The following is a 72,089-nucleotide window of genomic DNA, read 5'->3' as shown; positions in this document are numbered from 1 at the left end:
GTGCTTGATTGATTTGTAACGAATCTGCATATGCATGTTCAATTTCATATTAACAGTTTCCTGTTCCAATAAGTCAAGCACGGCTCTAGAATCACAATATATATGAACATGTGGAATAATTCTAAATAAAAATGATAAGTCAAGCAACAAATTATGAAGCCATTCACCTTCTAAACATGTAGTATCAAGAGCAATTAATACAGCATCAGAAGTACTTCTAGAAATTATAGTTTGTTTAACTGAACCCCAAGATATTGCACCACCACCTAACATAAATATAAACCCTGAAGTGGATTTAACTTGATGTGAGTCTGTTACCCAATTTGCATCAGAGTAACCCTTTAACAAGTCAGGAAAACCATTATATACAAGTTAATAATCTATGGTCCCTTTTAAATACCTAAGTACTCTCTCTAAAGTTGTCCAATGTTTTTAATTTGGATTAATTGTATATTTACTAAGTCTTCATACAATTTAAGATATATCAGGCCTCGTTTCATTTGAAATGTAAAGAAGGGAACCTATTATTTGAGAGTATTTATACTGTGAAACGGGGTTGCCTTTAGTTTTATTAAGAGTTATGCTAGGGTCATAAGGTGTAGATAAAGTTTTGCAAACCATATAATTATATTTTTTAAGCATTGTCTCTAATGAATGACTTGAAGATAAGTGTATTCCCTTCTCATTTCTAAATATTTTCATTCTTAAATTTACATTTGCTTCTCCCAAATCTTTCACATCAAAGTTATCAGAAAGATAATTTTTAACATCAACAATGTAGGACATGGATCTACTAAAAATCAATATATCATCCACATATATGCAAACAATGACATAATCATCTCCAATCACATTATAATATAAACATCTATCAAACTCATTCGAAACAAATTCATATTCAGTTATCACACAATGGAATTTTTTAAACCAATCCTTAGAGGCTTGTCGTAAACTATATATAGATTTTATTAACCTACATACTTTATTTTCTTGTCCTTTAACTATAAAACTGTTGGATATATTTGATAATGTCATGTCTAATATGATTTGTGTTTAGTTTTCAGATCTTACTTAAACAGGACAAATCAATACTTAACTGGAAATCAGCACTTATACTGAAGTCAGAACTTAGGTTGTCAGAACTTAAGTTATCAGGAGATATTTATCACGAGATAATATCAGGACTTAAGGAGACTTTCAGATAAAAAAGGCAGCTGATTGAAAGGAAAGAGGATCAAGACAAACGCAAGAAGAGATATGCATGAAGAAGGAATTCTATGAAGAATAGAATACTTGGAAGAAAAGATATCTGATTGATATATTTTAGGAAGCAGAATTATATTCCATATCAATTAGCGATTATCTTGTAACTGTGTAGTATATAAACACAGACATAGGGTTTACACTATAAGTGTTATCATTATCGAGAATAATATTCATTGTAATCTTAGCAGCTCTCGTGATATTTTGTTCATCACAGAGAGAGGACAGTTCTACATTGTAACAGAGTTTAATAAAGTTTGTTTTCTGTTACTTATGTTCTTTGAATTCGATTTGATTGTGCTATACACTGTATTCAACCCCCCTTCTACAGTGTGTGTGACCTAACAAGTGGTATCAGAGCCTAACTGTTAACACACAAACATTTTAAGATCCAAAAACAATCATGTCTGAAGCAGAAACTCCAACCAAGCCCACCAAAACTGAAGAACCTCCAAAGACTCAAATCCATAGTCGATATGAGGCTATTAGAGTTCCCATACTGAAACCATCTGAATACCCCACATGGAAGGTGAGGATGACTATGTTTCTGGAAGCTACAGATCCAGAATATCTTGACAGAATCAATGAAGGACCTCACAAGCCAACCAAACTCGCAGTTGCAGTTGCAGGTGAAGCAACAAAGTCTGTACCAAAGGAGAAGAGTGACTACACTGCTGAAGATATCACATCAATTGCTAAGGATGCTAAGGTACGACATTTGCTGCATAGTGCCATTGATAATGTAATGTCAAACAGGGTAATTAACTGCAAGACTGCAAAGGAGATATGGGATGCCTTGGAGACAAGATGCCAGGGAACTGATTCGATTAAGAAGAACAGGAAGACTATACTCACTCAAGAGTATGAACACTTTAACTCAAAGCCTAATGAGTCATTGACTGATTTATATGACAGATTCGTCAAACTCTTGAATGATTTGTCACTAGTTGATAAGGAGTATGATCTTGAAGATTCAAACCTTAAATTCCTGTTAGCTCTTCCTGAAAGTTGGGATTTGAAGGCCACAATTATAAGAGACAACTATAATCTTTATGAAGCCAAGATTTCAAGAAGTACTGATGGTTCTGCAATCTGTCTGTTAAGTAGAGCATTAATTGAAGAAAGCTGGAATTGGCACAAGAAACTCTCTCATTTAAATTTCAACTATATAAATGAACTAGTCAAGAAAGATCTTGTGAGAGGACTGCCAAAATCAGTATTTTCTCCTGATGGCCTTTGTGATTCATGTCAGAAGGCAAAATAAAGAAAATCTTCATTCAAGAGCAAGACTGAGTCATCAATTCTTGAGCCTTATCACCTACTACATGTTGATCTATTTGGTCCAATTAATATTATGTCTATTGCAAAGAAGAAATATGCTATGGTCATAGTGGATGAGTTCACCAGATACACATGGGTGTATTTCTTGCACACAAAAAGTGAAACTGCATCTATCTTGATTGATCATGTCAAGCAACTGGATAAATTGGTCAAAGATTCTGTGAAGATCATAAGAAGTGATAATGGCACTGAGTTCAAGAATTTGATCATGGAAGAGTTCTGCAAAGACCATGGAATCAAGCAGGAATTTTCTGCTCCTGGAACTCCACAGCAAAATGGAGTTGTTGAAAGAAAGAATAGAACTCTTAATGAAGCTGCACGAACTATGCTTGATGAAGCAAAGCTACCAACCTATTTTTGGGCTGAAGCTGTGCAGACTGCTTGTTTCACTCAGAATGCAACACTCATTAACAAGCATGGAAAGACACCATATGAGATGGTGAAGAAAAAGAATCCAAATCTGAAGTGTTTTCATGTATTTGGATGCAAGTGTTTTGTTCTTAAGACTCATCCTGAACAACTATCCAAATTTGATTTAAAAGCTGATGAAGGAATTTTTGTTGGATATCCACTTTCCACAAAAGCCTTCAGAGTCTACAATTTAAGAACAAGGGTTGTTATGGAATCTATCAATGTCTCCTTTGATGATAAGAAGATTACTGGACTCGAAGATTTCAATGATAATGATCAGCTGAGATTTGAAATGAAGATTTAATTTCTGATACTGTAAATCCTGACAGTCTAAATCCTGACAGTCTAAATTCTGATACTGCAAACTCTGATGGATTAAACTCTGATGTTATTGAAACTGTGGTGACTACGCCAAAGGAAGATGCACCTGTGCAGGGGAGCATACTGAAGATACAACCACATCTCAAGAAACATCAGAACCGACAACTAGCTCTTCAAGTTCTGATTCATCAAGTTCTGATGAGCTAAGTTCTGATAAGTCTGGAAACTCAAATTCAGAAGGATCCAACTCAGAGAGCATAGTTTCAGGGGGAGCATCAGAAAATGTTGATAAAGATAGCATGGATCATGGGGGAGCATCCAGTTCTAGAGAAAACCTTCCATCTGCAAGGAAGTGGACTCAATCACATACACCTGACTTAATAATTGGAAATCCTGATGCAGGTGTCAAAACTAGAACAGCTACATCAAATAAATGTCTTTATAATTCTTTTCTTTCTCAGACTGAACCAAAGAAAGTGGAGGAAGCTCTTCAAGATGCTGATTGGGTGCAAGCAATGTAGGAAGAGTTAAATGAATTTGAAAGAAATAAAGTCTGGACCCTAGTTCCAAGACCAAAGAACAGATCTGTTGTTGGTACAAAGTGGGTTTTCAGAAACAAAACTAATTGTGATGGCATAATTACAAGGAATAAAGCAAGGCTGGTTGTAAAAGGATATTCTCAACAGGAGGAAATTAATTATGATGAAACATTTGCACCAGTTGCTAGATTGGAAGCCATAAGGATATTTTTGGCTTATGTTGCTCACAAAAAGTTTACTGTCTTTTAAATGGATGTGAAAAGTGCTTTTCTCAATGGAGAATTGGAAGAGGAAGTATATATTAAACAACCTTCAGGTTTTGTAGATTCAAAATTTCCTAATCATGTCTACATACTAGACAAAGCACTTTATGGCCTTAAGCAAGCTCCAAGAGCATGGTATGAGACTTTAGCTCAGTTTCTTCTGGAAAGTGGATTTAACAGAGGAACTATTGACAAAACACTGTTCTACCTCAACCATGGAAAAGACTTACTTTTGGTGCAGATATATGTTGATGATATCCTTTTTGGTTCTACAAATGACAGACTTTGCAAAAAGTTTGCCAAACTGATGCAGTCAAGATATCAAATGAGTATGATGGGGGAACTTAGCTATTTTCTGGGCCTTCAAGTAAAGCAGAATGAAGAAGGCACTTTTATTTGTCAATCCAAGTACACCAGAAATTTGTTGAAGAAATTTGGAATGAAAGATTGTTCAAGTGCATCCACTCCCATGGCCACTGCAACAAAATTGGATAAGGATACTGGTACATCAGTAGATATTACTGATTATAGAGGTATGATTGGCTCACTACTCTATCTAACTGCAAGTAGACCTGAAATCATGTATGCTACCTGTTTTATGCACGATTTCAAGCAGATCCAAGAGAACCTCACTTAACAGTTGTGAAAAGAATTTTCAAGTACCTTAAGGGTACAGCTAATCTGGGATTGTGGTATCCCAAAGAATCAGATTTTAAGCTAATAGGTTACTCAGATGCAGATTTTGCAGGATGCAAAATTGACAGGAAAAGCACAAGTGGAAGCTGCCAATTTCTTGGAGGAAGATTAGTGTCTTGGTTTAGCAAGAAACAAAAGTCAATTTCCACATCAACTGCAGAAGCAGAGTACATTGCTGCAGGAAGCTGTTGTGCACAAATTCTTTGGATGAAGAATCAGTTACTGGATTATGGGTTAACATACTTTAAAATCCCTATTTACTGTGATAATCAAAGTGTTATTGCTATGACAGGTAATCCAGTTCAACACTCAATGACAAAGCACATCAGCATTAGGTACCACTTCATAAGGGAACATGTGGATGAAGGTACAGTGGAATTGCACTTTTTTCCAACAGATCAACAACTAGCAGATATCTTCACAAAACCATTGTGTGAAGCTACTTTTATAAGATTGGTAAATGAACTTGGAATGGTTTCAGGTTCTTTCTCTAAATCTGCTTAGTTTATGTTCAGATACATCAGATGTTATGATCAGTATTTACAGATATTACTATCTTTGTGTATTATGTGCTTGAATTGAAAATTTCTTAAGTGCTGATTGTTGTCTGATGTGAATTTTTAAACTCTGAAAGTGATATACATGCTTCTGTGACTATTCAATCCAATGAGGATAATTGTGCTAGATGCTGACCTAGTAGTCTACAATATACTAAAGTCCCATGTTTGAAGTAATCATTTATGTGGAAATCTTTTAACACAAGCAAATTCTGATATTGAGTTTCGTTAAGTTTACTTTGTGTATCTTATTACTAAGTCAAAAACTAGAATAGTGTTTCTTATCTGTTAAGTTCTGATGTTAGTAAATCTGTTGGATGTACTAAGTGCTGATAAACCTCACTTATCCAAAAAAAAAGGAAAAGAAAAAAAGTAATAAAAATCAGGTACTTCTTTGAGATATAGAGTAAAAATGTGGAAGGGAAGACCCAAGTGCATTGCTGGTATTAAGTAATATGCATCAGAAAAGCAAAATAAATATTTTTCTTGGTGACATTTCACACTCTATGATTACTGGAGAAATACTCTGATAATAGCATAAATTCTGATAAGCAGTCGTGACTCACTTACACTGAGAAGTCACTGTAAAATGAAATTTCAAAAGATGCATAAAATGAACATAAAACAGTTGAGGTGGACTCATGCATGAACTCATTCTAAAGTAGACCTCAGAATACTAACAGATTTTGAGCAACGTTCTTAGTTATGCCTTATTTCTAAGAAGTACTGAAGTGAATCAGACTTTAATCTTTATCTGATATTTAGCTTACTGCACACACATACACTCCATATGAATGATGAAAATTACTGTGGTGATAAATATGGTTTTAGATGAACAAGTTAAGTGTCACTGGTATAAATTCTGAGGACAAGTTATGATGGAAATTCTGATGATTAAATTCTACAGAAATGAAATCAAAATTTGTGTGAAGAATTACAGAAATAGGCATTCACCTTTCGAGTTAAGGAATCATGTTCTGATGACTGTTAAGTTCTGATATAAGTCTAAGTTCTGATATTAAATCCTGATTCTTTACTTGACTTATTTGTAGTTAAAATCTAAAACAGTTATATTTAAAATCTGAATATGTTTGGGTGAGATATAAACAATCAACATAATTTGGGTTAGTGGTACTCGTATATGCACAGTAATTTTTACTTGTTTCGTGTGCTCATTAACTCCTGTTTTATGTTTCCAATGGTTGTCGTTATTACTCATCAATCTAGGAAGTCGAGAGGTCATCATTTTTACTTGGAATTGTTGCCCAGTCCTTCCGTCCCTTGGTATTCCATTGGCTATTTAAACCAACATTTCATCCAGCCAAAACATTCTTCACTTTCTCACAAACTCACTCTCTTCTTATTCATATCACCAACAATGGTTCGTTTCAACATATTCCTGAACTATGAAACTTTCACTATTGAGTTGAGTTGTGCTTACTGGCAGCAGGAGTGGCATGTCACTGCCATTCCTGATAAACTCTGGGATTCGGTTCCACAAGAGGTTCACACCGAACTCTTGTTTTTATCAATGGAATATCATCTCCATCTTGATAGATTGGAAGCAGAAAGGAGAGAAGCTCTCCGTCAGCAAGAACGGATTATCCGTCTTGCAGTGCTCTTCATCAGCAGCAGAAGGAGTTAGTCGTTAGGCTTCTTAGCTTAGGACTAAAGCTGTTGATGTTAGACATTGTAGCTTAGGACAATCTTGTAATTTTAAGCATGTAATTTAAGTTTCATAAAATGTATTTGCTTAATATATTAATAAAATTTTATCTTTTTGCAAGATTTTGTCTCTGAGTCGTTTCATATTCTGATGATATTTTAAATCCAGATACTAACCATATTCTGATGACCTTTTTTTTGGCTCTGATACAAATCAAGTTCTGATTCTGACGTGGCAGTATTTATTTACTTGGTTTATTTATGGTCATTCTCTCATTGGTTATATTTTTACAGAATATTGGTAAAGCAGTAATAATAATTTATTTAGTGGGAACAGTTTTAAAATTTAAAATAAAAATGAACGTCCTTGATTAATGGGATTACTTGGTAAGTGGAACGGTTTTTCTCCTTAAAAAACTGCATGTGATAAGTAATGATTACTGAATACCCGTGCCCATTAATTATCTTTTACTGCTGCATGTCTGACAGGTGTATCAAACGGCTATTTTTTTACCGTGTATAAGTAAAAGAGAGAAAAGATTGTAAAATCTTTTATTTACCTTCAAATTTTATCTCTCTCTTTTTTACTTTTATTCTCTCTCACATCTACTGACGATTTTTCACTCAGACATTTTATCAAACACCTTACATGCAATTTTATCTCTCACGTATTTCTCATGGCACCCAAGGACATAATTTTTGATGGAGCTACGTTTGTTCATAATAACTTCTCCTCTATTCTTAGCAAGTCAGAAGCCCCATCTGAACTTCACTTCATTCAGGACTCTCTTGCTAGTTCTGATATTGGGTATGCTCTGACTGAACCCGAAGCAGTCTCTGGTACTCAAGTACTGGAGTTCTGGAGAAGCGGTGTATATGATGATGGTGGTGCTCAAGGGTCCCTAAGTATTATTTTTTCATCAGGGGAGGATGATATGTTGTGACATTGTCTACGGTTCGACAAGCACTGCAGCTACCTGAGAACTGTGTCTATTATACTGTTGAAGAGCCAGTTCTTCAAAACATGATGGCCAGTCTGGGATATGAGAAGACATTGGCAAAGCTGGGCCAGTTGAAGAGATCTTTCATAAGGAGGGAATGGAGTTTCTTCTTTGATTGCATAACCAAGGCTTTTGCAAACAAATGTTCCAATTTCGATGCAATTCCCATATTCAGCCAACAACTCGGGTATGCTCTTATAAATCAAACTGATTTTGACTATGCAAGTGTTGTCTTAGGTTTTAATGGGGATAGAATGACAGAAGATAGAACTACTGTTTATTTTGCTAGATTCTGTCAGCTTATCTATAGTTTCTGTTGTGATAATAAGTCCCAATTTGCTAGTGAATTAATTTCATCATTCAGACTAGCTAAAAGAGCTTTTAATGACTTATTATCTACTGATAATAAGAAGGTTGTGTTAAGACCCCTCCTAATTCCTATATCTGTCAAACAAGCCTTAGTAACCTACGATTTAGTTAAATACACTGCACTATATCCTGATGTTCAACCATCTGAACCTCATCCATCAGCACCTACCACCTCTACTCAACCACCTTAAACTTCTCAACCTCAACCTTCAGATACTACAGTGCAGCCTTCATCTTCCAAACCTAAGAGGACTAAGAAAGTACCTCAGACACAACAGAAGAGAAGGAGATTCATTCTGCGAGATGAATCAGATGTTGAGGAACAGGTTCCTGTATCAGAACCTGTTGTTCTAGAAGCTGAGAAAGTCTCTTCTCAGAAGGATGTTGATATTGGGAGTTCTAGGCCCCTAAAAAGGCTTAGAAAGCGTAATTCTGATGATACAGCTCCTAAAGACTCCTCAAAAGCTAAAAGATTCAAATCATTGGCAAAATAGCCTGAAGATTCTGGTAAAGGAATGGAAGTAGCACCTAAGGAAGGGGGTCAGGAATCTCTGATCTCACAAGACCCTGTTGAAGCTCACAATTCTCCTAGTGTTGATCCAGACCTTCATGCAACTCATCTCTCTCCACTACATGAGCCAGAAACTACTCACATTCCCACACCTCCAGTATCTCCAATACATGCTGATAACCAGGGGCCAAGTGATGAAATTGACATCCATAACTTGGAAGTGCCTCAGGTTTTGAATCTAGAAGCTCCACCAACTCAAGTCACTCCACCAACAACACCAATTCCTGATGCTGATTTTAATCCAGAATTGCCTACAACACCTTCTCTGCATCTAGATACTGAAGATCATATTTTAGGTGAGCATCAGAATATGGCTGTTGATCAGAACTTAGTTGGAGATCAGCACTTAGAGGATGATGTTGAAGCCTCCATAGCCTCTCATACTGTTCTTTTATCAGAGGATGCTGAAGATGTTGACTCTGTAAGTTCTGATGCTGCAAATGTTGATGATACTGGTAATGCTGCTACAAATGCAGATGCTGATGCAGCTGGTCCTTCTGGACATGCACCTCTACAAGCTCCTTCAAAAGCTGAGATAGTCAAGAAGTTTGTTACAGGGGAACCACCAGTCCCTTGGATTGAAAATCCTAGAGCACAGAAGTGGACTAAAGAATGGAACTCCGTCAGTTTTGTTCCCTCTGAAAATATTCTTGCTCAGCACTTGGCAAAAGCTGATGAGATGCTAGTCAATGATGATTTCAAGACACATCTAATAGTTACTGCACTTAGTACAAGGCACCTTCAAGGTCAACAATCTGTAACTCAGGCCAAGGTGGACAAGATTCAAGAATCCTTGAATCAGCAAGATACAATTGTCAAGCTGGACAAGAAGATGTTTTTCAAACCTACCTTTGACAGAATTGCCTACATTGAGAAAACCCAAGAGAAGCAACAGTCTCAGATTGATGAAATTTTGAAAAATCAAGCTTCTCAGCAATCTCAACTCAATGAGATCCAATCCTCAGTGGAATTGCTTGTCTCTCTTCTTTTACCTGCTGATGCCAAAAAGGGGGAGAAAGTAGTTAAGTCCAAATGCAAACCTGTTAAGACACTGAAGGGAAAGGATGATGGTAATGACCCGGGAAACTCTGGAATGGGTGGAGGTCATGGTCAAGGTAAAGATCATTCATCAAGTAAAGCTGGAACTACAAGTCATAGAACAAGTTCTGATACTGGGAGAAGAATAACTTCTAATACTGGTAAAAGGTTAAGTTCTGATGAACTTTTGGAACTTGATGAGGAAATTTCAAGACAGTTATTTCTGAAAGAAAATCCAGGAATGGACTTTGAGAGTCTAAAGGAAGAAGAAGCTAGACTTAAGTTAGAAAAAGTCATCTCCAAATCTGAAGCTTCTATTGTTGAAAAGAAACTTCCTACGGCTAAAGGCATTGTGATAAAAGAAAGGACAAATCATGTGGCAACCAAGGCCAAATCACAATTGCAGATAGATCCAAGGTCCAAGGGCAAAGAAAAAGTTGGAGAACCTATAAAGGTTTATGTGCCTCCTATGGATGAAGAAATATCTGATGAAGATGCTAATCTTACTCTGGTTTCAAGGAAGATTTCTCAAACAATCTCTGACATGGATCAAGTTGTTCAGAGTCAAGATATAGTAAGTTCTGATATGACACTGAAGCAAGCAACCTCTGACATAGCTCAAGTTGGTTTGATATCAGAAGATAAGTCAAAGGAAACCTCTGACATTGCTCATGTTAAATTCTCAAAACTACTCCTACCGGGATTCACTAAAGCCAAACAGACTCAACCTTTGAAGACTGCAGCAAGTGGTTTTGAAGCAAGAGTGGTTACTGGAAAGGAAGCAAGAGATAAATCTGGATTGGGTAGTGCTAATGAAAGAAGAGTGCAGAACACAACCAATGATCCAACTTTCTTAAGTGAACCAGGTGTTTGAGCGACTCCTGAAAGATTGAATCAGCTTGAATCTGTATAGATGGTTTACCATACCTTCTTGAAAGAACACATCTTGTTATACTTCATGACAGATGGAAGGGTTTACCATATTAGGCAGAATAATATACCACTGAAGTACTATGAGGAACTAGAACATGTTTTATTCTTACTTCAAGTGAAGAACAGATTAATAGATAGTGCTGCAAATTATTTGAAGACTCAAATTCAGAGACATAAGAAGCTTTATTCTGTAAGGTCTGACAGCACATACTGTCCTAAGTATAGAGATCACAAGGGTGATATTGTCAAGATGAAGCCTAACTCTGCTAAGATTATAACTACCTTTCTGGGTTATAAGGCTGTAGAATTCAATCTTGAGTCTGACAAGGCATATTTGATCAGACTGGATCAGGAAATAAGGAAAGCTAAAATAAATGATCTCAGGACTGCTATCTTTCCAATTGGTGAAGATACAGTTGAATTGAAGAATGCTAAAAGGAGAATGATTGATGAACTCAAATATGCTGAGAGATGTTTGTTAAAGAACTATCTCAGAACAACTCCTGACATTGAAGAGATCAGTAATTGAAGCCAAGTCAAGATCTACAACTGCTCAAATTCTGATGTGTATACAGGCTAAAGTTGTTATCAGAAGTTAAAGTTGGTAAACCTTTAAGGACTGTAAGTTGTAGTTATCTAGTCAAATTCTCATGCATTTGTACTTAATGTTTTTGACATCATCAAATATCTGTTAAACTTGTATATTATGCTAATTTACAAGTTGGAGGAGATTGTTAGATATATTTGATAATGTCATGTCTAATATGATTTGTGTTTAGTTTTCAGATCTTACTTGAACATGACAAATCAGTACTTAACTGGAAATCATCACTTATACTGAAGTCAGAGATTAGGTTGTCAGAAATTAAGTTATCAGGAGATATTTATTAGGAGATAATATCAGGACTTAAGGAGACTTTCAGATAAGGAAGGCGGCTGATTGAAAGGAAAGAAGATCAAGACAAACGCAAGAAGAGATATGCATGAAGAAGGAATTCTATGAAGAATAGAATACTTGGAAGAAAAGATATCTGATTGATATATTTTAGGAAGCAGAATTAAATTCCATATCAATTAGCGATTATCTTGTAATTGTGTAGTATATAAACACAGACATAGGGTTTACACTATAAGTGTTATCATTATCGAGAATAATATTAATTGTAACCCTAACAGCTCTCATGATATTTTGTTCATCACTGAGAGAGGACAGTTCTACATTGTAACAGAGTTTAATAAAGTTTGTGTTTTGTTACTTGTGTTCTTTGAATTCGATTTGATTGTGTTATACACTGTATTCAACCCCCCTTCTATAGTGTGTGTGACCTAACAAAAACCTTCGTGTTGATCCATATAATTTTCCTAATCTAAATCTCCATTTAAAAAGGCTGTTTTAACACCCATTTGGTGAATGTGTAATTTATAAATTGAAGCTAAGGCCAAAAGGGTCCTAATAGTGGTTATTCTAGAAACCGGTGAGTATGTATCGAAATAATCAATTCATTTCTTTTGTGTATACCCTTTAGCAACTAACCTAGCTTTATATTTATCTACAGATCCATCGGGTCTCAATTTTTTCTTAAAAATCCATCTACACCCTACCGTTTTAAAACCTTTGGGTAAATTAGTTAAATACCAAGAATTATTCTCTAAAATAGATTTCATTTCGCTATCTACGGCCTCTTTCCAAAAAGAAGCATTTGGTGAAGAAATAGCTTCCTCATACGAAGAAGGTTCACCTTCAGCTAAATAAACAAGAAAGTCATCTCCATAATCCTTTTATATCCTACCTCTTTTACTTGTTTCACACGCCACACCATGCCACTTTCTAAACCCTCTCACGTATCAATTTATTAGGTTACATATTATTGCCTGTAAAGTGCTTGTTTATTTACTTGTTAAAACGATATTGTCTTGCATTACTGGCTGGTTCCGCTGTTGTTACCAAGTTTGATTAAAGTTTCATCGTGTTAAATTTGTTGCTGCTCTTCATTAATATATTTAACCATTAAATACTAAATCTACTTGTATTTATCAAGGCCTTACTCTTATTATTTTTCTGGTTCGATATTATAAGTCCGGTATACTTCTTTCACTTATTCCCTGCCAAGTCCTGATTAACATTTTCTTTTTTCTACCGGGATTATCTTTAAACCCCTGCCTCTGGTTTGCTCGTTACTATAGTAGTAGACTGATCATTATATTGTGTGTCCTGGTTTCAATATTTTGTGCGCTATGGGCTAAGAAATTCTGAAATTTATACAACATTCTAAGGAATCGTGCCCCTTCTCGTGCAAGTTTGAATGGCAACTCCTTAGCGGTACAACACCCAATCCGATTCTTCCTTGCTCGTGCACGAAGATAAAAGGACACAACAATGATTTTTCGTTGCTCCAAATAACATCCACAAATTACCCAATTATATATTTGTATGACCCTAATAGATATAATAGATATGTAAATATATAGATGGTTGTATGAATAAATCTGAAATAAGAATGAATCGACAAGAATGCCGCTAGAGGCCGAATAACAGGGGTGCTTCAGAGGTGTGTATATTGTTGTCTGATACTCTGTTTTTTTTTCTTTTCTTGATCTCCAGGAGCTTTACAAGCCTGTATATATATATATATAGTACTTGTACAACAACGATACCAAAATAATATTTATAAGTATTTAAGGTACTAGAATTAACTATGAAGTGACAGGAGCAAAACTGAAAACATAAATTTATATGTTTAATTGTAAAATATTTGGTTAGAAATTTTAAATTTTAATAATAAAGATATCAGATTTTAACAAAATACAGTAACGACTAACGAGAAATCGTTTGAAAACACAGAACACCCCGTAGTTAACTTAATATTTTCACATAATTTAGGAGTTTTGACTATCTATCTATTATTATTATATAAAAGACGAAAAATTAAAAGTTTTGGTATGTTACCTATTTTTTGGTACACGCTAAATTTATTGAATTACCCTTATTTTACTTAAAAAAATTATTAGCTTAGGAATCAAATTATAATAGGAAAATAAATAAAAATCGTTTCCAACTATAACACGTTACGCTTTCTATTTCTCTCAATTAAAATAATCTCTCTAAATATCATGAACACGTTTATTTAATAAAATAGAATAATAATATTATAACCACTAATAACTAATAAACAACAACCACTAATAACTACTCCCTCCGTCCCTCCCAAATATTTACATTTGGGTTGAGCACAGAGTTTAAGAAAAATGATAAAACTGCGGAGGAAAGTTAAAAAAGTGAGTAAAGTAGGAGGATGACATTTTAAGACTTTAAATATCTATATTTTCAATCATTCAATAATATAATACAAACAAAATAATAAGTAAATATTTTAACTTCATTAATCTCAATATTTGTATAATTGTCATTTTTTTTTTATTTATTAAAAAATCAAATCATGTATCTAATATAATTACAAACTCTATGGATTATTATCCAACTTAATTTATAATCACACTCAACTTCATTGTTATCTTTTTTATGGGGAAACAAAACCCTTCCAAAATTAATTTTAGTAATTCAAATTATAATATAACAAAATTAAATAATAAATCATGAAAAATTTAAAAAAATAAAATTACAAAAAATAATACCAAATCATCAACATAGACCACTGCTATTCAAGACTCTCACATTTTTTTATAGGCTCTGCACCCGCGTAGCGAAGCGACCTATAAGCTATAAGCTATATTAGAAGGACATTTTAAGATTTTAAGTATCTAAATTTTGAATCATTTAAGAATATAATACATACGAAATAATACTAATTATTTTAACTTCATTACTCTCAATAATATATTATTATTGTATAATATAATATAATAAAATTATAAATATATAATTAGTCTGTGTATTGCATGGGTTATAGGCTAGTATGTATAAAGTATGTATAGTGGAGAGAAGTAGCGGATGTAGTTATTTTAAGAAATTATAAAAAATTTACTATATTTGGATAATTTTGAAATGTAAATAATTGAGAGGTACATCCCAAAAAAGAAAGTGTAAATAAATGGGAGTGATATAGGGAGTAATAAATTACCTTTTTTAGTTACTTGATTATTTATTTTATTTAATTATTATTTTACTTAAAGACTTTGCTAAGCTCCTTTACTATAACAATCCATAAATTCTTAAGTGCTTTATAAGGACAACTTAGCATCATTATCCTTATTACTCGACAACAACAACTATCTCATCTCATCGTTTAAAACAATGCAAAAACCCTTTATTCTTAAAACAATGCAAAAATCAAAATATAAAAGACGAAACATTGAAAATTTTGGTACGGTACCTGTTTTTTGGTACACGCGGAATTTACCGAATTGCCCTTATTTTATTTAAAAGTTTTATTAGCCTTAGTAATCGAATTATAATAGAAAAAGAAATAAAAATCGTTTTCAATTATAACAAGTTACCTTTTTTTATTTCTCTTAATTAAAACAACCTCTCTAAATATCACGGAAAATTTTATTTAATAAAATAGAATACTAGTATTATAACCACTAATAACTAATAAATTACCTTTTTCAGCTACTTAATTGTTTATTTTATTTCATTATTGTTTTACTTAAAGACTTTGCTAAGTTTATTGACTTTAACAATACATAAATTTTTAACTCCTTTACAAGAACAATTTAATATCATCATCCTTATTCCTCGACAATAACAATAATCTCACCCCATCATTTAAGACAATGCAAAAATTGTCTGTTCTTAAAACAATGCAAAAGTTAAAACCATATGCATCTCAAACCAGCATTTGTCGCAAATATATTTTGTACGAGCCCACAATAAAAAGTATTTATTTTATATAATTTTTCCTATTAATGTAAATACAAATATACTTAAATTAAGCATTATCTTACAATTCAATTACATAAATAAAATATAATAAATATTTGATTTTTGAAGTCAAATTATTTATCAAACTATATTATTATATTAAACACGAAACTTTATTGTTCTTCCTTCAATTACATAATTTCCTTTTTTTAAAAAAAATCAATATTTTGCTCAATTGCCCTTAATTAATATCTAACCAATTACCTTTATAAGTAAAATACGTTGCCTTTTTTATTTTCACCAACTAAAACGACTCTTTATCTACAAATATTTTAGACAATCCTTTTAATTTATACGTTTTGTAGGTAAAATATGTTGTCTTTTTTATTTTCTCCAAATAAAAAATCTTTCTCTAAAATATTATGGACAATTATTTTTAATATATACTGATTATCTATCTACCAATCAATCTATCTTTTATAATATTTATACTATTATATTAAAACGAAACAATAAAAGTTTGGTTGGTAGTCGGTCTGGTCACTCACTATAATTATAGTAATATTTAAAATAAAATACTATCACAAAATATATATTCACAACAGAATTATAATATGTCTAATGATTTTGTTTAAACAAAAAAAATATATAAAATTCACCTATGCCGGGTTGAACAAAATTATACAATTGATCAAATCTTAAATAAAAAATGAAAATAACTACATGAAGTTAATTGAATTTTTAGGCTCGGTCTAAAATAAAATATTAGACTATTGATCTTGCTAAAACATTATATTATTGGATCGGGCTAAAATAAAATAAAAAATTGAAAGAAAATTTGTTTGGTCGATATAACGTCATCTGGTTAAAACAGAATAATATATATTATTCATTGGGTCCAAAATAAAATAATATTCATTCCGGGCTAAAATAAAATTAAACAAAAAACTAAGTATATTTAGTCGAATTTAGTTGATATAATTGGTCTCAAGCTAAAATAAAGATTTGATAACTCATGGTAAAATAAAATAATAAATACTACTAATCTGATTAAAGAAATATATTATTGAACCGAGATAAAAAAAATTAAAATTTGAATGGTAATTCGATGATGGGTATAATGTCATTATGCTAAAACAAAATAAAATATTTTATTTATTTGTTTTAAAATATTATAATATTTACCTATAGCTAAAATTAAATTTAAAAAAAACTAATGGTATTAGCCGGATCTGTTACATATAACGACTAGGGTTAAAAAATAATAATGTATATTATTGAACTTCTCTAAAACCAGAAATAAATTCAAATTAAAGATAATTCTTATATTATTGATTTAAGTTAAAATAAAATTAAGGAGTGTAAATAAATTGATGGTAGGTATAATATAGGCTTAAAGAGTAGGATAACTAGGACCCAACCTAGTCGAAATATTAAAATTTGATAGTTGATTTGTATGTACAATATTTAAGTGCATATACTTATGGGTTTTCTTTAATTTCTATAATATACATATTATTTTAATAAGACAAAAATAGATATTATTCCTTAGTTAGTATAATAGAGCCAGACCATAAAAAATCAATATGTACTATTCAAATAAATCATTTTTTAAAACTAAAATATCACTACCTACACCTATGTATGTATTTATACTTATCATCAAATTATATTATTATAATTTCAAATAAATATTATTTATAATTTTCCTTCAAATTAAATTCAAAAAATTATATAATATTAAAAAATCTGTGCATCGCACGAGTTTTAGGCTAGTATTACTAAATATTAAACTCCTTACACTATACAAGAGCATCTTCAACGATGCTTTGTCAAAATTCTTGTCAATCTTGTCAAATTATCATATATATACATATACTTGTTTTTTATATTCACTCAATTTGTTATATCTCGTAATTTTTAAAATTAGATTGATAATAGAATAATAAAATAAAAAGTATTAAAATTAGATAAGGAATAGGATTTAAAATTGAACTAGACTAATGGGCCTAAAATTTGGATCAGATTCTAATAGGGATAAGTTGTAAATTAAGAAATAGGGTTTTGTATTGTTATAAATACACTATATTCGTCATCCTCGTTTTTATTCATTAAAATTCGTAGTGCTTTTCTATACAAAAATCAGCAATCTTGTAAAATTCGTAGAAAATTCATCGTAAGTCGGAATTCAGTGATCCTGGATTATTCAGAAAGATCTTTTCGTTCTCTACAACTTTTGTATTTCGTATTTTTCAATAAAATATCGTTTAGAGGGCCAAAAAGGCTAAATTCAGATCTGGCCAGGAATTGAGGTAAATTTTCGATTGATCTTGCTAGTGTTTTCAAAATTATGTGTTACGTCTGTATCTTTGATTATCAAAACTTGGGTTAAGTGTTTATATATTTAAAAATATTATGTGTTATAGTATACTTATTGTTGTATATATGTTGTGTCGAGACAATAATTTTGGATCTTTAATTTGTGTCATGATTTGTGAAAATATCGAATAAGAACTTAGGACCATGGTCACCGGATCGTAGTGACAGTTTTTTGAAAATTTAGGACCGTTATCACCGGGTTGTAGTGGTCGTGGCATGAATTATTGGTTTTGAATTATTATCTTCTATGTGATATATGTATTGTGTGTATCGAATAAGAATAAGAATACGTATCGAAAGTGTTTGTTCTGTATATCGTATCGTATAGATTATCGTTATTTGTTATATGTGTATATGTTACTTGGCCTACTAGTTGGATCGATTTTTTCTTACTGGGCTGTTTAGCTCATTACTTACAATTTCAAATTTCGCTTAAGAGTTCGAGTTGGATAGCATTGGAATTCGAGGACTTAGTTTTGGAGTAGACTGACTTTTGGAGTTTCACTTTTAGTTGCGCTTTCGTATTGTAACCTTTGTAATAGATTTTGGATTATTAATTGTATTTTATTTTAGTTTTGAATTAGAATTAATAGTCCAGAAGTGTGGACTCTGATACCAATTGTCACAGCCTGCACTTTATATCCACTAACACTCTTTATATCCACTTTTTAAATAACATTTTATTATTAAAATATTTTTATTTAATAGAGATACAATGCAAAGTGTAGAGAGAAAGTGGGTGGTTGAATTATTTTACAATAAAATATAAGTTAAGAGTAACAAGGATTATAGAGCATCTCCCGTAGTCTCTTAAGTCACCCTTCAAATATATTATAAAATATTGTCTCTTAACAATTTAATGTGCATTCACCTCCAACAACACTCTTTATATTCACTCTTTAAATAATATTTTAATATATTTATTTAATAACAGCCTCTTAAGATCACTCTTTAATATAATATAAATTATTAGCTCTTAACAATTTACTGTACATTCATCTCCAACAATATTTTTTATATCCACTCCTCATTTAATTTTATATTATTAAAAGTAACTTGAAATCATTAAAGTATAAAATACAATGGAAAGAGAGAGAGTAAATCTTACCAATTTACTATAAAATATTAGTTAAGAGCTAACTAGAGGCTCTAAGAAATGAGGAGAGAGAAGGGGCTCTTAAACTTTTAAAGAGCCTCTAAGAGTCTTTTGGAGCTCAAATTTAAGCACTACTTTTTATTTTTCAACTTAAGAGTATCTCCAAGAGACTCTTAGCTCACTCTTTAACAATAATATAAAAAATTAGCTCTTAACAAGATAATATAGGTTCATCTCCAACAATAATTTTTAGACTTACTATTTATATATTATTTTATAATTAAAAGTACATTGAAGTTATAAAAGGATAAAAGAAGAGAGAGATAGAAAGAAAGCGGAGAGATTATTTTAATATAAAATATAAGTTAAGAGTTAGGTGAGACTCTTTAGAATTGAGGAGAGAGAAGAGGCTCTTAAACTTCTCTAAGAGTCTCTTGGAGCTCAAATTTTAGCATCATTCTCTATTTTTAAACATAAGAGCCCATATAAAGAGTTTATTGGAGATGCTCTGAGAACTTATATGAAGAGTTTGTTGGAGATGTTCTAATAAAATATAAGTTAAGAATAAGTGGTGGACTCTTAAAAGAGAGGAGAGAGGTGAGGTTCTTAAAATTTTAAAGAGGTTCTAAAAGTCTCTTGGAGTTCCAATTTTGTTAATACTCTTTATTTTTTCAATTAGAGCTTGTTGGAGATGCTTTTTAAGTATAGAAGTGCGCTCTGTACTATTAAGGATATGGTGTATTTTAAGAAGCTTGCCATCTTCTTCTCCTTGCTTTTTTTTTTCTCATTGATTCCATCTAACTTAACATTACTATCTGCGATAAAACAACAAGAAGGAGAAGCTGTTGTGAAATGGAAGAATAGCCTAGCCCGTACTTCATATCTGAAGTCTTGGTCACTCACCAATCTCGATAATCTTTGTAACTGGATTGGCATTACCTGTAAGTGATTGAGATTAATCTTTCCGGAAAACAACTCAATGGAACGCTTCGTGAGTTTGGTTTTACTTCATTTCCAAATCTCAACAATTTCACCATCAAGCACAACCATTTTTCCGGTCCAATACCACCAGTCATTGAGAATATAACACAGCTTCAATACCTTGATTTAAGTCATAATTATCTCAATGGTTCCATCCCTTTCCAGGCTAGTCATATTAAGTGATTGTGTATTATTATACCTGTCATTAAATGAATTCCAAGCTCCAAATGGTCCAATTTCTCTCCCATGCCTTTCTTGAGCATCCTCGACCTTAGTGCCAATCAATATTTACCCATATACATAATATTACATATATTAACATTTTCTCCCTCTGTTATTTATCAAGGAATATGACGGTTATCTGGTTTTGATGAAATACATCAATTTAAGTGGAAACCGTTTTACAGGTCTACTTTTCACTTCCTATTTTTTACTTTTGTATGTAAATATCCCAGTAATTAATAATTTTACTTTTAACAAAGCTCCAACTATTTTAACAGGTGATCTTCCAACATCAATTCGCAATGCCACTTCACTTTCGTTTCTTGTTCTGTCAAATAATGAATTAAGAGGTTCACTTCCACAGTGTTTGGGAAATCTTGCTGATACATTGTTCTCCATTAATCTCGCTAATAATCAGTTTTGAGGATCAATACCAACGACATTCTCCAAGAGTTGTCAGCTGATATATCTAAACATGAACAAGAATCATTTTGAAGGACAGTTGCCTACATCTTTGGAAAACTGTAATAAGTTAAGAATTCTTGATTTTGGAAAAAACAAAATAAGCGGTACATTTCCGTCATTCCTATTTACTCTTGGAGAGCTGCAAGTCCTAGTCTTGCCATCAAATAGACTTTATGGTACGGTAAGCAGAAGGATCATATCACAGCGCTTCCCCAAGTTGCGGATTCTGGATCTCTCCAACAATCAATTCACAGGCTATTTGCCAATTCAATTCTTTAGAAACATGAAACCAACTGATAACCACTACAGTTATTACTATGAGCGAGCATTTTACTATGATCAAGCATATATCTCATTAAATGTGAAAGGAATAGATTATGAAGTAAAAAATATTATTGATTTTTACACAGCCATTGATCTGTCCTGCAACAATAATCAAGGAAAAGTTCCAAATGTTACCGGAGAGCTTAGATGGCTTGCATTGCTCAATTTATCTCATAATAGTCCAACTGGACCTATCCCATCACTGCACGGAAATATGGAAGCACTCCTATCTCTAGATTTGTCTTCGAATCAATTGACAGGGGCTATCCTCCCTCAGTTAATAAGACTGACATTTCTAGAGGTCTTGAACCTCTCAGAAAACCATCTTCATGGAGAGATTCATCAGAAAGGACAGTTCAGTACATTCAATATGAATACAATCTGCGATTAATACATATAAATCAAATAAGTGTGTGCGTGAGTAAACGAAATCAAACAGAGAAAGAAAAGATATAACCAAAGGGAGATCCTCGAGTCCAGTTGAAACTATCTCCTTAAAGCTATTTCGCCTCTCACCGTATGTGCAAGTCGATAGCCTCCCAGGATAAAACGAGATACTAGTATAATCGATAGATCGAATATAATCTCAGCGAACTTGAACTAAGCCCGAGAACTATCACCGGAATATTGGAAAAATTTAAGACTAAAGAGACCGAGAATAAAAGAGATTACTCTTATTCCCTTGACTTAATAAAACTGATGTCCTAAGACTCTATTTATAAAGAGAGGTTTGGAATGACTTGTTTTTCTTTTTGATGTAGTACATGGTATTTATAAGAAAAACTAAGGAGTAGGTTTGTGCTACTCTCGATGTGGTACAAAACCACTTTTAATATTAAAAGGTAAAATTTTGGAACATCAGTTCTCATTCACCTTTTACTCATTTTGAGCGTATAAATATGCGTTGGAATCCCCTCGAAGAGGAGAATATGTTCCAATAAATACACACCACTAACACATAATGTGTCTCACTCATATAGAGTCTCAAAATGATTCACAACTTAGTCTAAAATACTAAGTTTGTCCAACAATCCCCCACAAATGAGATTGATGGTCCAGTAGCACGCACCACATAGACAGACAGACGCGGAGCTTGACTTGGTGATAGTTCTGGCGGTCAGATATAACATACGATAGGTAGAGAATGCTCCTTGAACCTTCGTTCGAATAAGTATATCGACTTTACTGGTAGACAGTATGACGCGATGTCCTTGAACTGTTCGACCGTTTGTGTAAACGATGACATACTCATCACTATATCTTTCCTGACTCATTCAGTTCTGATGATTATGTCCATTTTGGCCATGGAACATCGTCCTGGTTCTGCAGGAGTTTCTAAAGAATTGTGTCTCGCAATTCTCCTTTGAAGCGGCCCCACTTCTCTCCCACATAGGTGATCTTTATCTTAAAGAGTAACCCGCGTTTACTCAACTGAATTCCATGCGTTCACCCCTGAACTCCATGTATTCATCAAAGATCATTAAAAGCTCAAAGCTTAACCTCGTACCTTACGGGTCTCACTGTTTCCTCATCATAGGAACAGGCCAGGGGTTACCCCCACAGTGATTTGGTCATCATGATTTAGTTGTCCCATTGAACCAAGTTCTTGGGATCTCCAGTCAGCAATGGTTGGGTGTCCACCATGATGCCGTTAAGCAATAGGCTTAAGGCCCATCCTTCTCGATGATTTCTCAACCACTTCTCTTGATAACCCTTTAGTTAGTGGATCCGCGATATTATCTTTTGACGGTATATAGTCAATAGTGATAATTTTGGTTGAGATTAATTGTCTAATGGAACTGTGTCGTCGTAGTATATGACGAGACTTTTCATTATACATCGTGCTCTGTGCTCTGCCAATAACGGATTGACTATCACAGTGAATCCCTATTGCAGTTACAGGCTTTGGCCATCTTGGAATATCCTCCAGAAACTGACGTAGATATTCAGCCTCTTCGGCGCATTTATCTAGTGCCACAAACTCAGCTTTCATCGTGGAATGAGTTATCACCGTTTGTTTTGAGGATTTCCATGATATTACCACTCCAGCTAATGTAAACACATAGCCACTCGTAGACTTAAGTGCTTTCTTGCTAGATATCCAGTTTGCGTCAGTATATCCTTCTAATACTGCTGGGTATCTTCCATAGTGCAGTCCATAGTCTCGAGTTCCCCTCAAGTACCTTAGTACCCTTATGATCGCTTTCCAGTGATCAGCTCCCGGATTACTCGTAAACCTACTCAACTTGCTAATTGAGTGTGCAATGTCTGGTCTTGTACAGCTCATGAGGTACATCAGACTACCAATTATCCTCGAGTATTCTAATTGGGAAACAGCTACACCTTTGTTCTTGGATAGGTGCAAAGTCATATCCAGAGCTGTCCTAGCTTTCTCAAAGTCATCCTTAAGAAACTTCTCAAGGATCTTGTCAACATAATGTGGTTGACTTAATGCGAGACCCTCTGATGTTCTAGAAATTTGAATTCCCAGAATTATATTTGCTAGTCCCATGTCTTTCATGTCGAATCTTGATTTCAACATATCCTTGGTAGATTTGATCACTTTATCATTGCTTCTGACAATAAGTAGATCATCTACATATAGTGTCATCATGACATAGCCACTCTCGTTATCCTTGTAATAGGCACAACTATCACATTCATTAATTTTGAAGCCATTGGCCAGCACGACCTCATCAAATTTTTCATGCCATTTTATAGGCGCTTGCTTCAAACCATACAATGATTTCACCAATCTACAGACTTTTCTTTCTTGACCTGGGACAACAAACACTTCGGGTTGTTCCGTATAGATTTCCTCATCTATGTCTCCATTTAGGAAAGCTGTTTTCACATCCATTTGATGTACATTTAGATTACGCAATGCAGCAATAGTAAACATCATCCTTATGGACGTTATTCTCGTTACAGGAGAGTATGTATCAAAGTAATCAAGGCCTTTTTGTTGCTTGTATCCTTTAATCACAAGTCTGGCCTTATACTTATCAGTAGTGCCATCAGTTTTCAACTTCTTCTTGAAAACCCACTTGCTACCTAATGGTTTGCAACCAGTTGGCAAGTCCACTAATTTCCAAGTATGATTCTGCATAATTGAATCAACTTCATTCTTGATGGCCTCTTTCCACATAGGCCCATCAGGTGAGGTAACCGCCTCCTTATAGGTTTGTGGGTCACCTTCTTCGAGCAAATAGGTCATAAAATCAGACCCATAGGATTTCTCCGTTCGTTGTCTTTTGCTCCTTCTCACTACCCCCACATTTTCGTCTTCACTTTCGTCACTCTCAATATCGTCATCTACAGACTCATGAGATCGTTTAGACGTCGTAGGTTGTTGGTTTCCTGGATTACAGGGAAACATCGGCTCAAAGAATGAGGCATTCCTTGATTCCATAATGGTATTTTTTTGAATATCAGGAATCTTGGATTCATGAACAAGAAACCGATATGCAGTACTGTGTGGAGAATATCCGATGAAGATACAATCCACAGTCTTAGGACCTATCTTCACCTTCTTCGGTGTAGGGATCAGTACCTTTGCAAGGCACCCCCACACTTTCAGGTGTTGGTAACTTGGTTTCTTTTTCTTTCACATTTCATAAGGACTTACATCCTTATTCTTGCGCATCGTAATATTTAAAATATTATTTACGCTTAAGATGGCTTCACCCCACATCGATTGTGGAAGCCCAGAGCTTAACAACATCGCATTCATCATTTCTTTCAGAGTGCGATTCTTCCTTTCAGCCACATCATTTGACTGAGGGGAGTATGGTGCAGTGACCTCATGGATTATACCATGTTGTGAACAGAATTCCCCAAATGGTTCAACATATTCACCTCCACGATCACTTCATATCGTTTTGATTTTCTCAGTCTGTTGTGTCTCAACTTCTTCCTTATAGATTTTAAATTTATCTATAGCTTCGTCTTTGCTTTTAAACAAATATACAAAGTAGTATTTTGTACAATCATCAATGAATGTAATAAAATACTTATTTCCTCCTCTTGTTAGAGCGAATTTTAAATCATATATGTCGCTATGTATTAGGTCTAGCACTTTGGTGTTCCTTTCCACACGTTTAAATGATGATCTCGTTAATTTTGCCTCAACACAAGTCTCACATTTATGTTTTGAATCGATAGTAAGTTTAGGTATGTATTCTTTTGCACTTAAACGTTGTAAAGTGTCATAATTTACATGTCCTAATCTAGCATGCCATAAATTAGGAGACTCAAGCAAGTAAGCAGAAGAATTCTTCATTTCATTATCGTCCTTAACGGACATTACATTGAGCTTAAAAAGCCCATCGGTTAAATAACCCTTGCCTATAAACATACCACTCTTAGAAAAAATAACTTTATCTGACTCTATTACAATGCGAAAGCCATGCTTACTCAACAGAGAACCAGACACAAGGTTCTTGCGAATATCGGGCACATAAAGTACATTCTTTAAAGTCAGATTCTTCCCAGAGGTCATCTTCAGGATCACCGTGCCTTCACCCTCAATGGTAGAAGTTGCTGAATTCCCCATGTAGAGCTTCTCACCAGCATCGGAAGCTTTGAGGCTAGAGAAAATTGCCTTGTCTGAGCAAACATGCCTAGTAACACCAGTATCAATCCATCATTCACGTGGATTAGAACCGACCAGGTTCACTTCAGAGACCATAGCACAGAGGTCTATATCACCCATCTCTTTGGAGATATTCTCTACCATGTTTGCTTCTTTCTTCTTGTTGGGCTTCTTGGGCTTCTTGCAGTCAGAAGACCTATGACCAACTTTATCACAGTTGTAGCACTTCCCCTGAAATTTCGACTTCGAAATCCCTCCTTTGGGTGCCAGCTTTGCCCCTTTACTAGAATTAGTCTTCTTGGGCTTGGAGCTTTGAGCATGCTCCACCATGTTTGCCTTCTCAGTGGCAATATTAATTTTCTTCTCGGACCCTCTGTTGTCTTCTTCAATACGAAGTCTAACAATAAGATCCTCCATAGACATCTCCTTTCTCTTGTGCTTAAGGTAGTTCTTGAAATCTTTCCATCCACGTGGAAGCTTTTCAATAACAGCAGCAACATGGAAAGACTCACTTATGACCATTCCCTCAACATGAATGTCATGAATGATCACCTGCAGTTCCTGCACCTGACTGACCACAGTCTTAGAGTCTGCCATCTTATAATCAAGAAAGCGGCCAACAATCCACTTCTTTGCCCCAGCGTCCTCGGTTTTATACTTATGGTCAAGTGACTCCCATAAGACCTTAGTTGTTGGCTTCAAGCTGTATACGTTATACAACGAGTCAGACAAAGAATTTAACATATAGTTCCGACAGATGTAGTCGGAGTGCTTCCAAGCATCAGCAGCATACACAGTCTGCATGTTACTCTCAGCAGTGAGCAACGGTGGTTCTTCCTTAAGGAAGCGATCCATATGCAACGTGGTCAGATAAAAGTGCATCTTTTGTTGCCAACGTTTGAAGTTCGTTCCGTTGAACTTCTCAGGTTTTTCAGCATATGCAGCAGGCATAGTTGGCATAATAGGTGCAGCAGGCATAGTTGGCATAATAGGTGCAGCAGGCATCACAGGTAGAACAGATGGTACGTGCGTCTGTACTACAGGTGTATGCACACCAGTAGGCACCGCAGGTATGATCAGAGGAGTGAATCCTGCCGATATCTGTCCAAGAGGAACACTAAACTGTCCAATGACAGTGTGTCCCACAGGCACATGTCCCAAAGGCACATGTCCAATAGGCGTTTGACCCCCATCAGATCGTACGATCTGTGCGTTAGGGTTAATCGGCTGCTGGTGAACCCCATCCGATCCAGTGATCTGTGCGTTAGGATCAGCCGTCATGTTTATCGGATCGTTCACAGTTTGGTTCTCCATCGATCTGTTACTAAACAAAACAAGCAGATATGGATGTATCAGTCACAGATGTATAAAATAAAATAGCTTTAAGATTGTGAATACAATCTGCGACTAATACATATAAATCAAATAAGTGTGTGCGTGAGTAAACGAAATCAAACAGAGAAAGAAATGATATAACCAAAGGGAGATCCTCGAGTCCAGTTGAAATTGTCTCCTTAAAGCTATTTTTCCTCTCACCGTATGTGCGAGTCGATAGCCTCCCAGGATAAAACGAGATACTAGTATAATCGATAGATCGAATATACTCTCAGCGAACTTGAACTAAGCCCGAGAACTATCACCGGAATATTAGAAAAATTTAAGACTAAAGAGACCGAGAATGAAAGAGATTACTCTTGTTCCCTTGACTTAATAAAACTGATGCCCTAAGACTCTATTTATAAAGAGAGGCTTGGAAGGACTTGTTTTTCTTTTCGATGTGGTACATGGTATTTATAAGGAAAAACTAAGGAGTAGGTTTGTGCTACTCTCGATGTGGTACAAAACCACTTTTCATATTAAAAGGTAAAATTTTGGAACATCAGTTCTCATTCACCTTTTACTCATTTTGAGCGTATAAATATGCGTTGGAATCCCCTCGAAGAGGAGAATACGTTCCAATAAATACACACTGATAACTCCTGGTGGCGGGGCTGCTCTTTCGACGCCGTCCTGGATCCTTCGCCGCTGTAGAGGTGTAGCTGTGGTTGGGTTCCTACAAAACAACACCGGAAGGGGAGTTGGAGTCCCGCGGCGCCTCCGGCGTGAGAGTAAGAACTAGCTTTTTGGGAAGATGGAGATGAATATGAATGTAAGGTTGCTATGTGTGTATATGAGTGTGAGAGAGTGATTAACCCACCTTCTTGGGCTATTTATAGCCCAAGGGTAGGGTTTTGGGGTTTGTACCTTTAGATCATAGCCATTGGTTCTGGGAGCGGAGGACACCTGGCTGGAGTGGATGCTTTACACGTGTCAGTGCGGGACTGGCCGATGAATGTTCTGAGGATCCTCTGGCACGTGCCTTGATTACTCCCATGATTGATGTGTGAAAGTTGTCCCCGTCACGTGCCTGGGCCAACGTCTCACATGCTGGGATTTATCAAGGTTATGTTTGCGGGACTGAGCTAGTTAGGAGTGGTAGTGTGCGGGACTACTCCTTCCAGGAGCTGCGTGGAGTCAGGAGCCTAGGAGTAGCCCTCCCAGGAGCTGCATGGAGTTAGGGGCTTAGGAGTAGTCCTTCCAGGAGCTGTATGGGATTAGGAGCTTAGGAGTAGTCCTTCCAGGAGTTGTATGGAGTTAGGAGTTTAGGAGTAGTACTTCCAGGAGCTGTATGGAGTTAGGAGCTTAGAAGTAGTCATTCCAGGAGCTATGTGTACTATCACACACCACTAACATATAATGTGTCTCACTGATATAGAGTTTCAAAATGATTCATAACTTAGTTTAAAATACTAAGTTTGTGCAACATTCAACAATGATTCTTACCTTGGCAACTCTGCGTTGTGTGTATTACCTTTGACAAAGAAGTGTATGCACGCAGTGTCACCACCACAAGATGTCAGAAATGGTGATGAAGATGATGCTCAAGATGAAGTCTGAATATGATGCTCAAGATGAAGTCTGAATAGGAGATGATCCTGATGGGATATGGATGTGGATTGATATGCGGATTGTCTTTGGGGTACATTGTTTTCACAATGGGAAGGCCTTGGTGGTTTGTGAGATACATTGAAGGGCTGCAACAGAAGTTGACGAGAGGAACCGTTCAATCAAGACGCAAAATTAAATAGTGATGCCATATAGTAGTTATGGTAAAAATTGTAATTAGATAAGAGAATAATGTACTTGTGAGGTTATATAAAAATAAGCATTTATAAAATCATTGATCATATTCTGAGGATACAGTCTCTACAGCACAATTACCGCTAACTTAACCCGCATATCATTTGGATACATTTTGTTTGGAATATATAGCAAAGCAAAGGCTATAAAAGAATTATATGGAGAGCAAGCCATGTACATATGTTTCTAAAGTATTCCTCCAAAAATCTGGCACTCCTAAAGTATATGGTAAGAAGCCACTGGCTTGTCCAAAGTGAGATGGATTTCGTAAGTACTCTTACGTTGAAGTACCCGATAAAAAGTGCTCCTGGTTTAGTTACCGCATGAGTACTCTTCATGATGAAAAAGAATTTGGTTGAAGAATTGCCCTTGTGATGAAATTGTATGGCTGACGGATAGCCTACTCTGAGTCAGGTCACATTAATAAATCCATTTCTTCGTTGCCTTCTAAACATAATCGACCAGAAATTTAGTATTTTGAAATGCTATGTATGGTTTTAGGCTACAATGGTATTACGACGGTTGAACATAGTAAATTACTTAGGTGTTTTTATGATTTTATATACAAGTTAAAAATGTGTTTGATAAATGATAAATTATAAATGATAAGAGCATCTCCAACCGTGTAAATCCTTAGCTAAAAATCATTAATACATATTATAAATAAAAAATATAGCATTCCTCTCGTCTATAAATATAGTCAAACTCTTGATAGTCAAACTCTTGATGTTGGTTATATTTATTAAACCACTGCAAACCTGTAAAAAATCTATTAAAAAAAATCTAATCATTTATTACCATATTGAAGATATATATTTTATTTATAACAACATAACATTTTAATAACATACTATTTTAAAATATATCCAATCAATATAGCCAATACTTACAATGTTCATTGGAGATGCTCTAAGTTATAACATTCGATAATTATATTTAATAAAATAATAATCTTATAATTATTACTCCCTTTGTCCAATCAAATTATATATACAATTTTTTTTCAATTCTCGACACGCATTGTAAGGTGAATATAAAATATAATTACATATTTTTTATTTTTTTTATTTTTGTATTGAACTTTAAACAACAATTTTTTATTCATAAGATTTTTTTTTAAAAACTATTTACAGAACTATACTTTAAAATTTAAAAAAATCTTAAAATGTGTGTAGAGCCCGGTCCCCTAATATATACTACCTAGGGACACAAGGGTAGTAAACAATCAAGAATAATATCTCTTCTTACTGAAATGCATTATCAAATCAATTCAAATCAATAATATAATATTAAAAATTCAATTCAACTTAAACTAAAAAATAAAAAAATATATATTAAAACAATTTGTGCATCACACGGATTTTAAACTAGTTATTAAATATAAAGAATGAAAGTTGAAATATATTTTTGATCAAATCTGAATTTTTTTGAAATATATACATTATAAAAAAAACAAATACTGAAATAAACTCTTAAATAAGAATCAAAATCATCTAAAACATTTTATAGCTAAAATTATTTAAAATGCTGACAGATGAGGCAAATAAGCAAAATGAAAAAGCTAACTTTCCCGGTTTTATCATTTAAGCAACAATTTCATCAAGAAAGCAAAACATCCAAACAGTCCACTAAAAATAGTATCGAGCCTATGATCCCAATGAGCCCGTAGAATGATATGCCAAACAGGCACTACAACTCCTTCAACCTTATATATACTGATTACCTATTCTTTTATTTGTTTAGTTATTGATTCTTTCACCGCTCTTTGGACCATTGCTTCTACTAATGCTAATCTCTACATTTTGTCCATGGAAGAAAAGAAAAACCAACGTTTTTAAGAGATCAACAGGTAAATGAAAACTATAGTTTTGTGGTTAAGCTGTATATGCAATATGAATTGCACCTCTAATCAATGCATCTCATATGAAATTTGATCTTCAAGAGCAAGAAAGAAGATCTAGGCTTACTATACTTTCGCGTTTCCACCCGAGCTTAGGCTCAAACCACACTATGCAATAAGTAACAAGCTTGTACAAGTTGGATTTGGACCAGTTTTCAAAATAATTCTGAAGTTGTATTCGTTTAGTAACCGGTAGCTAGAAAATCTTAAAATGTTAGATAAAGACCTGTATAAGATCTATTACTCTTTATCACACTTCCCTCAATCATATATACATTTAGTTACGTTTGACAACAACGTCAATAACTAATACCAATGACAAATATTTAAATTATATAATTCGGAGTGGCTGGATTTGAACCGGAGACTACTTCCTAAACTAAACTCTAATATAATGTTAAGTAAGTAGTCGTTCTAAAATTTTAAGATGGAAAAGACCACAAAGGACTCTACCAAAAACTTATACTCTTTCACTGCATTATGTATCAAAGTGACCACTTATGCTGTTATGCATGTACGTGTTCCTAACATCAACATACTTCTCACTTAGTTAACCAGATGAGCCGTTGAAATCCTTCTCTAATCTCTATTAATACAGAATTTAAATGCACAGTTGGGAATGTCGTATGATTGTACCATGACAACCATCCCAACTAATCCGATGATGGCCGGAGAGAGTTAAAATAAAAATGTTATATAAATTGTCAAGTTGTATTTGTTGGGGTGTTAATTCAAACTTATAGTTTTTTGGTTGTCTGAGTCGTGCTGCTATGTAATGTCTCAGTATGCCGTGGCTTTGAGAGTTTATAGGAGTAGTCTTTGAATAAGTATGTGGTTAACGTTAGTGGTTGATATAGTCTGAGTAGTTTGTTATGCAGTTCCTACTTTGTAGGACTCTTTCTATCTGTAGTTTGTTTAAGTATTGTAGTGAGTATCAATAAAAAATCAAGCTGTTGAAAAGCTTACACTCTCTGTTCTACAAACATATTTTCTGGATATTGATTGTGTTTAAATCGTTTTGCCAATAATCTGGTATCAGAGCAAGGCAACGTAGTGGATGACCAAGTTCATGCCAAAGGCACAAACGATGGAAACAGGGAAGATTAAGAGTGGAACGATCAGCTTGAGTTATCCCATGCTGTCACGAGCGAATTACACAGCATGGGCCATGAAGATGAAGGTTAATCTGCAGGCCCATGGAGTTTGGGAAGCAGTTGCACCAAAGGATCCGAAATCAACAGAGGTTGAAGAGAAAGTTGATAAGTTAGCACTGACAGCGATATATCAGGCTATACCCGAGGACATACTGTTGTCCCTAGCTGATAAAGAGACAGCCAAAGAGGCATGGGAGGCCATCAAAGTGACGTGTCAAGGAGCTGAGCGCGTTGAAACTGCAAAAGTGCAGACGTTGAAGACTGAATTCGAGTCTTTGGTCATGAAGGAAACGAATACCATTGATGATTTCAGCATGAAATTGGCTGGATTAGTGACGAACATACGAGCTTTGGGAGAGGACGTTACTGAAAGTTATGTGGTAAAGAAGCTTTTGCGAGCGGTGCCCACCAAGTTTTTGCAAATTGCCTCTATCATAGAGCAATTTGGAAATCTGGACAGTATGACGATGGAAGAGACGGCGGGGTCGTTGAAGGCACACGAAGAACGTCTTAAGGGATCGACATATACTGGTGGTAATCAACTTCTTCTGACTAGAGAACAGTGGATTGAGAGGGAAAAAGATGAGTCCAGGTTGCTATTGACAAGGGAAGAGTGGCTTAAGCGAAGCAACAGGGGTTTTGGTGAAGTTAACACACAAAAAACTCGGAGGAAAGAAGTCGTTCGAACCAGTCGTGACAAGAGCAAAGTACGCTGTTTCAATTGTCTTGCTTATGGTCATTTTGCTTTCGAGTGTAAGAAGCCAAATCGTGACAAGGATGTAAAGGAGGAGGCTCACATGGCACAGATTCCTGACGAGGAACCTGCACTACTTCTGGCGGAACTCAAGGAAAACGAGAAGGTGGTATACTTGATTAATGAAGAACATGTGAACCCAAGATTAAGTCAAGGTGATGCTGGAGGCCAAATTGAATCCAATGTGTGGTACTTGGACAATGGAGCTAGTAATCACATGACAGGACAAATATCTAAGTTTGATGAATTGGACAAAAATGTTGTGGGACAAGTTAAATTTGGAGATGGATCGGTTGTGAAAATTGAAGGAAAGGGCTGCATCTATTTGAAGTGCAAGAACGGTGAAATCAGAACGTTGAATGAGGTATACTTTATTCCCTCCTTACGTAGTAACATTATTAGTCTTGGGCAACTTGCAGAGGAGGGGTATGATGTCACCATTAGAGGTGAGTATCTGTGGGTTAGAGAACTATAAGGTAATTTGCTCATGAAAGTTAAACGTTCCGCGAATAGATTGTACAAAATTATAATCTATAGCAGGGACATAAAATGTTTGATGTCGCGGTGTGAAGAAGAGAGTTGGTTGTGGCATTCTCGCCTCAGACATGTAAACTTCAAGGCCATGAGACTTATGACTACAGATAATATGGTGTTAGGAATGCCTATTATTAACCAACCGAAAGAGGTGTGTACTGGTTGTCTCATGTCAAAGCAATGCAGAAAATCTTTTCCCAGCAAATCGAAGTTCACAGCAATGAGACCTCTTGAACTGGTGCATGGTGATCTTTGTGGTCCAATATCTCCAAGCACACCTGGAGGTAAGAGATACATATTTGTTCTAATTGATGATTATAGTAGAGTAATGTGGACTTATTTTCTGAAAAATAAGAACGATGCGTTTGATGCTTTTAAGAAATTTCGTGTGTTAGTCGAGAATAGTCCAGGGAAAAAGATTGGTACATTCAGAATAGACAATGGTGGGGAATTTACCTCAAAAGAGTTCACTCAATATTGTGAAGAAGCTGGAATCACACGCCATTTTTCTGCACCTTACTCGCCACAGCAGAATGGCGTGGTCGAAAGACGTAACAGGACTTTGATTGAGATGTCACGGAGCTTATTAAAGGAGATGAAGATGCCAAACTACTTGTGGGGGGAAGCCGTTCGACACGCAACATATTTGTTGAATCGACTTCCAACCCGTGCTGTAACTGGTGTTACCCCATACGAGGCGTGGTCCAAGGAAAAACCAAGTGTAGATCACCTGCGTGTTTTTGGGTGTGTGGCACACATGAAGGAGCAGAATGTGAACTTGAAAAAACTTGACATTAGAAGCAGGCCAGTAGTGAATCTTGGCAAAGAACCGGGTACAAAAGCCTACCGGTTGCTGGCCCTGAATCTCGAAGGATACATGTAAGTCGAGATGTAATCTTCGAAGAGAAAAAATCGTGGAATTGGCCTGAAACTGAAGATGCAGATGAGATAAATAATGGAAACTTTATTGTGATATCGACTGTTCAAAACCAGATTACAGAGGGTGAAGAAACGAGACAAGAGGCACATGAAATTAATGATAACTCTGAAACTGAAGGCAGTACTGATGCACAAAATCTGAGTGCATCAGAGTATGGATCTGAGACAGACGAGCCACCTGTGAAATTCAAGCCACTTGGTGAAATTTATACTGCTACTGAACCCATAGAACTGGACGAGGATGAATTGTATCTTATGGGCGTAGATGAACCAGTTAACTACACGCAAGCTGCTAAAGAAGATGAATGGAGGAAGGCAAAGCAAGTTAAAATTGAAGCTGTTGATAAGAACAGAACATGGGAGCTAACTGAATTACCAAAGGGGCGAAAAGCAATTGATTTGAAGTGGATATATAAGATTAAACGAGATGCAAATGGAAGCATAACGAAGTATAAGGCCAGAATTGTCGCAAAGGGCTATGTGCAAAAGAAAGGTGTAGACTTTGATGATGTTTTTGCACCGGTTACGCGTATCGAAACAATACGACTGTTACTGGCACTTGCAGCTAAGAGTAATTGGCAGGTACACCATCTCGATGTTAAAACAGCTTTTCTTAATGGAGAAATTAGCGAGGAAGTCTTTGTTAAGCAACCTGAAGCATTCGTAAAGCGTGGAAAAGAACATATGGTGTACAGGTTATTTAAAACTTTATACGGACTAAGACAGGCCCCAAGAGCCTGGTATTCGAAGCTCAACAAATGCTTAAAGGGGCTGGGTTTCACAAGGTGTGCATACGAACAAGCAGTGTATACCAGGCATGTGGGAGGTGAAATTCTAATCGTTGGAGTCTATGTGGATGACCTCCTAGTTACTGGGACGAGTATTGAAGCCATTGTGGAGTTCAAAACGCAGATGACAAAGAGTTTTGACATGAGTGATTTAGGCAAGCTCACGTACTACCTGGGTATTGAAGTGGTACAAGGGGATGGATATATTTGTCTGAAATAATCGGGATATGCGAAGAAGATACTTCTCAAGGCTGGAATGTTTGATTGTAACCCCACAAAAATTCCAATGCACCCTAAAGAAATCATCACTAAGGATGAAGGAGGCAAACTGGTGGACTCAACTGATTTTAAAAGTATAATCGGGGGGCTGAGATATTTGATTCATACTAGGCCTGACTTGGCCTATTCTGTTGGTGTTATAAGAAGATTTATGGAAAAGCCTACGGTGATGCATTTGAATGCAGCAAAACGTGTATTACGTTATGTGAAAGGAACGCTGGAGTTTGGCTTAATCTATACCAACGATGAAGAGAACGATGTAATTATTGGGTACTCTGACAGTGACCTGGCAGGAAACTTAGAAGATAGGAAGAGCACCGACGGTATGGTCTTCTACCTAAATAAAAGTTTGATAACATGGAATTCGCAGAAGCAAAGGTGCGTGGCACTCTCCTCTTGTGAGGCAGAGTTCATGGCAGCAACAGCTGCCTCGTATCAAGCGATATGGTTGAGGAAACTGTTGGCACAAGTTACTGGGCAATATATCCCACCTGTGATGCTATTTATCGACAACAAGTCGGCTATTAACTTGGCGAAGAACCCAGTCTTCCATGGCAGGAGCAAGCATATTGACGTTAAGTTTCACTTTATTAGAGAATGCATTGAGAATGGAGACATCATTGTTAAACATGTTTGCTCAGAAGAACAGCGAGCTGACTCTCTCACGAAGGCGTTGAGCGTAGTGAATTTCGAGAAGATGAGGAGCATACTTGGAGTTAAAAGATGTGTTCAGACAAGTTTGAATTAAGGGGGAGACTGTTGGGGTGTTAATTCAAACTTATAGTTTTTTGGTTGTCTGAGTCGTGATGCTATGTAATGTCTCAGTATGTCGTGGCTTTGAGAGTTTATAGGAGTAGTCTTTGAATAAGTATGTGGTTAACGTTAGTGGTTGATATAGTCTGAGTAGTTTGTTATGCAGTTCCTACTTTGTAGGACTCTTTCTATATGTAGTTTGTTTAAGTATTGTAGTGAGTATCAATAAAAAATCAAGCTGTTGAAAAGCTTACACTCTCTGTTCTACAAACATATTTTCTGGATATTGATTGTGTTTAAATCGTTGTGCCAATAGTATTGTGATGATTCTCGGGGAGTATTTCAAGACGGAAATGCCTCTTAGAAACTTCCAGGCAACAGTGAGTTTGTGAATGAAGTAAAATATATTGTCCAACTTCAACACCGGAATCTTGTGAGACCCCGACATTGTGTTACATCAATTTTGACACTCTTTATTTAGAAAATACTCCAACACCCCTAAATATCAAACCTGTCATGCCAAATATTGTTGGCACGCCCACCGTTGTTACTTTAATAACCCATGGAGATTACATAAAGAAGGCATGCAGGTCCCTGAAATTGACAAATTATTTTCACAGTTGCATGTGTCCATTTTTCAGCTCGAACGAATAGGTCTAGAGATGAGCTCACAGAAAAGCAGCTATATACCCACGTCTAGACTTGAAGCCCATAACTATATTTTAAATCACATAAACAGACCCAATCATGGTTGGCTAAAATTAAAATATAAAGACCCGGCCCATGTATTTAATCTATTTCCTTCTAAATAATGTACATACCTAAAACATTTTCAAAATATTTCAAAATGACACGTGTATTTTTGAGATTTACATAAATATACCAGAAAATTAATTTGAGAAAATAGCCAATAATATAACGACAACATAACATTTAAAAACGTTCTCGAGAATTGATAGGGGATAAAATAAATCTTAATCACGTCATTAATGTTGCCTTAATTACATCTACGACTGCAAGTCCCATTAAAGAAGGCCATATGTATGACATTCAGACCAAAATGGTTAACACATTGATCAAGCCTGATGGGACAAAAAAGACCCAATAGCCCTGAATAATTATTAATTTCGTAATTAATTAATAAGGGATAAAATAGCTGATAAGTAAAGTCTGAATAAGGACACAATTCCTTGGAGATTGGCCTCCAAAAAATCTCATAGAATAAGGAATCAGTTTCCTACTTCCTAGGACTCCAAATTCCATTCTAATTATGAGACTTGTCCACCAAATCTCCTAACCCTAGTCCAATTCAAGGACACCCAACATCTATATAAGGGGTCTCACCCCACAAATCAGAACTACGTTTTTGGCTTGATCCTTGACATACAGCAAGGTACGTAGGCATCTTATTAAGGCAGATCGAGTCACGAAACACAAGAGCAGTTAAATCGAGCCTCGAAGCTCACGAACCCTAACAATAAATACACCCCAATTTTTTTATCCATAATATTTGGCGCTATCTGTGGGAAGGAATAACAACAACCATGATGAGAACACAGAGTGAAAACAGCGCCCCTGAAGGAACACCAGCTGGAGCAACTCAAACTATTTCGTCAACGGTGGTGATACCACCACACTCATCCAACGCCTCCACCCAAGGAGCAACCCTGATAGGGGCAACTGAGCCTCAGCCACAAGGGACGAATTCCTCGGCTCCTCAAGGGACGAATTCCCAGCTTCAGCAGCTACATACACCTGTGAATCCTCGACCCGTTGGGTATGAGTATTCAAATATTGTGACCACTAACCCCCCCCTTATGGGTTGCCCCTATACCCCCGAGGTTGGAGGAAGTGGACATGCTAATCGGAGTGAAGCGTAAGGGCAGACGCCCCCTACATACGCGGTTTGACTCCTATTCCGGAGGACCAAGAATTCTCCGGACCTTATACTGAAAGAGATTCCGAATCTTCATATGACGATGCGGCTCCAAGGAGGAGACGTTCTGGTAAAGAACCAATGCCAGATGCTAATCAACGACCCAGAACCACACAAGGGGCGAATCCCCAAGAAGTACAAAAGAGGATCAGGGCTCACGAAGCTGAGATCCAAAGGCTGAAGCGTGACTTGGAGGCACACTTGACCCCAAGACCCCCACTACCTCCGAGGAGGAGAAATCCTCCTCCAATCATAGACCTGGATGGTCCGCTACAAAGAAGGATTGTTGTCCCAAGGACTGATCCAAGTGATCTTTTGCCTTTAGGGGATCCTGATGACCCAGCTCCACCATTCACTGAAGAGATAATGAATGCCCATATCTCAAGGAAGTTTAAGATGCCCACCATCAAAGTTTATGATAGCACTGGAGATCCCGCTAATCATGTCAGAACATTCTCTAATGCACTGTTGCTACAGCCCGTGAACAACGCTATTAAGTGTAGGGCCTTCCCCCAAACCCTGTCGGGAATGGCTCAAAGGTGGTACAACCGTTTGCCTCCAAATTCAATTGGGTCCTTTAAAGACTTGAGTCAAGCTTTCATTAAGTAGTTCATCAATGGGAGAGTACATGAGAAGAGTTCAGCATTACTCATGAGTATTGTGCAGGGAGCAAAAGAGTCCTTGAGACTATCTGAACCGTTTTACTAAAGAGGCTTTGAAGGTTCCAGACCTTGATGATAAGGTAGCCATGATAGCATTGCAGCAAGGAACTAGGTATGAGTTCTTCAAGATGTCATTAGCCAAGCGCCCCTCCCTGAAAGCATGTTGTAGCTCCAAGTTAGGGTCAGGAAGTATATCAAAGTGGAGGAAAGCATGAGGAAGACGGTAGTGAAAAATGAGCCTGCCGGTGGCAAGAAGCAAAAGACTGATCTAGAATATAATGCTAAGGACAAGTATCCTAGAACTGAGCAAAACACTAATTCAACCCCGAATAAGGGAGGACCTAGACAAAAGTTCATCGAATATGTTAAACTGAACGATCCCAGAAGTCAGATCCTAATGGAAATCGAAAGAGATAGGGATGTTCGTTGGCCTAAGCCCTTGAAGGCTGATCCTACTAAGCTAGATAAGAGCAAATATTGTAGATTGTACAAAGATGTTGGTCATGACACCAATGAGTGTAGGCAACTGAAAGATGAAATAGAATTCCTATACTAGAGTTGCAGGTTCATCTAAAAACTCGAGGAAAGCTTATACTAGAGAAGTTATGCATATTGTCGGGGAAGCCCCGAAGAGGGCTAGGATAGGAGTAACAATGACGTTCGATGATTCTGATTTAGAGGGTGTCAAATTTCCTCATGACGATCCTCTGGTCATAATACCAATAATAGGGAACATCCCGGTAAAGAGAGTCCTCGTAGAAAATGGAGCTTTAGTGGACATCTTACTCCATGATACTTTTATAAGGATGGGTTACAAAGATTCTCAATTAACTCCAACTGACATGCCGACATATGGTTTAACTGGAGTTGAGTGCCCGTGGAAGGGATAATTAAGTTGCCAATGACCATAGGTCAGGAACCAAGACAAGCAACACAGATGTTAGCCTTTTAGTGGTAAAAGCTGGATCAACTTACAATGCAATCATCGAAAGAACATGAATACATGCTTTCAAGGCAGTCCCTTCTTCTTACCATTTAGTGATGAAGTTTCCCACCCGGAACGGGATTGGAGAAGAGAGAGGAGATCAAAAGATGGCAAGGAATTATTATGTAGCCTCTCTTAGGGCTGATGGAGTTGGGGGCAGGTTTTGCCTATTGAAGATCTGGATATTCACGAGAATGACGAGAAAAGAGGGAAGCTAGCAGAAGACTTGGTTCCTATTCCTTTAGCTCCCGAGGATCCTGAGAAAGTAACTGTCATTGGAGCATCACTAGAAGAGCCCCTTAGAGGGAAGTTGGTGAGGTTTTTACAAGAGAATAGTGATGTATCTGCATGGTTAGCAGCTGATATGCCTGGCATAGACCCGGAACTGATCACTCACAAGTTGAACGTAGATCCAAATCGAAAGACGATGAAGCAAAAGAAAAGGAGCTTTGCCCCTGAGAGGTAGGAGGAAATTAAGTAAGAAGTGGAAAAGCTCTTAGAGGCTGGTTTCATTGAAGAGATACGATTTTCGAAATGGTTAGCAAACCTTGTGATGGTAAAGAAGGCTAATGAAAAATGGAGAATGTGCGTAGATTTTACTGATCTGAATGACGCATGCCCAAAGGATTGTTTCCCACTACCAAGAATAAATATATTGATAGATACGATCATTGGTCACGAGATGCTGAGTTTTATGGACGGATTCAATGGATACAATCAGATTAAGATGCATAAGGATGACATCCCAAAGGTATCATTCATCACTGACTTTGGTGTTTTTTGTTATCTTGTTATGGCGTTTGGTCTTAAGAATGCAGGAGCTGAAAGAGATATGTCCAAAGTCCAATCATGTATGAGGATTTAGGAATAACTTTTATGTAATATGTTTTGATTTCATTGATATTAATAAAAGACTTATTTTGTTTTTATTGTGGGCTCTATCTATTTAAATGTTTGAATAAGATATACCATAGTTTAGAGTAAAGCTTTTTATGGATTGTGATGAGATCATAATAATGAGACCTAAAAGATGATAACTCTAAACATAAATAGTTCCTGGTCGTAGGATTACTAACTGGTAATTAATAATCTGCAAAGATCGGTATATACTATGCTTGCTTCATTATGAAGGATGTCTGTTCTCATAGACATTTGTGTGGTGACACTATAGCTAGTATGTAGGTGCTTATTATAGAATAAGTTCACTGAACATGACTCACACAGCTGAACAACTGATGGAGTTCACTCACATGTCAGCAGTTGTTCACATAGTGATAGTTGTACAAGTATCCTTAGACTTGAGGTCATCATAGTCATCTTGTGTACACTGAACTATGCTTTGGTTTAGTTCTGAGTCTCAAGGGACAATTATAAGGGCTTTACTGGGTATAGGAATTTGTACATGAAGATAGTGTATGATCAATAAAGGATCTACCCCTTCCAGTGAAGGAAGAGAATGTTCAATGCTGATCCACTTATGTTAGTTCAGGAATCTCTGGCGAGAGTGAATGAAATTAGAAAGGAGTTTCTAATTTACATTAAATAGAACTAAGCATAGTGAATGGGAAAGCAAGTGATTAAATAAGATAGGCTTGACACAAGTTCCATGCCTTATATTTAATCGTGACATTGCAGGGTAGAAGGAATTAATTGTACGGTAACTACTCACTGAATAGGTTCTTGGTATTCTAAGCAGTGAATTCGTATTATCCGGATAGTCGCGATATGCTGAGAAGTATCCCTCACGATGTAGAATAAATATGATTAATTAATTAATCATATTTAATGAATTAGAGAATTTATATAAATAATGATAAAATAGTTTTATTATTATTTATTTCTACTACCGGCTTAATATTGAACCTACAGGGTCACACCATAAAAGAGAATGATTTAATGGTGGAGAAATTAATTAATAATGGCTGATAATTATTTATTTATGAAATAAATAATTAATTGGCAAATTTAATAATTGATTAAATGAGATTTAATTGAATATAAATTAATTAAGAAAAAGTTCTTAATATTATTAATTAAGAATTTAATTTTTAAAAATTAAATCAAGTGAGAGAATTATTTCTAAAGTGTTTAGAAAAAGGATTAATAATTAAAAGGTGTTTTAATTATTAATGAGAATAATAAAGGGTTAATAATAATAATATTTTATGGGAAAATTTTCAGCTGAAAATTTTGCCTATAAATATACTATTATAAACCCTATTTTTGCCTCAACCTAAATTTTTTTACAAAACCCTAATTCTCTCCACCTCCTTCTTCTCCATTACATCGTTTTCTTGGTGGATACCGGTGGAGTGCTTCACACTTGAGGAGCAGCTGCTAAGGATCTCCGCTCGTGGTTCTTGGATTGCTATTAAAGACCTCCATCTTTCCATTAATGTAAAGCTTCTTAAGGTAAACATACTTAACTACGAATTAAATATTATTTTTCGCATGGATCCTGCGGAGGGTTTAGGTTTTTTTAAGATTTAAATTTACGTTTTCGTTGCGTTTATGAGCTAAAAACCCTTCAGGAGCTACCTATCAAAGTTGGTAAATAATATTTTCAAGGATCTTATTGGAAAAACTATGAAAATTTATGTTGATGACATGTTAGTCAAGAGTCTAGTGAAGACTGACCATATAACCCATTTGAGGGAAGCTTTTGAGGTCCTGAGATATCACAAAATGATGTTGAATCCTGTAAAGTGCGCTTTCGGAGTGGGATCTAGAAAGTTTTTGGGATTGATGGTCTCCAAGAGGGGAATTGAAGAAAATTCTGATAAGATAAATGCCATTTGGACATGGAGCCTCCACGATCTATCAAGGATGTTCAAAAATTTACGGGAAGGGTCGTTGTCTTAAGACGATTCATCTCCAAGTCCGGAGATAAGTGCTTGCCGTTCTTTAAATCCCTAAAGAAGGTAAAAGATTTCATATGGACTGAGGAAAGTCAGGAGGCATTCGAAGGATTGAAGAAGTATATGGTTCAAGCCCCGTTTTTGAGCAAACCAGCTCTGAATGAAACTTTGTACTTGTACTTGGCCATTTCATAAAATACCTTGAGCGCTGTATTGGTTAGGGAGGAGCTTAAAATCCAGAAACCCATATATTATGTCAGTAAGATTCTGCACGGAGCTGAGTTGAATTATTAAACTATTGAAAAGTTTGCTTTAGCCCTGGTGATGGCTTCAAGGAAGTTGTGTCCTTACTTCCAAGCTCATAAAATTGAAGTGCTAACAAATCAGCCCTTGAGAAACATCATTCACAGTCCCAAAGCTAGTGGGAGGCTAATTAAATGGGCAATAGAGTTGGGAGAATTTGACATCAAGTATGAGCCGCGAATGGCAATAAAAGCCCAGGCGTTGGTTGACTTCATTGTAGAGTGTACCATACCCAACCAAGAAGTCGGGGGGCAGGAAGATACTATACATCAAGACACAGAAGGTAATAAAGGAGACAAAGAAGAGGCCGTTAAAGAGAAAGAATATTAGGTTCTCTATTTTGATGGAACATCAAAAATAAATTCGAGTGGGGCAGGGCTAGTTTATAAAGCCCAGATGGGTTCTTGATTGAATATGTTATGAAGTTAGACTTCCCAACCACAAATAATAAAGCTGAATATGAGGCTCTGATAGCTGGTCTCGGCCTAGCGAGGATATTGAGGGTCAAGAACTTGAAAGTCTATGGAGATTCGATGTAATATTTGGGAAATATCGTGTAATTATTTTTATCAATAAATAATTGTTATGTGATTTTATGTGAATTTTTGGAAAATTATTTGATAATTGGAATTGATGTTTGGATGTTTATATATGATAAAATTGGGGTATTTTAATTTTTATTGTCCAAAATAAAATATAAATAATTTTGGTATTCTTCAAGTAATTTTTAGGTTATTATATGATTTTATAAAGATTTATGGATTAATAATTATTTTCTAAGTAATTATAAAACTATTTTATAAAACCGGGAATCGTCCAACTTCAACCGCTTTTGCGTTTTTAAAACCCAAAACTCTTCGAAAAACTCCTTCCTAACCTAATTTGATTATTCTGAACATTTTCCGTGTTATGACTTTTTCAATCTGGAATACAGTTTGACCCGTACGAGACCCGACACAAATTTTTTGATACGATAGTCATTTTGGTTGTTATTCCCAAACAATGCAATAAGAATTACAGAAGGGGGTTGAATGTAATTCTGGATCCTTTTTAAATTTTAAGACTGTTCTTACTTAATATATATAACAGTGTTTGATTTTGCAAGAAGTGCGGAATAAAACTTGAATTGAAATCAAAACACAAAGTAATAAAACACAAAGCTTTAAAACTTTCTGGTGGATTTGAACTTATCCACAAGAGACATATATTAGTATGAGAACTCTGTGATGCTTAAATATCACACAGCTGCTTACAAGTGAACTTACAAACTTACAGAGAAATTCTTAACAGATATAGCTTTATCTATCTCTCTGAAAATTATGCTTACTCAGTTATTAGTTCTACTTGCTACACTTGGTTTATATATTACCAAGTTACATGACAGTAAGACAAGATAATAAGACAAACTATATCTAGTCTAACTCCATGCTGTTTCACTACTCTATTCCCGCATCTTTGAATATCTTCATAATTGCATGGAAATGGTAACGCTTCTTTGTTTTCTAAAACCTGTAATTAGGATGCCACATTCCATTCGCATGTGACTGTGTTATCATTGTCAACTGCTAAATTGAATATTATCATCCGTCGGGATTATATTGATCATCCGTCGGGAGCCTTGTTGATCATCCGTCGATAGATTTTGTAGATCATCCGTTGGTAGCCTTTTGGTCACTTGACTCCATTTCACTTATACAGAATTACAAGACATCTCATATTTACAATTAGCCAACCTATTCTGTATAGCAATCTAGTTGTCAACATGACTTAGAGAATCCTACAGAATCTACTAGACTAAATACATTATTGTTTGCAGAAATGTGCTGCAATACTTATTATTACATAAGCTACACTCTCGATGGATGTCAAATTATCATCGGTCGGGACTATAAAGTTCATCCATTGGGACTAGATTAAAACATCCGTCGAGAGATACAAAAACATGAAGTTAAATCTACTAAGGTATTTTATTGAACTTATCATCAAGTTCACAACATATTCCTAACAATCTCCCCCAATTTATATCACTGGAATTGTAGCCATAAATTAAGAGAAACTTGATGATAACAAAACACCCTCAATGTCCAGATTGAATAATAGTAGATGAAACTTATAAGTGCTACAATTTATTGAAAATTGGACAAAGTAAAGTGTACAAAGAGTTCTCACAATCATTATCAAGGTGTTCCTCTAGTCTGAGCAGATGTTTTCTATTTCCTTGATGGTCTTGATTTCTTCTCAAGTTTCCAGTTGTTTTCTTCTATTTGATTTTGGAGCTGCCTGTGGAATTCAAATTCTTCAGCATTTGACAGATCTGGCCTTTCTTGTATTTCCAGTAGAGTTTCATTGCTTGAGATGCTCAATTGGTCATCCAATCTTAAGAATCTTCTTACACCTTTGTCATCCATGAATTCCATCAGCTAGTAAGGCCTCAAGTGCACTATACTTCCTGTGAAGGGAATTGTTAGAGTTCTTGGAAGTGCATTTGAGGCTTTTCTGCTCCTCGGTTCTTCTATCTTCTTTAGAACCAATTTCTTGGCTATCACATTGAATCCAAAATTCTTCTTGAAGGATGAGAAGATCTTTATCAAAATATTACAACTTTCTTGGAGAATTTTGTGAAGGGGCCATATGATCTCTCTACCACTTTTGTATTTGAATACCAGTCTTTCAGGGAGATGTCTGTGAGCATTAATCCCTCTTACTTCTTCCAATTCATCCAAGTAGAGATTTATATATAAAAATTCCTTGATGTCACAGATATATAGAAGATCTCCCTTGTTGACATTTGGTTGAGCTTTGGCTAAGGTTTTGGTTCTGAGAGTCACAAGCTTGATCTTCTTGATTTCTCTTATCTTTGTCTTCTTTGCTTTGTTGAAAATTGGTAGATTAAGCTCAAGAATAGGCAATTTTTTCCAGTCTATTGGCTCATCCTTGGGAACTATGGGCTCACCATGAAAGTTCTTTGTAGGATCCACCTTAAATTCATCATGCACTTCTGAAGGCTTGGATGTTTGAGTTGAAGTTGTAGACTGTTTGGGAATGTAATCTTCCATTTCCTCATCACTGAAGTCCAATTTTCTATTGGAATGGAGCTTGTATCTGAACTTCCTTTTCTGTTGAGGTTCCTTGTGCATTTTCAGATCCTGATCTTAGCTACTATAGATGGTTTCTCAGAAATCTCAGTTGGAATTTTCACAGCTTGAATTTTAGCTACTATAGCAGCTTGCTCTTTTTTCTGTTTGAGCTTCTTAGCCTCTAAAGCAACTTGCTTCTTTTCTTGCTTGGTTTTTGTTTTTCTTCCCTTTTAGCTTCTGCAAATTGAGGGTGTCCAGCCACCACACAGATTTTTTTCCCAATTCTGTACAGTTTGGCAATTCTTTTCTTTTGTACTGAATCAGTTATATCTTTGAAGAATACAATGGACCTTTCCAACAGCTTCTTTTCATCTGGTTTTGGAGTCTCAAACATGAGATCCAAGGGATTCTTGTCTGTTGACTTTGGATAATTCCTTTTAGGCTTCAAAACCAGGTTGACTTTTGGAAACTTAATGCATGAAGTTTGGCCCTTTTCCAAATAACTCAGACTCATTTCATTCACAGAAATTTGCTTGACTTGAGAGTGGTGATGAAAGATCTTGTCTGGTTTCTTTATCTGACCAAATTTCTTCTGAATTTCTTCATCAATCTTCTTCCATTTATCATCTAATTCCTTTTCAGCTGCTGCAACATCAAGCTTTTTGAAATCTGACTTTGAATTCAACTTAGCAGCTGCTATGTGGATCAGATTAATGCTGTCCAAAACTTGTGGCTTAGGATAAGTAATTTCTGGAATAATTAATTGACTGACTTGTATATTGAGCACACTCCCCCCCTCACTTATTGGCTCTCCTTGACTAACTGGGACTATTGGATATTTCTCCCCCTTTTTGTTAGCATCAAGTTGAGTGGAGGTAGAAGTTTGTGCAACCACTAGCTTTTGAAGCAACTGGGTTTGTTGAGCTTGATGTAAATGAATTGCAGTGAGAGAGGCTTCCACTGCTTTTAGTCTTGTATCCGGGAAGTCTACTTTGGTTGCAAGATTAGAGTTTTTTCTCTGTTGTCTGTTGATGTCAAGCATGGTTGTGTTTGGAATTTTAGCATCCAACCTCTCAGAAACATCCTTCTTGACCTGATCAATCTCCAATTTTATTGCAGTGACATCCAGATTGTGTTGAAGAGATTGAATTTGGTGCAGTTGGAGAGAATTGAGATGTGCTTGAAGAAGCTTCTTGGTGTGAGCATTGGTGGTGGCTTGAAGAGTTGTCTGTGTTTGTTGAATGATGTGGAAGAGAGTTAACTTAAAATGGTGCTCATCACAATCTTTGGAAAATGCCCAAGATGGCATGCTAGATCTTGAGCTAGGGCCTTCTTCTCCCCCATGTCCATTGGCTCTTCTTCATTATCATCTTCATCTCCAAAGAACTCCTCAGAACCACCAGTTCCATAATCAACATCATCACCAGTTGTGGGAGGCATGGGTGAGATGGCATCTTTGGCTCTTTGCATGGAGGCTGTTGTATGCACCAGATTTATCATTCTTTCTTCAGCCAAATTGTCCTGCTCAGCTAGAATTTGATAAGTAGAGACAGGGTGAGTAAATGCCTCAGCTTCATAAGAAACAGAATCTAAGACAACTTGATATTCTTGCTGAATTAGTTGTTTCTTTTCAGCCTCATTAACATCCATTAACTCACTTACAATGGGCTCTTCCCATTCAGATGTACCTGTTTTTCTCTCAATTTCTCTCTGTTCTTGCATCAAGGGCTCTCCTTGGCTCACCACCCTCACACCCTCACCTTCACTTACTAAGATGGAACTCCCCTCACTCATTTTTTCCAGATTGGAAGAAATAGTCTGCATTGTTTCTCTCATTTCCTCTCCTTTTTCCTGAGAGCAACTCAGCCTCACACTCTATTCACTCCCTTCCCTCAAACCTAGAACTGATTGTACAACCACTAACTTATCTAAACTTGAAACAATTTTTGAAAATTCAGCTTGTGTAGTGAGTATCAACGGATGAGGAACATCCGCCGGGGTAGTAGTTATAATAGCCGACGGATGACTGCTGTTAGGCATATCCATCGGGATACAATAATTAACCGACGGATGAATAATATCCACAGGTGTAGAAGAAATGATAGAGTTTGGAGTGGAAACTATTGTGAACTCTGTGCAGATTGATGATAATTTTGGCACAGAAGTCTCAAAAGTTCCTGCAAGAATTGGCAAGTGAGCCAACAAATCATCTAAAAGATGATGCTCACTTGCATTGAATTTTTGCTTCTCCAAAAGAGTTAAAGAAGAAGAATCAGGGATTGATGTGTTGATCATATACACATCTAAAGAGTTGGTGGGAGAGTTTTGTGTGTGTGGTGCTTCTATTATTAAAGATTTTGGCCGTGACTCCATATTTATTGGAGCCACATCAAACTGAATTTGAGATGGTACAGTGACTGAATCTTTAGCTGTAGTTTGCACTGTGTGTGATCCCCGTGCATCTTCAGTATGTTTAGATTTATTCTTTCTGGAATAAGTTTGGGGTGAGCTTGTATCCCTTACCCTCTTGGCCTGTGCTCTTGGCTGAGAGCTTTGTTCAATAGTCACATCCTTTTGGGAGGATGCAACTAGTAATGAGTTATTGTACTTATTAATCACTGCATTTTGTTGGGAAACTGCAGTGTGGCTAGGCTGGGATTCACTCACCTCTCCAACCTTATTCTTAGGGCTTCTTTGATGTTCACCCTGTCCTTCACCTACCTCACTCTCCTTCACACTCCCCTCTTGGTATTTGGTGGATTTTGCAATTGGTTTCTTTTGAGAGAAACCAGAGGGGAGTTTCTTTGATTTGGATTTAGAAACCTTTGGTTTAGTGGCTTGGGTAGGCATCTGTTTGGTCACATTTACAGACGCGATTGCCACAGTTGAAGGCAAAGAAATAGGTGGTTGAAAAGTAGTGGCAGAGACAGAAATAGTTACCTCACTAACCTGAGGCAATTCCATAATAGGCAAATAGACAAGGGGCACCTCTTTGTGGTGATCAGCCCTGTTTAAATCTGCAATCACTCTTCTTTCTTGAACCCAAAAATTCAGTTTGTTGGTTGGGCTCTCAATTACAAGATTCTCACAAATATGGTTAGCAATAATTATGAAGAATCTAGCATAATAAACATTTCTAGATCTCTTTTTTATTTCCCCTAACTTGTATCCTAACTCAAACATGATGGCATCACTGAAATTGTAGTACCTATCAGTAAGAAGCATGTAAAGCATGTTAAGCATTGTAGTGTTGACAGAATCAAAGTTACTTATTTTACCAGATAACACCTTGATAACTACATCACACAGATAACTCCACTCTTTTCTAAGACCTAGTCTCCTAATCTCACTTAATTTAGTGGTAGGAAGTGCATTGCCCATAGAATTAAGCAAATTAACTATATCAGCATCTGTGTGTGGCTTAGTAGTAGTGTTATCAGGAATTTTAAAGCATGCTTTGATAATATCACTGCTAATGCAATGTTCTTTATCTTTAATGGAGAGAGTGATGGTTTTGTCAGTTTCTTGGTACACAGCAGTAGTCCATATCTCTTCCACAATTTCACAGTAGATTGTGGGTGATTCCAGCATGGCATAGCTAAGCTTGCATCCCTCCACAAAATCCATCATTTTGTGATAATCCTCAGATGCTAGAATCTCTTTGTTCACTAGTGCCACAAAGTTGTTCTTCTCATATATGAATCCATACTGAGACATGATTTTTACTACTGGTGCCATTGTTAAAGCAAGGAAATTTGCAAAAATAAAGGAGTTTTGCTTTGAGAGAGAAGAGAACAGTTAATTACAGTAGAGAGAGATAAAAGCAAAAATAAACTGAAGTTAGGCTTTTATGTACTCTCGGATAAAAATTATTAAAATAAAATGAATTGTCAAAATTCTGTCAATTATCCGTCGTGATATACTTACAAACTGTAAGTATATCCGATGGATAATGTTCAGTACTTTTAACGGCTAAGATGTAGATAATTTGACGGATGAGAATAAAGCAATTATCCACCGGGTTTAAAATTGTGGCGCCCTCCAAACCTGGGTCAGAAGTTTGGGGTCCACAACACCAACATAACATATAAACCTGTATATAAGATATTATTTGTAATGACCCTTCTTTACATAACCACGGATCGCATCAGGTTAAAGTATGAAAACAAGCCACAACCTTAACTTTTATTACATCATACCAAATCCCGATTAATTTAATTTACAACTGATAATAAAATTATTCTTACAATCTTACTATCTCACTACCGCAATAAGCTCCTGCTATCTCGATCCACCTCAATCTGGAATCCTAGCTCGTACATTGAACTGGGAAACCTCGCTATCAACCGAATCCTTCTTAACTGTAGAATACATAAAAAGATTTGCAAGAGTGAGCTAACTAGCTCAGCAAGTCACAATGACAATAATTGAGATTAATCTATGATCAAACGAGATGATTAAGAGGAATCAAGTTTATTGCTAAGCAATCATTAGAATTGGACATTCATTTTAAGTTTTTAAAACCAAGGTTAGGCTGCTGATCAGTCACGCACTAACCCCGAGCAAAGCACACAGCACTGCTCTAACTACTGGATCCAAGGCACATATTGGCCTAAATTGACCATTGATATGGTCTGACCACGAATCTGGTCCACATATAAAAAAACTATCCAATTCTAAAGCAGTTCAATATGATAAACAATATAATTCGAAACAAGATCATAATCAATGATGGTTAAACACTTGAATAAAAACGTAAAGAAACTCATGGATATCTCAAGGGTATATCAAGGTATGTATAAGAAACGGTTTTCAGTCTGTAAAATGATCAGGTATTGGACGAATACTGATTTTTCAAGGTATAGTTCTTTGATGTTATAAAGAATAGTTGGAGTATAAAAGTTTTTGTGATTTCAAACAATTTTTGCTCAAGTGTTTGGTGTTTGGTAGTTATACATTTGGGGAGTGGTATCATATTTGTGTGATTTGGTATCTGAGGATCAACAAAGGATGGTTTCCAAAGAACAAGGCTTACGGCTCAAGATCAAGAAAAATCAGGGTTCAAGGGTAAATAGTTTAAAGCACTTGCAATATAAACAAGAGTTATTTTGAATAAGAGCGACATGTTATGAAATAGTTCAAAAATAATTGCGACATATCTTGAAGAAAAGTTCGGAAGTACTTGCCTCACAGGGCTTTACAACTGTTACTGAGCAACTCTAAGCCGACTGTACCGCTCAGGCTTTAACGTCCAACCATTAGACCACATTAGATTCGACTTCGACACTCAGGTTTTCTGTTGAAACTCTATTGAGTTCGTTGACTGACCACTAGGTTGTCTTTAGTCCATCGTCCACTTCCAGGTTCCCGACTATAACCTACAGGGTCGAAATACCCTGCGTTAGACGTCTAGGTATCCTTGACATATCCTCGATACCAATTTACTCAACGATATTCAAACCTGACTCGTAATTATATATATTATAATAACACACGCAACAAGTAGGGTTCATAATCTCGAAGATCGGTTCGGTGTTCGTTTCGGAAAATATATATATACTCTTTATCTTACGAAATCAGGGTCATCGATTTGGCAAAATATTTCATTACATCGTACAACCAAGTTTCGTATATAAAACATACACATATACATATAGTCATTCGACGTCCTGATAATCATTGGATACCTTTCCGTATTTACATAATTCAGTGTCCCGGAAATCAGGCAGCGTCTCCTTTGTTTATCGGACTACCCGTCGAAACATCAATCGACGTCAATTCAACAACAGCAATCCAACAATTAATTCAACTGATACCATAACCGAAATCCATGTTACAAATCCCAATCACCGATTCAACTACTTAATTATTACTATTATTCGCATTCCAATTCGGACCTTAATAATTATATCCGACTATTTAAATCCGAAAATAAGGGTATGAATCAAATATTAAACATTGTTTTATAATTATAGGACTCAGAATTAATTCATCACAGTCCACCGTCGGCTCGCCGAGGCTCATCGCCGACGGCGGTAAGTTTCGCGAGTTTCCGTTAATAATGAACGTCCTACACAAATCCCACTGATTATATCCATACTTTCTCACACAAAATATATGTTATTATCACGAAACCAATCAATTAATCACCTGCAGAAATTAAATAGAATAATTAAAAGAACACTCAAGGCACACGCGTGCCATCACGCGCACTACATCACCACTCGGCTGAGCACAGGCGGCCAGAGTCATAGGCAGCCGGAAACACGACCAAGAACATACACCTGACACATACACACACAATTCCACACACAACACACACATAACGCACACACATATATATATATAAACAAGTTAAATGGAACTGAACTCAAAGCACGGAACCAGAAACCAACCGGAATAAGCGGCGACGGCGGCAACGCCACCAGGAGGAAACACGGGAAGCAAGAGAGAGAAACAGAGAGGAGGGAAAAGAAAATAGGGAGAGAAAATTGAAAGAAACAGGGGAGATTCGAGAGTGTACAGAGAGATTAAATCGAGAGGAAGAATGGAATGCACAGGGGTGTTCATTGTGTTCCTAGTTTTATTATTTACTATTAGTATTATTATTTTCTTTCTCTGCTTACACAGCTGCATCACACAAAAACAAACAAGTAGACTTGTGCCACGTATACAAGAAGAGCTGTCCTCTTGCCACGTGTCCATCCTCCTTATCCTATAGCCTCATTTGGTCTCGTTTTTTTTGTAATTGAACGAACCATCGCGCGAATAAAAATAATTTCGATAATTACCAAATAAATTTTAAAATACCACAAATAATTCGAAGTTATTAAAAATAATTTTTTTTATAATTTTTAAATCATTTTTGAGTCGCGCTTACATGCCCGCAATTCATAATTAACGAACCGAGTTGTACTTAAAACAGATTCCTTAAGATATAGCATTTGCAGCCAAAGACATGTAATAAATTTAGAGTTGGCTTCCTATTCTTGAACAATTGGTAGGGTGTCATGCATTTTGCTTGATTAACCAAAGAAATATTCTGAGTGTAGCATGCAGTATTCACAGCTTCAGCCCAGAAATATGTTGGTAACTTTAATTCTTCTAGCATTGTTCTTACAGCTTCAGTAAGAGATATGTTTTTCCTTTCCACCACTCCATTCTGTTGTGGAGTTCTAGCTACAGAAAACTCATGCATGATCCCATTCTCTTCACAAAATAGTCTCATAACAGAATTCTTGAACTTAGTTCCATTGTCACTCCTGATTCTTCTTACTTTGAGATTAGGATGATTGTTGACTTGCCTTATGTGATTGATGATTATTTCACTATCTTCATCTTTGGATTTTAGAAAATATGTCCAAGAGAACTTTGAGAAATTTTCTACAATTACTAGTCAATATCTTTTCTTTCAAATGGACAACACATTGACTGATCTAAACAAATCCATGTGCAATAATTGCAAAGGTTCTTCAATAGTTGAATCAAGTTTCTTTCTGAATGATGCTTTAATCTGCTTTCCCTTTTGAAAGGCATTACACAATCCATCCTTTGAAAACTCCACTTGAGGAATACCTTTAACCAAATCTTTCTTTACTAGCCCATTCATGGTCTTGAAGTTTAGAGATGGGACAACTTCTTGTGTCATAGCCAACTTTCATCTTGACTTGCTTGACTGAGAAGACAAGTTACTGATTCTGCATTTGATGAGTTGAAATCAGCTAGGTACACATTTCCTTTTCTCACTCCAGTGAGAACCACTTTGTTGCTCTTCTTGTTGCTCACAACATAGGCTTCAGAATTGAAAGTAACTGAGTTGCCCTTATCACAAAGCTAGCTGGTACTCAACAGATTGTTCTTGAGTCCATCCACTAGGGCAACCTCTTCAATGATGACATTATTCTTTGAGATCAAGCCATATCCCACAGTATAACCCTTGATGTCATCTCCAAAGGTGATACTTGGGCCAACTCTTTCCTTGAACTCAGTGAGTAGGCTAGAATCTTCAGTCATGTGCCTTGAGCAACCACTATCTAGATACCAAAGATTCTTTCTGTTTCCCTGCACACATCAAAATCAAATCAAGTTGATTTTGGTACCCAAGTTTCCTTGGGTCCTTCCTTGTTAGCCTTTTTCTTTGGTTTCTTAGGTTTGACCTCATTTGACTTAGGTATTTCAGATTCATCCTTTATCATTTGAGTTGGAACTTTGAAACTATTCATTGAAGCAAAATTATCATGCACATTTTGGTTTACATGAAAAGGCATGCTGTTTGCAAACATGTTATTCTAGTAAGGTATGCTAAATGGCATTTGAGGCATACTAAATGCAGCATAATAAGTATTAGGTGCAAATGGCATATTATCAAATTGTGCATTCATATTCTGTGCAGGAAAAACACTCATAGGCATTGCAGACATGGCAGTCATGTTGGGAAAAGAAGAAGGTGCAGACATGGGAGTAGGCATAGCAAGTTGTAATTAACAGACAAATGATTAATACTACCACACTTAACATAGATTTTTCTTGGAGCATATTTATCAGGTGTGTAGTTGTTATGTTTGTTAATCCCTACCTTCCAATTTCTATTGTTTTTCCTTTTTGATTCTGTTTTAACCTCAATCTTTTCTAATTTGTCATTCAATTGCTTGATAGAAAGATGCCCAACATTAACTCTCTTTTCTTTCCTCACTTGACTTGATTCTCCTGGAACAAAGTTTTAAGAAACTGATCTCAACTTAGCTAGCTTAGCTTTGCTAACTGGTTTACTGACATTCGACGGATGTGGCTCATTGTCTTTCGACGGATAATCCTTTTGATGATTCGATGGATAATTTTCATCATCCGTCAAGTCCACATCTGATGAAAGTCCTTCAACCAAGTTGAAATCAAGCTTCTCTTTATTCTTTTTCCAGGTTGTATCACAAAAAGACTCTATACCTTGAACTTTAGTCATTTAAGCATGGACATCTCTAGATGATTTCCATGCCTTAATCACTTCCTGTTCTTGTTCAAGTTGCTTTCTTAAAATATCCTCTTTCTTTAAGGATTTTGTTAGTTCATCCTTAGCAATCTTGCATTCTAATTTCAATTTTTCAAACTCAATGAATTGAGTCTCTAGCACATTGTTTCTTTCACTTAAAAACACATTGTTCTCTTTAATTTTATTGTTTTCTTTAGTGAGAGACTTAAGTGTAACACGCAGGTGATATAGTTCAGTAGACATGTCATTTATTGCATCATTACACTCAGCTTTAGATAAATGTGCTAGGTTAGTTGTGATTACCTGATTGCTTGATGAACTGGTTTCTGTTTTATCTGATTTGGCCATTAGGGCTAGATTGACATAGTTTGTTTCCTCATCTTCATCCACTCCATCTGTAGCCCAATCATTTTCTTGTGTAATGAAAGCCCTTTCCTTTTTCTTGAGCAACTCAATGTATTTCTGCTTATAATCAACATGCACAAACTTCTTTTTCCTAGAAACAGACTTTCTACACTCACTAGCAAAATGACCTGCCAAGCCACATTTGAAACACTTGAATTTAGACTTATCAACCATGTTTCTGTTTGGCTTAGCTGCTCCAAAATTCTTCTTGAATTTGAGCTTGGCAAATCTCCTGGATAAGAATGCTAAATGCTCATCTATATCATCCATGTCATCTTGGCTCAACTGTTCTTCATTTTCAGCTACCAGCCCTTTACCCTTGCTTTCACAGACCTTTGAGTTTGACGCAGATTCAACAGCTTCAACCTTCATCTCCTTTTCCTTCTCTTTCTCAACCACAAGTGCAATGGATCCTCCTTTCTTCCTTCCTTTCTCCATCCTTTCATCTTGCTTTATATCAATCTCATAGGTTTTCAGGATACCATACAGTTTCTCCAAGGTGAACTTCTTGTAATCTTGAGAATTTCTTAATGAGACTGTCATTGGCTTCCATTCCTTGGGCAGAGATCTAAGGAACTTGAGGTTTGAGTCATTGGTTTAGTAGACCCTTTCATGCAACTTGAGAGCATTCAGTAGTTTTTGAAATCTACTGAAAATGTCAGTGAGTGACTCACTTTCTTTATAGTGAAAATGCTCATATTGCTGAATCAAGAGTTGCATCTTGTTCTCCCTGACTTGCTCAGTACCATCACAAATAATTTGATTTGTGTCCCAAACCTCTTTAGCTATTTTACAGTTTATGATTTTGTCAAACATATCACCATCAACACCGTTAAACAGTATGTTCATGGCCTTCTTATCTTTCCTGACTTGTTCAATGTCTGGATTAGACCATTCATGCCCAGGCTTTGGAACTGATGGTTCATTCCCTGTAGCAGCTCTTATAGGGACATGAGGACCTTTTTCAATGCAGTCCACATAAGCTTCATCTTGAGAGAGAAGATGTAGGTGTATTTCACCTTCCAGTGGTGATAGTTGTCTTTGTCCAGAAATGGAATCTTTACTCCAACATCCTTTATGTTCATCTTGTTGATTGTTGTGATCTTTACACTCTTTGTACTTCAAGAGCTTGCTCTGATACCAATTGTTATTCCCAAACAATGCAACAAGAATTACAGAAGGGGGTTTGAATGTAATTCTGGCTCCTTTTTAAATTTTAAGACTGTTCTTACTTAATATATATAACAGTGTTTGATTTTGCAAGAAGTGCGGAATGAAACTTGAATTGAAATCAAAACACAAAGTAATAAAACACAAAGCTTTAAAACTTTCTGGTGGATTTAAACTTATCCACCAGAGATATATATTAGTATGAGAACTCTGTGATGCTTGAATAACACACAGCTGCTTACAAGTGAACTTACAAACTTACAGAGAAATTCTTAACAGATATAGCTTTATCTATCTCTATGAAAATTATGCTTACTCAGTTATTAGTTCTACTTGCTACACTTGGTTTATATATTACCAAGTTACATGACAGTAAGATAAGATAATAAGACAAACTATATCTAGTCTAACTCCATGTTGTTTCACTACTCTATTCCAGCATCTTTGAATATCTTCATAATTGCATGGAAATGGTAATACTTCTTTGTTCTCTAAAACTTGTAATTAGGCTGCCACATTCCATTTGCAAACACCCGACGCATGTGACTGTGTTGTCACTGTCAACTTCTAATTTGAATATTATCATCCGTCGGGATTATGTTGATCATCGGTCGGGAGCCTTGTTGATTATCCATCGGTAGACTTTGTAGATCATCCGTAGGTAGCCTTTCTGTCACTTGACTCCATTTCACTTATACAGAATTACAGGAAATCTCATATTTATAATTAGCCAACCTATTCTGTATATCAATCTAGTAGTCAACATGACTTAGAGAATCCTACATAATCTACTAGACTAAAAACATTGTTGTTTGCAGAAATGTGCTGCAATATTTATTGTTACATAAGCTACACTCTTGAAGGATGTCAAATTGTCATCCGTCGGGACTATAAAGTTCATCCATCGAGACTATATTAAAACATCCTTCGAGAGCTACAAAAATACTAAGTTAAATCTATTAAGGTGTTTTATTTAACTTATCATCAAGTTCACAACATATTCCTAACATCGGTAGATCAATAAAACCTGCATTCTCAAAAGCGGGATATTTTTACATTATTTTCACGTAGGGTGTTTTATAAAAAGCCCGGTTTTGATATATCCAAATATGGTATCAAATTGTATCGTTTTTGAAGTTAATTAGCGGCTAAGTAACCTATTTTCGGATTCGATATGATCGAACGGGGACCTAATATTCCGTAAATATAAAATGCATTTACCATTTTTTATTTTGTAAAGAAAAACATTTTCTATAGTAAAATTTCATAATTATCGAGAGAAACCGATGAGTGTTCTTCGCATTTTTCATAATCAAACCAAGATTTGGAGGTGTTACCGAAGTCAGATTTCGACTTACAAGTAGTCAAATCGAAGCTCTCGACGCGTAGAATCTAGTTTAATCATCCATAACATCCCAGATTTCATCGGTATTTTCTATGATTTTTACAAAAATTTGAATTATTTAGTAAAAATATGAATTTTCATAACGACTTGGTTTGTCTGATTTGATGTTTGTATGTTGTACAGCATCTCCTGCCATTCAATTTCATATATCATATGTTGAATTTCGAGTTCCATAACATGCTCAAAAGGCTGTTTGATTTTCTGATTAAGTTCTTGAATGTTCTTCGTGTTTTTTAGAATCAAACTAAAATTTGGAGGTGTTATCGGACTCCGTTTGAAACGCTCTTGTAACCGAATCGAAACTCTCGTCACCACCTTTCTAAAACACTCATCATATTTAGTGCAGAATTAACTTCAAAATTTCGATTATTTCTCATAATTCGAATCAATTCTTTAATTTTCCGGAAAATCCAAAACTTCATGATTCCTGTGGTTTGATAATACCATGTTATAGATAACATTTTTCTGATTGATTTGGTATATTATATGTCGAATTCTGAGTTCAATATCATATAGAAATGAAGGTTTGATTCTGTTGAGTGTTTTTCGTGTTCTTGGCGACCCATGACCCATTTCCCGACCCGATTACAACCCGGTTTCGATCTTTAAAAACCTAATTCCCTAATTCAATTATGTTTGTACAGATTTTTTATTTTAAAATAAATCAAAAATCTTATTTTATTTTCAAAAATTGTTTTTAAATTCAAAAATTAATTTAGTTAGTTATTTTAAATAGTTAACTGAATTATTTTAATTCCAAAAATCATTTTCTTTTTTTTTTATTTTCAAAAATTCAAATTTGATTTAATTATTTATAATTTATTTTAGTTAATTATTTATGGATTTAATTGGTTGATTAATTCATTTAATCAATTAATTTTATTTATAAATAATTATATAAAATATAATTATTTATAATTAAGCCAAATAATTCCTAAAAATTATTCTGAGCTTTTAAAAATATTTATAGAGTACTGAATATTCAATTAATACTATTATTAATTGAATTATTCGTATTTTATTCATAGAAAATAGACCGTTCATCCATTTAATACGAAACGTACGCGTCTAGACTCAGAAAAATATTTTGCTTTCATTAAAAATACTTTCGAGACCTAAGTTCTTTTATATCAAAAGATTGTTTGTTTTACTAGTCATTCTGAGTCGGTTATTGATTGATAAATAATATTTTTGACCCGATTTCAATTGTAGAAAAATACTGAATCCTATCTTTCAACGATTTGACTTATATGTTACATGAATTATGTGTTCACGTGTTATATAAATAACATGATTACGTGCTATGTGACCCGCATGCTACATGTTTACAGTTTTCAATGCCATGATTGGGTATAAACGATCGGTTAGACATCAGGACGTATAGTTACGTCAATTGAATTTTTGTCTTGTTGATTGAAATAGTACATCTTATGATAGATACACCTAGCTCAAGGCATTCAAAGCCAGACAATGATAGTGAAAGTAAAGTCCAATTGTGTATAGTAATGAGACCAGTAGATACAGAGTAGACGTGAGTAGTGAATGATGATTAAAGGATAGAAAGCGGATCAGTTGAGGCAATTATTCCTGAAATTTCTTATGATATATTTCCAGTATTTTTTCCCTATTCTAAATTCAAAATAGTTAAATATTTTACACTTCGCTGTAATTACTCTTAATTATGCAAGTACCTTTTTGTTCTTGTTCCTTATTATGAATTGTGATATCTTGAGCAAATACCTATTGTTTCGGGTTATTGCGAACTCTGAATCGGGATGTTTTGAAATCAAAATGATTTGACATCAACATACTCTACGAACTGGATGATTACGATGAGGGCCAGGGATGGACTGGATCATATGGGTCGGGGATGGATAGGACCCTTGTTTATTAGGCCATAGTGCCTGGGTATCTGATATGTTGGTGGGTCTATACAGGTGAGTATAGATCCGCACTTCATCCTGACTGATCAGCAGGTTACAGTGCATATGTTGGTTTTTGTGTCCAGTCTCATTTATTGTTGATCGTCATTAACGGCATTCCTTCATGAAAAGTTTATGATTACAAAACCAAATAAGATTTGATTCAAGTGATGAATCTGAAATTGTTCGAAGTTCTTCTCAAAGAAATGTGATTTATGATTAAAGGCCACAGAAGGCCGATGTTTTATTCGCTCAACTGCTGCAAATAAATAAAAATGTTTTTGAAATCATTTAAAGATTGTTTCTAGGAACTGCTTTGATATGATACCTGGAAACCTATTATGAACTTGATGGGCATTTTTGGCTCACTCCTGCTTTGTGAATTTTTATTTCTTTCAGCTTCGAATGAGGATTAAAGTGAATAGCTTTTAATAGAAAGCAAAATTGGAGAAATCCCAGCTGTGAGAAGTTTGAGATGTCAGAATGAATAAGACGAGGAAGTTAGTAAAGATGTACTAAATGTAACACCCCCAAATCCGGGGTCGGGGATCCGGGTTGTCACGAGTTCCATTTCCCTTAATAACACCTAATTCTTAATAAACAATCATCTACTGCGTACTGTGACCCCACAATATACACACACACCACAAGTTATAGTCTCAGAGATGAATACCAAAAAATAACACAAGTCATTTTATTCCACAATTATAAGTCATTACACCTCAAAAGGGTTTCTGGATAAATTTACATATTATTTGCCATTATTACAATTCATAAATGTACATAAGTCTGGTACAACAAAAGTTGAAAGCCTAGCCTATTGGTAGTTCCTACCTCAGCTACAACGGCATCAACGCCTACAGGAAACTGCGGAACGTTTCCTATCTGCTCACGAATTGGGAGGTGGGTCCTGTTCATCATGTATATCTGTTGTTGTGTGATGAAAGAAGAAAGCAAGGGTGAGCAACAAGCCCACCGAAATAATATGTATAATAATTAACAATATATGAGCATTCTCATAGTACTCATGAAAGTCTTGGTCAAGAAGAAATGAACCAAGTTGATATCTTAACGCGACAAGTCGCAAAATATTCAGTATATATATACATATATACTACTCAAAATCTTTGAAATCCTCTGACATGTATAATATACACAGAGTTCCAGTTTATAACTGTATAAAAATATCGTTGCAAGGTGATCTCATATATCTAACCTTGTCTCAACGTTTTTCCGAAAATCTTTGACATGCACAAGATAATCATTTACTAGATATAAGTTTACAAGATAAAGTTACAAGATACTCCAATATACTTATATCTTTCCGAATACTACTTGAACTACCACCGTTCAAGTTATAATTAGTTTCAAAAGTTCATCACCCAGATGAGACTACAAGATAAGACTTGAATAGATTCAATCTTTGAAATATTATTGAATGAAATGAAGTTACGAGATACTTCATTAAGTCCCGATATATATCCATATATATCTCTCATACATTTCCTGAAAACCTCATTCATGTAAAGTTTGAACAGAATTGTAATATCCAATGAATTTTGGAAAGAAAAGAATTTTGGCATAAACCCGATATCTTGCTGATCAGGCAAAGATACCAATAAGTAACCTTTTCTACTGTAGATGGATGAATTCCTCGCCGATCATCACCCTGGCCGCATTAGGACCTCGCGCTAGACCGTTACCTGGCCACTCACGCGTGGATGGACTGTCACCCAGCCTCTTACACCTTCATAGACCGTACCCCGGCCTGTCGCTTATGCCGACTCAATTAGATGGACTTACTTCCCGAACGTTGGGCAAGTAATCAAATTGTTTTCTCAAAACAGCAACCTCGTTGCGAATATAAAATACACCACAGAGCCGGATCCCCAAGATTTTTGAGCGAATATTCAAGTCTCCTTCGAAAGGAAGATCTTAAATCTGAAAACGAGTTTTGGGATCCGCTCTAACTTTTAAAATCATTTTGAAGACTCGAAAACATTTTTAAGAATGTTTGGAGTAAAGCTGATTTAATGAAATAAATCAGTCCCGATATATTAGAAAATATCTGAATATTATTATTTAAATAATATTCTCATAAGGATAATCCTTATAAAGATAATTGAAGTAAAAGTTTTAAAACTTGTACTTGAAATGAATAACAAATAACCAAAGATATACTTATACGAAAGTACGATCTTTATTTGAATAATCAAAAATAAGTTTGATTATCGAAACATTATTCTTTAATAAAATAAAGAATATTATTAAATAAATAAGCGGAGTCATAAGTCCTCAAATGAATATTCAAAATAATATTCATTAAATAAAATAAACGGAGTCTTAAGTCCTTGAATGAATATTCAACTAATATTCATTAATTAAAATAAACGGAGTCTTAAGTCCTCGAATGAATATTCAAAATAATATTGATTAAATAAAATAAACGGAGTCATAAGTCCTCGAATGAATATTCAACTAATATTCATTAAATAAAATAAAGTTATCGAATAAAACTTATTCGATTAATAGTTTTGAAAACTATATCAATATATATATATATATATATAATATACTCGGGAACATCGACTCCCGGTTTTAGAAAATGTTCACCTTTGGGTCCCCTATACTAAGGGTATACACAACTACTGCTTATCTCTAGCATAGGTGTTATGCAACTTATAAGCAATTGAATCAACAGATATATATCAAGATTACGAAACAGACATGCATATATACCATATCACATGCTCCAATATATCGCAAGATTTGCTAATTAACCATCATGCATCTATCACAAGATAATGCATATACATATGTATACATCACAACAACAGTATAACGGGTAGAAAACTTGCCTGAGTGTTCCGGGGTAGACTTAAGCTTAGAGTGGGTCCGATAACCTATGAACAACAACATAAGTCGGAATTAAACCCCGGTCGCTTAAGAAACTAGACTTTAACCAATGAACCCTAACGTTCACTTATGGTAACTTATACGCTTAACGAATCACATAAGTCATTCGAGTACCCTCGGCTCCACCATTTTTAATAAATTAACCATTAAGAGTTTTAAGGCGATTCTTTCGCGAGCACCTTTCCAACTGCCTAATCCACCTTACATAAATGTTTCATACTCCAATTAGTCATTTAAGGTCTTTAACCTATGTTTCAAAGTAAGGCGAGGGGTAATGGTTCGTTCGCGCAACGCCGTTACTTAAAACGGTCGTTTCTCCTAAACCGTACATCGGATTCAAACGAACCACACATCAAAACGAAGCTCGTAACATGAACTATCTAATCATGGCAATGGTCAAAACCTAACAGTGAGTTCACGGGTCCTAATGTTAAGAACAAAAACAGTCTAGGGTAATCGGACAGTACGTTGACTATGTTTACGCGATTACCAATTTCGTACAACTCCAATTCAATTCACAAACAACCCACAATCATCACCATTCCACCATCATTCAACCACAATACAATATCAATCAACCATAACTCAATATCTCAACTTATTCATCTAAACCAAGTCAAAAATGTGGCCAAGAACTTTAAATCCAACAAGTATCACTCCTAACTCCAAAATCAACCAAACCACTTACTAAACAAAGATCTAAACATGATTACACACCCATTACACTAACCCATCATCTAAACATTAGGAAATCCAAACAACAAAACTTAAGACTAAGATCATGAAGAGTTATACCTTCCTTGGAGCTTTTAATCCATGAAAGATCCTTGGAATGCCCATGGAATCCTTAATCTAACCTCCTACAAGCTTGATCTTTCAAAGAAATCAAGAACACAAAAATTAATTTCAAGAAAGTACTATTCACCATCTTCTTGAATGATTTATAGGAAATGCTAGGAAAGGATTTTGAAGCTAAGATTCCTAGGAAGTATGTAACTTAACTAGGAGAAGCTAGGATAATTACCTTGTAAATTAGCAAGTGGAGGAGCTTGGACTTCCCATTTCTTAAGAAAGAGGCCGAGAGTTCTTGCTTGGAAAGGTGGAGAAAATGTGTTTTTGTGATTTGTGATTTGTTTGGTTGGTTGTTTTGCTTTTGTTTTGTTTAATTATCTTTTAACCATGTAAAATTGTGTGGCTTGAAATCAACCACCCTTCCTTCCCTTTTTGTCAAGCTTAGGTCATCAATCCTATGTCATCTTCCCATGCTTGTCCTCTTCTTATTGGTTTGATGACATCATCCTCACTAACCTCTTTGATTAGCTCCTAATTACTTGGCTAATGACCGCTGATCTGTTATGCGGTTCGCTTAACTTTCATTTTCGTTTATCGTTTGAGGGATCATACCCGGGATCTTATTACTTAGGTTTCTTTAACCTTTCTCAATACATTATATTCCTTTTATGATCCTCTCGTATAATCCTTGAATTTAAATCCTTTTTATTCTGTTACCTTATACTCAATTCTTTCTGTATCTGGTAGATTTCCGGGAAAAATCAAAGTGCTCGAATTTGGATTCTGACGATCTTTACATACACTTATATACCATATAGAGTACTAATAAGATCTCAGAAGATCAATAAAAGAACCCCTACATAGTGTGGTATGAAAAGTTTTCTTATTCAGCATAATCAGCAAAATCACTATTCATAAGGGTTTCAAAAATCCAAAAATTGGGGTTATTACAGTCTCCCCTCCTTAAAAGGATTCCGTCCCGGAATCAGATAGAAAATGAATAGGGATACTTTCTTAGCATTGCACTTTCTAACTCTCAAGTAAATTTTCCCACATTGTGGTTCTTCCATCAAACTCTGAATAGTTTGATAACCCTTCTCCTAAGCACTTGTTTCTTTTTTTCAATCTATAACCCTTCCTGGTTGCTCCATATAGGTTACGTCTGGTTGCATGTCTATGCGCTCCTATGCCCCTATTTATCTAGCATCCGAATTACACTTCCTTAACATTGATAGGTGAAACACGTTATGACTTGCTACATGTTCGGGGGTAGGGCTAGCTCATATGCTAACTTCCCAATACGTCTTAATACATCCAAGGGTCCAACAATTCGTGGACTTAAACTTTCCTTTCTTTCAAACCCTCATCAATTCTTTTTAAGGGAATACTTTTAACAATACAAGGTTCCCTCCTTCATACTCTTTGTCCTTTCATTGTCAAATAAGCATACTTCTTATGTCCATCTTGGGCTACTCCCAGCCGTCCTCTGATTAGATCTATTATATTCTTGGTGCTTTGGACCACTGCTGGTCTGAGCATCTTGCGCTCTACAACTTCATCCTAACATAAGGGAGATCGACATTTTCTTCCCTCAAAGATCTCATAAGACGACATCTCGATACCTGACACACTATCTATTATCGTGAAAAAACTCAATCCGCGTTAAGTGATCATTCCAAATTCTTTCAAGTCTATTGCACAGACTTTCATTATAGCTTTTAGCATTAGAGCTTTTGTTTCTCAATACCCATTCTTTTCCAGTTCGTAATCGCTACTACCTTCCATTCCTAATATTATACTGGTTATACTTTTGCTCGTTAGCGTTCTATAACCTTTTAATAACCACGTCAACCTTAGTATCACGAATGTGTTTCCATTCCGAATACCACCATAACTTTACTACTCCTTTTTCAGCTGTTTCTATTTTCCAAAGTTTGATCAATCATATAGAAGTAAAGGAATTTGTTGAGAGATCACTATGATCATGAACACTTGTTTTATTGCATAGTTAGTACAAAAGGTGGCCAACCTTTAGTACTTGACAAGCAATTAAACAACATATGGTATCCTACTAGGCTTCTATCACACAGATAGATAGTCATTCGGCAATACCTCCCCTTCTGGAAGGGTTATTCTTCTCAGCTTACATGAAATGAAAAGAAGAGAAAAGAACAAAATGAAGAGAATTGTATATACGTAAAAAAATTTATTGCCATAAAATATATGGCTTGGAATCTACCTCTGAACTATAGAGATTTGTCATAGGAGAACAAAACATATATGTATTTATATCAACATCAAGTATTATAGCATCGTATTTCACATGCCTAAATATTTTTGATATTATGTCCATCATTCTATGGACCCATGCTCTTGCTTGAACTTATACACAATCACCTTTGAAACTCCCTCGATATCGAAAATCGAATCTGGGATCTCATTCTAGACATCATCGTTACTAGAATTCTATGCTTGCATCGCAACCTTCATCGTATAGTAATACGACTCTCTGTTGATAAGAAGGAATAAATATTCAATAGGTAAATAATCGACCTAGTTTTTCTATCAAAGATAACTTATACGTCAACACGACCCGATTAGTGGTACTCAATCTCAACATCCATTCCAATACTATTCTCACGGTTGTAAGTAATCGGCTCATTACTCATAGAATCATTCCTGCATTACTATGGTCCACCGTTGACCTACTGTAGTCGTTTGTTTTCCATGAAGTCTTAATAGCTAACCATACGGAGTCCATACCTGCCGTATCGGATTCTTCTGAGGAGGTAACATAATTACCATTCATGATTCATGAAGAACACTCTAGATCCTGATGTACATACATGACATGAAGCAGATAAAATTGCAGAAGAGTTTCAATCAAAGCAACGATAGCAGGTCAATACCATTCTTAATCATATGCCTTCGATAGAAGACTTAACTCAAAGGTTCGTTTAGTCCTTTTGAAACATGGTCCTGGCTTATTCTCAAGATAGTACCTTCTAAGATAGATAGCCCGCTCATGGCGATTACACGAATTAAACCTTTACCAAACTACTATTACGGTTGGGTATTGCACAGTCATCAGAAGGAATGTCAATCTTCCAAACCATAATACAACCTTCACGGCTTCAACCATCATCACTATATTCCTCTGGCACGAGCGCCTATAATTATCCTCTTACATTTAAAGTGTCGGCCACCTCATTGGCCTTTCCTGATAGTAATAGTTCCTTATAATCAATGTCTTTTGAACGATCTCCAACTACATTTTCTACCTCATTTCCAACCACTGCTTGTGTGGAAATGCTCTTCCTTAAGCTCTGGTGAGAAAAAAATATCACCATTTTTCCATAAGTTATTGCCTCAGTATTTAGAGGTTAATCATTGTCACGACTGACTCTCAATCATACTTAGAACATCTTTTATCTTAGGTCCTAATTTCCCTGAACAATTTCGACCTTTACTGGTTCGATCCATACTTTCTCGTGGTTTAACACGTGCCCCACTTGGCATCATTATAATTACGTCATATTTCCTTTATCAACATTTCTATTCTTGAGAATTTTGAATATTACCTTTCTCCTTGTAAAACCTCTAAGGTTATCCTTGAATCGTTCCTCCTGTATTCCCTAGATACAGGGCATATCAAGATACCATTTATTAATACCAGAATCATTGTCTATATACTTCTAAAAAATTTCTCCACTGATCCTTAAAGGTTGTTATTACCTTAATCCTTTCCAATTCATACTGTCAAAACTCATACTATCCCTATTAAGGGTGAAATGCCAACCTTTATGCATTCCCCTAGGATTCATTTTAAGTTACCGATGTTCTATCCTTAATTCCACCTTTAAAAAGGTACATGCATTCTTCCATGGATAAATCAAGTCATATATCCCTGATAAAGGTGTCTTATTCAATCATTCCCACCTCGATAGTATATGCCGAATTTCACAATAACATCTGTATTCAAAATGAGATCAATCAATATGGCCTCCAAAAGATAACAACGGTTATCCGCTTTTCTTGCCTAAATTGGGTAACGATAACAAGGATATTCTGGAAGATATTGGTCGTGTTCAACGTGAACTTCTTCTTAATAATTCCTTATTTACTTTTGTTGTTTATCTCCACAGTCATCTCAATGTTGGGATATCTTTCATACCTAGCGTCTCCCTTTCTGGGTATCAAGCCACCAGTCTTACACTTCACATTCTTGAAGGTCACTTCCTTCATCCAATTTTCCTAATTTCTTACTTCCTTGTCTCCTCAGTCTATCCGCGTCTCATTATTTATCCTTCGAACTATCTCAAGGTTTCCTCGAATCCTCCCAACTTACAGGGGATAAAATATATGTATCTCTTATTCCTTCAATCATCGACTTTAACTCATGGTGAATCACCCTCATCCTGACGATTACATACTTTTCTATTTCTATTGCTACGAGTCTTTAGGGTTTCCTCATACCCAACTCCCTTATCATTCCTCAAACTCTATTGCCTTTATATTCCTTTCCACTTCAGTTTCTTTTTATTTTCCTTTCTCTTATCATTATTTCATGAACCAACACAACATAAGCATTGATTTCAAACATCCCGTCATTCTGGATTCGTGTCCTCAGAACGAATCTTGACAACTTTTACAACTTAGATTCATAATTCATCATACTCTTCTGCCTTTGTTATGGCTCTAAAGCTTTTACACTATCTCCATAACCTTGGGAAGTACTTTCCTGAAAACAATTGACTGAACTTAAATCAGTTTATTATAATCTCTTGCTCCGTGCCTTCCTTGGCCTTTCACCAGCGGGTGGCCTCTCTCTTAGGAGGGTAAATGACAAAAACAGCCTTTTGTGATTCGTCAATCATTTAGAATCTCAAATGATTCCTATATTTCCTTTAGCCAGGCTCTTGCCTCGACTGGGTCAGCTTGTTCCTTGGAACTCTGAGAGCTTAGCGACTTAAAGGTCCTGAAAGAATTTCTTACCGCACTGTCTCCTCAGGGTGGTGGTTGGGGATAATAGTCTAAGTTCTTTTTAGACAGGTTCATGAATTGCCGTATAGGAGTACCATCCGGGTTCTCCCTACCCTTACTCGACTTATGTTTCCTTAGTCTGGACATTCCCTCCTCCTCCCCATAATCGGGGTCATCCTACATGTTTTAAATCCTCATTTTCCACTTCATTATGTTATGGGTTCCTTCTATCTTGATGGCGACCTCCCTGACTATCACGTTCAGGGTTTGCTCTAAATCTTATTCCTCAAACTAGCTTTCATCTAAGATCTCATCTTTAAGCTCTTGAACATTTGGAACCCAAATTCTGTAGGAATACCTCATTATTCCCATATCATCTTTCTCGGTATTAATCTCTTCTCCACTCATTGGCTCTCTGCCTTCATTCATCAATTTTTTTCTTGGCACAATATGATCTTTTCCCATAATTCAGGTTACATTACAACCTCAAATAGCCTTTCAGTACCGGCTCCGGTTACCTTCACTTCTATTTCCATTTTCTCAAAATCTTTTATCTACTCTCCCGAAGACATTATCATTTTGAGTCTCTCCTTTCTACTAAGGAATTAGCCACCATATTGGCTTTCCTGAGATGATAAAGAATGTCATAATCGTAATCCTTAATTAGCTCTAACCACCTCCTCTGGCGCATGTTGAGCTCTTTCTGCGTGAAAATGTACTAGAGCACTTACGGCTTATGTAAATCTCGCAATCTCTCCATATAATTAGTGCCTCAAATCTTTAGGGCAAAACTATTGCCACGAGCCCAAGCTCATGGGTGGGGATATCGAATTTTATATTCCCTTAATTGTCTTGACGCGTACGCGATTACCTTGTTGTGCTGTATAAGAAGCACCCTCATTCCTTATACGAAGCGTCACTACAAATCACAAAATATCCTTTTCCATCCGGCAACGCCAACATAGGGGTCGTCACCAACCTTTGCTTCCGTTCTTAAAAGCTTTTCTCGCATTTCTCTGTTCATTCAAACTTCTCAGTCTTACGAGTAAGCCGCGTTAAAGGGGCTACTATCTTTACAAACTTGAACGAACCTCCGGCAGTGACCGGCCAATCGTACCTCTGGTAGTTTCCCTAACCATGGTCATCAATTCCTCAGTGGTCCTTTATTCATTCTTGTCAGGATCCTCCACGGGATCCTCCTCAGCAACAATCCCATCTAGGACAACATCCTTAATATGAACATCATCCGGTCCCGCGTTAGGACGCTCTATCGGATCTATAATCTGATCTCCAATAAGTAATAAAACATCATCGCGTTGTTGCTCTTCAACCTCAGGGTTCGGAGTCCCGCTACCATATACGATAACGAACTACGCTTCTATCACGATATTTATAAGGGTTCCCATAAGGGTTTTAACTGTCAGTACTATGTTAGGTAGCCCGACTATGAACTTGGCAAGAGTTCTTATTATCTTAGTGAACTTATTATCTTAACGTCACATCATCTCTGAGGTTTATAACGCTTGGCTCTGATACCATTTCTGTAACACCCCCAAATCCGGGGTCGGGGATCCGGGTTGTCACGAGTTCCATTTCCCTTAATAACACCTAATTCTTAATAAACAATCATTTACTGCGTACTGTGACCCCACAATATACACACACACCACAAGTTATAGTCTCAGAGATGAATACCAAAAAATAACACAAGTCATTTTATTCCACAATTATAAGTCATTACACCTCAAAAGGGTTTCTGAATAAATTTACATATTATTTTCCATTATTACAATTCATAAATGTACATAAGTCTGGTACAACAAAAGTTGAAAGCCTAGCCTATTGGTAGTTCCTACCTCAGCTACAACGGCATCAACGCCTACAGGAAACTGCGGAACGTTTCCTATCCACTCACGAATTGGGAGCTTGGTCATGTTCATCATGTCTATCTGTTGTTGTGTGATGAAAGAAGAAAGCAAGAGTGAGCAACAAGCCCACTGAAATAATATGTATAATAATTAACAATATATGAGCATTCTCATAGTACTCATGAAAGTCTTGGTCAAGAAGAAATGAACCAAGTTGATATCTTAACGTGACAAGTCGCAAAATATTCAGTATATATATACATATATACTACTCAAAATTTTTGAAATCCTCTGACATGTATAATATACACAGAGTTCCAGTTTATAACTGTATAAAAATATCGTTGCAAGGTGATCTCATATATCTAACCTTGTCTCAACGTTTTTCCGAAAATCTTTGACATGCACAAGATAATCATTTACTAGATATAAGTTTAAAACATGAAGTTACAAGATACTCCAATATACTTATATCTTTCTGAATACTACTTGAACTACCACCGTTCAAGTTATAATTAGTTTCAAAACTTCATCACCCAGATGAGACTACAAGATAAGACTTGAATAGATTCAATCTTTAAAATATTATTGAATGAAATGAAGTTACGAGATACTTCATTAAGTCCCGATATATATATCCATATATATCTCTCATACATTTCCTGAAAACCTCTGTCATGTAAAGTATGAACATAGTTGTAATATCCAATGAATTTTGGAAAGAAAAGAATTTTGGCATAAACCCGATATCTTGCTGATCAGGAAAAGATACCAATAAGTAACATTTTCTACTGTAGATGGATGAATTCCTCGCCGGTCATCACCCTGGCCGCATTAGGACCTCGCGCTAGACCGTTACCCGGCCACTCACGCGTGGATGGACTGTCACCCAGCCTCTTACACCTTCATAGACCGTACCCGGCCTGTCGCTTATGCCGACTCAATTAGATGGACTTACTTCCCGAACGTTGGGCAAGTAATCAAATTGTTTTCTCAAAACAGCAACCTCGTTGCGAATATAAAATACACCACATAGCCGGATCCCCAAGATTTTTGAGCGAATATTCAAGTCTCCTTCGAAAGGAAGATTTTAAATCTGAAAACGAGTTTTGGGATCCGCTCTAACTTTTAAAATCTTTTTGAAGACTCGAAAACATTTTTAAGAATGTTTGGAGTAAAGCTGATTTAATGAAATAAATCAGTCCCGATATATTAGAAAATATCTGAATATTATTATTTAAATAATATTCCCATAAGGATAATCCTTATAAAGATAATTGAAGTAAAAGTTTTAAAACTTATACTTGAAATGAATAATAAATAACCAAAGATATACTTATACGAAAGTACGATCTTTATTTGAATAATCGAAAATAAGTTTGATTATCGAAATATTATTCTTTAATAAAATAAAGAATATTATTTAATAAATAAGTGGAGTCATAAGTCCTCAAATGAATATTCAAAATAATATTCATTAAATAAAATAAACGGAGTCTTAAGTACTCGAATGAATATTCAACTAATATTCATTAATTAAAATAAACGGAGTCTTAAGTCCTCGAATGAATATTCAAAATAATATTGATTAAATAAAATAAACGGAGTCATAAGTCCTCGAATGAATATTCAACTAATATTCATTAAATAAAATAAAGTTATCGAATAAAACTTATTCGATTAATAGTTTTG

General features: G+C 35.7%; 1 protein-coding gene across 1 annotated transcript; it reads left to right on the top strand.

Moving 5' to 3' along the window:
- The first annotated feature begins 35,386 nt into the window (after positions 1-35,386).
- On the top strand, positions 35,387-36,127 carry LOC141691091 (secreted RxLR effector protein 161-like). The gene has a single exon (XM_074495834.1). It carries the CDS (start codon positions 35,387-35,389, stop codon positions 36,125-36,127), a length of 741 nt encoding a protein of 246 aa, XP_074351935.1.
- Positions 36,128-72,089: the final 35,962 nt, after the last annotated feature.

Source organism: Apium graveolens, chromosome 10, assembly GCF_009905375.1.
Source record: "Apium graveolens cultivar Ventura chromosome 10, ASM990537v1, whole genome shotgun sequence".
NCBI lineage: Eukaryota > Viridiplantae > Streptophyta > Magnoliopsida > Apiales > Apiaceae > Apium > Apium graveolens.
This window is presented reverse-complemented; position numbering and strand designations above follow the sequence as displayed.

Coding starts and splice junctions, on each gene's coding strand:
- LOC141691091 (XM_074495834.1), top strand. CDS start 35,387: ATGCACCCTAAAGAAATCATCACTAAGGATGAAGGAGGCAAACTGGTG.